Below are 72,089 nucleotides of genomic sequence, written 5' to 3'. Positions count from 1 at the left end.
CTGCATCACGAAAGCATCAGTGTCGGGCCAGGAAGGAGTTCTCGGCATTAACCCTCTGACGCTCAAGTCAGTTTCCGACGAGTAGAAAAGTAAAGAACTGTAGCTAAAGCGTGTAGAAAACGAAGTTGCGCATGCATACCTCTCTTATAGATGGGAACCCCTCTTTTATAGTGTCCTTGTAGTGCTTGTGCATATATCTCAAAGCGTGCACACACTTTTCCAAATGTCCTATGAAAAGACAAGCCAAAAAGTGTCCCTGACATCTTTCCTTAAGTAAGCATACATGTCTCTAATGCGACAGGCTAGAAGCTTCCAAAGTATCATTTGCTTGCGGAACATACTCCGTTGTCAGTGGCACAAAGTCCCAAAAGGATATGATGAGATAATGTATGGGTCCCTTAATCAGCCAATCGGCCGTGGCTTAGATGAGTGGACCTTATTCGGACGTCGAGCTGTCGTCCCGCTTTTCCCTAGGATTTACTGTTGTCTAAGGGCTTCCTTTTGTCCAATCGGATGTGCTTTCCACAAGGTCATGTTTGGTCCACTCGACCATACCTGGTCTACTCAGTCATACCTGGTCACTCGACCACACCTGGTCCGCTCGACCACACCTGGTCCGCTCGGCCATACCTGGTCCACTCCTGAATACCTTGCTTGGCCTAGTTTGACTTTGACTCCACGTCAGCTGGTTTTCCTTACTTTGACTTATCTTTGATAGGACCCCTCGTCATTACCAAATCACAAGTCTTCCTCTCGAGTTTAGTCGAAGGAATGTGCAAGTCCGACTAACTAAACAATTAGTGTGGTCTGGAATTCTTTCCTCTCGAAGGGGTGTCCCCGGGTTTATAGTCATCGCTCTGCTGCTGACGTTGACCTCACATGGTTTTATAATCATCATTTGGCTGCTGACGTTGACCTCACACAATTTTATAGTGTTGGGGTTCAATCAAAGTCTCACGTTGGAAAGATTTGGTAAAGATCATGGAGTTAAAAGAATGCATGATATCTTCATTAGCATGAGGCCTTTTGAGGAGAGCCCAAGAGCAAAGCCATGAGGGCCTAAGCCCAAAATGGACAATATCATGTCATTGTGGAGATATGTTGACATCTTTTGGGTGCAACAAATGGTATTAGAGTCATGGTCCAGACCAGATGCAATGTGGGGTGGCCTTGAACGAAGTTGAGGGTAGGCCTGGAGCAGGTCAAGGTGACCGGATGCTTGTGTGGGGGCTTAGAGCAGGTCAGAGTGACCAGATACTTGTAGGGGGGCGAGTTGGTCCGGGTGACCGATGCTCACATGGTTTTCTAATCATCGTTTGGCTGCTGACGTTGACCTCACACAATTTATAGTGTTGGGGTTCAATAAAAGTCCCACATTGGAAAGATTTGGTAAAAATCATGGGGTTAAAAGAATGCATGATATCTCCATTGGTATGAGACATTTTGGGGAGAGTCCAAGAGCAAAGCCATGAGGGTCTAGACCCAAAGTGGACAATATCATGTTATTGAGAAGATATGTGGACATCTTTTGGGCACAACATATAGCAATCGTTCGGCTGCTGATATCGACCTCACACGGTTTTATTAAGCGTTGTTTGGTTGATGATGTCAATCCTGCACGGTTTTATAGTCATTGCTCAGCTCTATCATGCGCAACACTTAATGGCACCTATAACAGAATGTTACGCATCACCTTTGCATGCTGTCACATGCGTGATATGACAGACGATTGTTTGGATTTGATGTGATGGCTACCTTTTTGCATGTCGTCCTCGCTTGACTATATTGACATATCACCTGCCTTCTCTACCTCGCTTACTTGTTCCCATGTCCTTTCCCTGTCGCTATCGTTGTTTGTGGTCAAACCCTCATCTCCGGAGGTGTAGTCATCGACATGACCACTTTCGGCCGCTATGACCTCCATATTTCCAATATCTACAAATTAGATATTAATACCGACAAATTAAATTAACGATTTCATAAATAGTAAAAAAATATTTAAAAAATTAAAATTCGGTGAAATATTGGAAATGAAGAGATGGTAACGTGATTGGATGAAATGAACTTGGACTTCTTCTATGGCATTCTTGGTAGACTCAGCCAATTCAAAATCAACTCAATCCATCTCTAATTTCTAGAATTTGTCCCTGAAGGGTGGACCATCAATAGTAGTTTCATTTTCAATCAAAGAAACAATTCAGTCTTAATCTGATTTAGATGGACCCTTTTGCTAATGAGGTAGATATCAAATTTCGATGGGTGTATATTCTCGAGAAAAAATTTCTTTCCACCCCTTAGTCGTTTGACGGTCGGTTATAAGTTGACTTCGTAATTTATCTCCTTTCATATAATCTAATGATAAGCTATGAGAAAAAAATTATTAACTAGGTCAGGTAGCGTCGAAACTGGGGCGACCGATCTGGCCCCATGCAATTTTTCCACCGATCGCGAGTGCAGTGCGCGACCTAGAAGTCCAGCATCCCTTTGTTACAAGTCTCATTTGGAAAAAAAAATCTTTACAAATGTACCATAAATAGGAATCAAACCATAAATATCTAGATAATAACTGAATATTTTTCTATTGCAACATAACTTCGGGGCGTAATGGACTATCAAATTGTGGCAAAAGGCGAATACGCTCGCCCCCAGTACCCCCGCCAATCCGTCCCAAGGTTAAACGGAGGAGGTAAATCATAGGCGGCTACTAGCCTTTGGAATAGTGACTAGCACATAAGGGAAGTATTTATCTCAACTTTACCGAGATTCGAACTCTAAATCTCATTGTGATAACATTTTATACGCTAGCCATTAGACCATCCAAAGACACATAATAATGAGTATAGGATAAGCGTAATCACATAAAAATTTAAATGGACCAATTAGGAATGATTGAATCACGCAGTCTGATTGATGAAAAAAAAAATAAAAAACAATTATGAAATGTCAATTGTCAATCTCTCTGTTACCGCTTTTTTGTAATTATATATTGAAAGTACTCCCTAATTTCACAGCTGCCGTATTAACATTACTTCCCTATTTATTTATTTATTTATTTATTTATTTATTTGTCGAAATCATTAACAAGAATGAAACCGGCGAAAAATTTGAAACGTCCGAATATTTTGCATAAAACGTTAGTTAAGAAGATTTCTAATTCTAATTATACGAACAGATTAAACTGATTTTATTTGAGAGTTCTATATAATGTAAACAATACCGCTAATTGTATCCTCACCATCACTTGTTTTTGAGCTTCCCACCATCTTCTTCATGGACACCTCCGTAGCATTTAGGGAGATTCCTGGGTGGGCGGCCGACACAAGCGGCGTCACTCTTCACATTAAGGCGCGAGTGGTGATGCGTGTCTGGCAGCCTGATCAAGACATCGAGCCCCAATTGATCTCGCACTTTTGCCGCCAGACGATTTCTTCTTCCGACCACGTCACTACCGAGCACGCTCACTTCACCATCCCCCAACCCTACTGCCACATCAGCCATCACCCCACCTGGGAGGAGCAGACGCAACGGATGTTATCTTACGTCGCCGCAAATCACGTGCGCCCTACCGACCTCGACCTTCTCTCGCTTGCTTTCCGCAGATACACCTACGCGGTGCTAGGCCAATTCCCGATCACGACGCTGGTAGCCGTTATGGAGTTCTTCTCCGTCGTTGAAATCCCATTTACTGCTTCTGCGTCTGCCAGCCAACTTCATTACTTGGTGCCTCGGGAGACCGATGAATATTTTTTTGGGGTTGAGATCGCCCAGTACGATAGAGGGCCGAGGCAGGCGTCCTCAGCTACGGTGGAGGGACTCTAGATGGTAACTACAATGGGAGATGATAGCTCGTGTTCCATCTGCCTTGACGATTTCGAGGTGATGACTCAGGCTCTGGCAATGCCCTGCGGCCATTCATTTCACGAAGGATGTCTGAAGGAGTGGCTGCGGCGGAGAAATTCTTGTCCCCTCTATAGATTTTCAATGCTTCCGACCACAGAGTAACTAGCGATTGAATCTATTGCAGCGTAACTGAGAAAATTAAAGAGATTTTTCTGTTCATCTATTCCTTGGTTTGTTTGTTTGATGATCATCATCATTGTTTTTGTCTTATGGATGATCGATGAGAACATCAATTTGATGTAAATATTGATGATATTTCATGATTTATTGATAAATCCATCGTTACAATTTGATTTTGATTCTGTAATTGGCTTGTGATATGTCACAGTTATGTTGATTGATTTGTTGGTTTTATTTAATCTTTCTTGATGTATTTTATACATGATCTAGCTAGAGCGATTACTCCCTAACTTAATTAATTAAGAACATGCTAAAAAACCTAACCAATTAAGACCGTACCATATGCACAATTTCTCATCTAAAACTATTAAATAATTTCATTGCGTTGGTAGTAAAAAATAATGAAAATAATAATAATAATAATAATAATAATAATAATTTGGAAATCAAAATTTCAAGAATAACATTTTTCCGGAAATGTAAGTCTTTTAAAAATATGTTGGTTTAGACTTTAGAATAAGAGTTTAAAAAAAAAACATATGATTCGTTCAAAGTAAACAAAAGAATAAGAGATTTCCTCCCTTTTTTTTCTGCCCAACTTTGCTTTTTATTATGCAATTTGAAATATCAACATATGATTCGTTCAAAGTAAACAAAAGAATTCCTTCCTTTTTCTCTCCTCGCTTTCTCCCTCTCTAATCTCCACTCAAATGAACATAGACTTATTCTAAACAAATTGATCTCCAAAATTCTCAGCCCAATCATTTTTAATTAAAAACTTTTAATTAAATCGGAAATTGCTAAATATTTACATAGAAATAAATTGACCTCTCTTTTTTTTTTCAAATTACTTGATTCAACTTAACAAAAAAAAAATTGATTTTTAATATTTTTTTTTACTTTTAAAATTAAATCAAAGAATAGACCGACAAAATTAATTTTACATTGTCAATTTTTTTTCTCACTATTTAATTTCTTTTTTACTTTTTTTTTTCTCCTCATCAAAGTATCTATTGTTGTTTCAAACTTTTTATTTTTTTATCAATATCCAATTTCTTATCATTGCTTTCATATACACATGACACACCCCGTTCGACGGTTCGAGCAGGTTGTTTATAAGAACAAGATAATTATTTTGTAAAATTTTATTTTTATTGATCCAAATATTTAAATATTATATGAATATTGAAGATAGACTCTTTATAAAATTATATGAGTTTAATATATTATTATATAATTTAACTAAAATAGATTTAATATTATTCTAATAATCCTTAAATATTGAAACTTATTCACTTATGATCCTATCCGAAGGCGCGAAGTAAGAAAATCGGGGAGGTGGTAGTTTTGCTGATTGGATGAAGACCTCGCTCTCTGTAAAACAAAACCAAAACTAGGAAAGAGGTCTCTGGCGTTAGCCCTCCGACGCTCAAGTCAGAAACAAGAGAGAAAAAAAGTGAGTACTAAGGATAAAGATTTTTCTTGCCCTTCTTCATACCTAGCGTGCCTTTTTTATACCTTTTTTGGTGACCCTTCATCTTATCCTGTTTAATGATATTAATTACCGACAGAGGATATCTTTGTCTTGACTTCTTCCCATTTAATGATAGATGAGTGTTCTATTTAATTTTCTCTTTCCTTTATTAATTATCCGTTTTTCATTTTATTGCTTCATTAAGTGTATAATGTCAACAATATTCTTTGAGCCAGACGGGTGGTCCGCTCTCTCGGGCTCCCGCCTCGCATAACTTGTTCTCCTATCGACTGGACTAATTATACTTGTTTACTCAGATAGTCGATTCGACAAGGGTCTCTCCAATCGGCCAAAGATCCGCTTCCCTAGTGTTGACCGCCATGACTTTGACCTATACCGTGGCAATTGACTCGTGCCATATAGGCTTTTCCTTACCGCCGCATCACAAGCCCCCCCTTTCAAGTCTAGTCGAAGGAGGCTGCAAGTCCGACTGACTGGACAAGATGTCGTTGGCGACTCTAAAGCCCGTTCGACCCAAATTCTATAGTGTCAGATCGAACTATGCTCAATTTGTAATCGCTGGTTGGCCCACAAGTCGACGTCGCTCGGGTTCATTTCATCATTACCGGGTTCAGTCCTATGGTCGTTCCTTGTGTCGATCGGGAAGATGAGCAACAACACTTGGCAAATTGTCTTCCGTTATGTGTGTCCTAGGGTGAGTCTGATCGTGTCTGACATCATCCATATTTCTTGAAGACCGTGTAAATCCTTGCTAATTATGGCTGAGCGCGTGGCCATACCTTTTTAAATAAGTTCATTAAATGCTATCCGGTGACTGCAGGACACATGTCCCTTACTACCGTCGCATGCTCGATATGACAGGCGAACATTCACTTGTGACGAGACATGCACCTTTTAAAAATCAACGGTTGGATCTGCTTCTAGGTTTACGTAACATTGGATCAGACAACTGAGGTCGATCGATCGATCGTGAGGTTTATAAGCCTCGCATGCTTCACCGTCTTCCTCACTTTGCGTCTTCGTCTTAGTCGGTGAGCATCTCAGCGACACTGCATCCTTCTCCTTTTCCGTCGATCTCAGTGATTTCTCTAGTAAGCTCTCGTCTCCTTTTAATTGAATCTATATATTGTTCTTTCTTAGTGTCCTCTCTTTCGGTCGAGTTTCTTCGTTGCTTCCCGTCGACTTTTATTCCAATGGCAAGCGCTTCTCAACCTTCTATTTCTATCCCTAGGCTCTAGTATACATCCATTGAGTCCAAGTTCAACGGAGGCGATGATGAGAGTTTGAGAGCTGCCTTTGAAATTCCATCAAATTATCAAATTGGTCTTCCTTCGTCTTTTAACCGCCCGAACGAGCCGCCTTCGAGTTTTGTATGCTTCTTTAGTGACCAATTTGTTGTCGGTCTGTGGTTCCCGATCCACCCTTTCTTCTCTGTCATTTGTAAATATTTTCGTATTCTTCTCCATCAACTAGTGTCGAATTCCTTTCGGCTGCTGTGTGGGGTCGTCATTCTGTTTCGCCTGCACGGCATTCCCCTCACTCCTCGGCTCTTTCACTATTTCTATTATCCCAAACTGTCCGAGCTGAGGACTTTTCTCTTCCAAGCCCGAGTGGGCCTAATCTTCTTTAACAAGATGTCGTCCTCTAATAAGCATTGGAAGGACTACTACTTCTTCGTTCGCTTTCCCAAGCGGTCGGATTTCGTGATCAGGTGGCAATTAGAGGTGGCTAACCGTCCAGAGCTCAAGAAATACAAGAGCCGCTCGGACTACCTTCATGCAGCTTCCGGCTTGGCCGGTTAGAAATACCATATAAATAAGTTATTGCTGGAGGGTATCCTCTATGTGTTCGGCCTGAGCCCGATCCGGACAAGGCTTCCGTCGAGCCTAGGTACGCTCCTTCTTGATCTAACTTTTGAATCTAACTGATTTCTCCTTTTCTTTTGCATCCCAAGTCATTCTGCGTACACGTTTGACCGACAAAGACAAACTCGCGGATGTGAAGATCAATGTCGCGGTCATTGCTGAGTTAAAGAGCCGTGGTTTGCAGCCGGTTGGCTCTCAGGAGGATCCGCTCGGATAGAGCATGGGAATCCTAGCTCAAGGGAATGAAGGAGTAGCTAGCCATATGGTTGGTGATGCAGTGGTTATCGTAGCAAATCCCCCACCCGTGCAACTTCCGGTAATTCTAGTTATCGAGGCCTCGGAATCGACTTCTTCAGGGGAGCCGTCTATAAGCCAGAAGAGGCGCCGCATGGAGATTGTTGCCCGAGCCACAACCTCTGCTACACAAACTCCAACCAGGACAAGCCCACGTCTATCATCCGAGCAGAGCGAAACCTCTACACCTATGCCCGAGCAAGCAACGATCATCCCACATACTTCGCTTTCATTCGATTAGACGTCATCCTTGTCCGGTCTTCCACAAGGAACAATCTGTGCATCGTCGATTGCTTTCCTACCACCTCCGCCGAAGACCCAAAAGTCTCGCATCCGCCCAGCATCAATGTCTCAGTCGGGTGGTAGAGCAACCTCGGCCCCGTATGCTCAGAGTGGCCAGCGCCACATAACGGCGGTCATCCATCTGTCGACGGATGAGTGGCGCGACTCTAACAGCCTTGAATCCCGAACCCCAGAGCACCAGATAATCATCCAGGGACCGCTCGCACAGATATGGGTTGATACCCAGGCCCGTGCGGCGATCATGCCTCTAGGGGTACTTGCTGATAGTCATACCTAGATGTCCACTCGGGTAAGTATTTTACATCTTACTATTCATCACCACTCGACCCTAAGAATTTTTTATTTCCTCGCAGTATTGGGTAGAGAGCCTGATCATGTGTCAAAGGCTCGCATTTTTGGAGCAGGAAGTCAAGCAACTACTAGCCTCGAGAGGCCAATCATCTGCTTCCCAGGCGCAGCTGGAGCAGATTAGTGCTGAAATGGCACAACTAAGAGCCGATCTAAGTGCGAGCGTCGAGTAGCTAAAGGCAGAGAAGAGCAAAGGAGCCAAGCAAGTTGCTCAATTGGCTCGGCTTGATAAATAGGTCAGCTCCTTCGAGTCCAAGTTTAATTTGGCGAATACTAGGAAGCTCCGAGCCATCGAGGACTTGGAGATCAAAAATAAAAAGTTTCGGATGTTGACACAAAATCTAAAGGAGACTGAGGCCACTTTGAAGACCGAGTGGGATGGGCAATCGACAGACCAGACCGCAGCGAAGACCCAGCTCACCACAAAAGATGAAGAGCTGGACAAGTTGAAGGCTTCCCGCGCGGCCTTAGAGACTTACCAAGGAGCCGAGTCGAGCAGGTTCGATCTTATGAAGCAAGCCTACATTCACTCATATGCTTTTAATGATAAGGTCGCCGATCGTGCACTCTGTCTATCGATGGAATGCTTGATCAACTGGAGGGCGGCTACCTCCCCTCCGACCTGACAAGCAAGGTCATCAATCAAGACAAGCTGACTGAATCACTACCCGACAATGTCTTGGATTATTTGGAGTGAGCCTGTTGAGAGTTTTGCCTCTATAAAAATTCTTTGAAGTATCAATGAAGACTTATCTGTCTGGCTAACCCTTATATGTTTTCTCACCGTTGGGCATTTTAATTTTTCAACTTGTATCTTAGTTCTAGCATTGTCGCGCAAACTCAAGAGTGGCCTCGATGATTGGCAACAAGTCATCTGTGTGTAGTCGATTGATCATTTCTGGGTTTAAGATCGTCGCTCGACCGTCTAATGGCATAGACATGGATTTAAGGTCGCCGCTGGACCGCTAATGAAGACATAGGTTTAAGGTCGCCGCTCGACCGTCGATGAAGATATGGGTTTAAGGTCATCGCTCGATCGCTAATGAAGACATGGGTTTAAGGTCACCGCTCAACCACTGATGAAGACATGGGTTTAAGGTCGCTGCTCGACCGCTGATGAAGACATGGATTTAAGGTCGCCGCTCGATTATCGGTGAAGACATGGGTTTAAGATCACCTCTCAACGGCAGATAAAGACAAGGGTTTAAAGTCGCCACTAGACCGTTGATGAAGACATGGGTTTAAGGTCGCCACTCGATCGTTGATGAAGACATAGGTTTAAGGTTGCCGCTCGACCGCTAGGGAATTGAAGTCAATTCTCTAGTATAACAGCTAGGGAATTGAAAACTCTTTGAAATCCTAAGAATCACAAAATATTTGGTCAAGGCCAACACATTAAAATCCCCGTGAATTTTGTGTGCCACGTTAGTGTGGACGTATACAAATTCAAACATTTGTAAGAGGAGATTTTATCCATCAATTTTATTATCTTGTCAACCTAACTTTATGACAATAAAATTCATAGTTGGTCTGTCTTCGATTAAATATTCGGTCAAAAACTTTAGAATTTAAAATAATATTGATTCCTCAAAACAATATCATTTAAATTCACCAACACCTCAAACACCGTGAATTTTGTATGCCACGACAGTGTGGACGTATACAAATTCAAACATTTGTAAGAGGAGGATCTTACTGATTAATTATCTTGTCAACCTAAAATTACCTCAAACAACATGAATTTTGTATGCCATGATAGTGTGGATGTATACAAATTCAATCATTTGTAAGAAGAGGTTTTACCCATTAATTTTATTTTGTCAACCTAACTTTATGACAAATAAAATTACCTCAAGCACCATGAATTTTGTATGTTATGATAGTGTGGATGTATACAAATTCAAACATTTGTAAGAGGGGAGTTTACCTAGCTTTATGACAAATTAATAATTGGTTTTTCTTCGGTCATACAAATAATAACAGTGACTCCGATGGAGAGGATATTATTAAATGTGCCTAAGTGTATACCATTACTTGATACTAAGTCCACTAAATAGAATTGTGCCCCTTCAATTGGAAAAGATCACACACATCCTAAATAATTTTCTATAATCATCAATTAAGGAAGTTTGATCTGGTGATCTGCAAACAAACTCATCCAATGTGGAGGAAGACACTCAAAGCCAACGCGCAAGTTTGAATGCATCACTTACAAACCAGTAATGGAGACCGTGGAATTTAATTAAATTCCTCTCCCACTTAGTTATTTAGCACAAGGAATTTTAACATGCACACAAGCACACAAACACAAGCACACACAGCATAAAAGGCAATAAATAAGAAAAATAATTTTCCAACTATTATGGCCTTTATCCATAGTTGTCCTCCGTGTGCCATTAACCCTAGCTGCTACCATCTTTAGCCACCGCCATTGGATTTAGTCGTCGCATCTATCTTGCTTCTTTTTCAACTGTGCCTCTGGTCCTCAAATAGTCTCACACCTCACAAGGATACGATCCGCGACAAAAATAAAATTTTACATTTATCAATCCTATATTCCACGAAGGAATTTACATATAATCTAGATCGAACAAAATGTAAAATCCTAATAACTAATGCAACTCCTGCTGTATTTAATATTACAATCATGCACACACATAAAATACCCTCGACATGTCCGAAGGTCCAATCATACACAAACACAACATGGCCATAATAGTTGGATCTAGGATGCTTGCAACCACAGAGTTAATCTATTTGCACATCCTACTATTATCATGCCTAAATTATGTATGACATGTGCATAATTAAACTAAAAACCAAACACACAGAGGCTAAAACCTAGCTCTGATACCAATTGTTGGATGCTACTCGGAATACCGTTCTAGTTCCCCTGTACAAAAATTTATACAAGCATAGAACTTAACCTAGCTACCCATGTGCTCTACTGAAGTTAAACTTGGATTGCAAACGATGCTTAACATTATTAATCCAAGTTGCTCTTCAGAAGTTAAACTTGGATTGGAAACGATACTTAACATTTTTACTCCAAGTTTAACTGATGTGATCTTCCTAAGTTAAACCATATTACAGAAGTTAATTAAACATCTATTTCAAAGATCGGCTTCCAGGTTAAACATGGCGAGGCACTAGGCCTTCTTGGGTATGGGATCATCCACCACTTCCTAGACAAAGCCTTTCAAAGAAATAGGATATTTAACTTCTTACAGTAAACTCGGTTTAACTACAGAGACCTCAATAGAAGCACAATATCGAAACATGAAATCGAAAAATAAAATTGATAACAAAACGATAAACTAAAACTGATAGCCTCTTGTGTTTGATTTTTCAAGATCTATATAAAGAACATGAACTAGTTATGATGGGGAAACAAATAACTAATTATACCTTTCTTTATAGCTAAAGACCTCTTGATCTTCTGTTGTATTCCTCTCCACCTCTTGGACATTGTGTGGGCAACGATCTACCAAGATGGAATCCACTCAAACCACTTCTTCTCCTCCAAGACTCTCGAGCCACCAAGGGATGACAAAATAGGAAATTACCTTCTCTTCTTCTTCTCCTCCAAGCAACTGAACACAAGCTTTCTTCCTCTCTTTGTTCTGCCAGCCTTAGCAAAGTAAGGATGAAATTGCCTCCAGCCAAAGGTGAGGAAGAGAGGTCCCTTGTATGTCCTCAGATCTAGATGAAGATGAACCTCTCTTGTGCCGTCGACCCTTGATGGATGAGGGGATGAGAGGGCCGGCCACAAGTAAGGATAAGAAGAGAGGGAGTCGGCCACACCAAGGAAAAGAGGAGCTAAGAGAGATCAATTCACCTCATAAGACACCCTCTACCTCTCTTTTATAATCCTTGGTCACGGAAAAAAAGGAAAGTTTTAAACATAATTAAAACTTCCTTATTTGTGGCCTCCCATTTAAAAAAGGAAATTTTAACAACAATTAAAATCTCTCTTTTCTAAATTTCCTATTGTATATGGCAATAAAGGAAAGTTTTAAAATTAATCTCTCTCTTTTAAAACATGTAGACAACTACAAAAAAGGAAAGATTAATTAAAACTTCTCTTTTTTAAATCATGGTTACAAAAAGAGAAAGTTTTATCAAAAATTAAAATCTTTCTTTTAAAGATTATAGATAACTACAAATAAGGAAAGATTTTAACACAATTAAAATATCTCTTTAATCTTTTGTAGATAGCTATAAAAGGAAAGATTTTAAAATTTTAAAACTCTCTTTTAAAACCATGAGAATGGCTATAAAAGGAAATTAAAATATTTCTTTTAACCATTGTAGATACTACAAAAAAGGAAAGATTTTAACAAAATAAAATCTCTCTTTTAACCATTGTAGATAACTATATATAAGGAAAGATTTTAACAAAATTTTGTTTTAAACAAAACTTCCTTTTTTCCTTTACCTATGGCCGGCCCCATGCTTGGTCACCAAGCATGGCTTGGCCGGCCACTACATGAGCTCCAAAATAATGCTTGGTTGGCCCCCTTGCTCCAAGCAAGGATGTGTCCGGCCCATTATTTGTGTAGGAAGTGGACTTTGTGGATACAAGGCTTTCTAGAGGCTACAACATGGACCGAGAGGAGAAATTGGTTTTGGTCTCCCAATGAGCTTGAGCTTCCTGTGTTCACCCTGAACACCCAACTCAACTTCATCAATAATAACTCATACCACTAAAGAGTTATTATTGAACTACCACACCAATCCCAAATTAGATTATAGGCTCCTTCTTATTATGAGTGCGTTAGTCTCCCTGTGTTTAACATATAGAATGTCCACTAATTAAATGAGTTACTGATAACTCATTTAATTAATATCTAGCTCCAAGAGTAGTAACACTCAAACTTATTGTCATGTCAGACTAAGTCCACCTGCAGGATTTACATGACAATCCTTATGAGCTCCTCAAGGGGACATCATCAACCTAGATTACTAGGACACAATTTCATTCTTTAATCAACAACACACCATATAAATAATATCATTTCCCAACTTATTGGGCATATTGATTTAACGAACTAAATCACACCCTTTGATAAATTAAAGAAATAAATATTAAGTATACGTGCTTGTTATTATATCATGATTAAGAGTATGCACTTCCATAATAATAGAGGTTTTGTTCTTTTATGTAGTCAGTATAAAAAGAAACTACCTCAAATGGTCCTGCTCAATACACTCATAGTATACTAGTGTAATTTTATAGTCAAGATAAACTAATACCAAATTACACTACAACCACTCCAATAGTTTATCTCATTCCATCTTAGTTGTGAGCTACTATTTATAATTTATAAGGAACTGATAACATGATCTTCTGTGTGTCTCCTCACACCATGTTATCTATAATATAATTAAATGGACAGCTACACTTAGCATAAATGTAGACATTTGACCAATGTGATTCATACAAAAAACTAAGCTTTTAGTATACATCCTAACACGATCTTATGAAGCAAGCCTACATCCGCTCATATGCTTTTAATGATAAGGTCACCGATCGGGCACTCTGTCTATCGACGGAACGCTTGATCAACTGGAGGGCGGCTACCTCCCCTCCGCCCTGACAAGCAAGGTCATCAGTCGAGACAAGCTGACTGAATCACTACCCGACAATGTCTTGAATTATTTGGAGTGAGCTTGTTGAGAGTTTTGCCTCTATAAAAATTCTTTGAAGTATCAATGAAGACTTGTCCGTCTGGCTAACCCTTATATGTTTTCCTACCGTTGGGCATTTTAATTTTTCAACTTGTATTTTAGTTCTAGCGTTGTCGCGCAAACTCAAGTGTGGCCTCAATGATTGGAAACAAGTCATCTGTGTGTAGCCAATTGATCATTTCTGGGTTTAAGGTCACCGCTCGACCGTCTAATGGCGTAGACATGGATTTAAGGTCGTCGCTCGACCGCTAATGAAGACATAGGTTTAAGGTCGCTGCTCAACCGTCAATGAAGACATGGGTTTAAGGTCGTCGCTTGATCGCTAATGAAGACATGGGTTTAAGGTCGCTGCTCAACCACTGATGAAGACATGAGTTTAAGGTCGTTGCTCGACCGCTGATGAAGACATGAGTTTAAGGTCGTCGCTCGATTATCAGTGAAGACATGGGTTTAAGGTCACCTCTCGAACGCTGATGAAGACAAGGGTTTAAAGTCGCTGCTCGACCATTGATGAAGACATAGGTTTAAGGTCGCTGCTCAATCGCTGATGAAGACATAGGCTTAAGATTGCCGCTCGATCGCTAATGAAGACAAGGGTTTAAGGTCACCACTCGACCGCTGATGAAGACATGAGTTTAAGGTTACTGCTCGACCGTCGATGAAGATATGGATTTAAGGTCTTCACTCGACATCTGATGAAGATAAGGGTTTAAGGTGGCCGCTCAACCGTTGATGAAGACATGGGTTTAAGGTCGTCGCTCGACAGCTGATGAAGACAAGGGTTTAAGGTCGCCACTCGACTACTGATGAAGACATAGATTTAAGGTCACCGTTCGACTGTTGATGAAGACATGGGTTTAAGGTTGCCGCTCGATCGTTGATGAAAACATGGGTTTAAAGTTGCCGCTCAACTGCTGATGAAGACAAGGGTTTAAGGTCGCAGCTTGGCCATCGATGAAGACATGGATTTAAGGTCGTCGCTCGACCGCTAATGAAGACACGGGTTTAAAGTCATCACTCGACTATCGATGAAGACATAGGTTTAAGGTCGCCGCTCGACTACTGATGAAGACATAGGTTTAAGGTCGCCGCTCGACCGCTAATTAAGACAAGGGTTTAAGGTCGTCGCTCGACCGTCGGTGAAGACATGAGTTTAATGTCACCACTTGACCGTCGGTGAAGACATGGCTTTAAGGTCGCAACTCGACCGTCAATGAAGACATGAGTTTAAGGTCGCCGCTCGAACTTTAATGAAGACATGGGTTTAAGGTCATCGCTCGACTGCTGATAAAGACAAGGGTTTAAGGTCGCCGCTCGACCATCAATGACGACATGGGTTTAAGGTTGCCGCTAGACCACTGATGAAAGCATAGGTTTAAGGTCGCTGCTCGACCGTTGATGAAAACATGGGTTTAAGGTCGCTGCACGACCATCGATAAAGATAAGGGTTTAAGGTCACCACTCGACCGATTTTGTCCGACCGACTCATGAGTCTGGAATGTTTGTGCTTTTATTCATTTTTGTATTACATTTGGAAGGCATGCACACACATACAGGTAAATATAACTATTTACACACCTCTTACCCGACCCTCTAGGGTTGGAGGTGGTTCGCACTCCACGGTCGCTCGAGCCGTCTTCCATTTTCGTCTTCTAAATAATATGATCCTAAGCAGAGTTTTTGCGTAACCTTATAAGGTCCCACCCATGGAGCTTCGAGTTTGGTGACGTCGCAGACCGGCTTTATGTTCTTCCACACTAGATCGCCGACCTGGAAGGACCGCGGGATAAATCTCCAGTTATAGCTCTGTTTCATCCGCTGTCGGTACGCCTCATCTGAACAGCTGCCTTGTCCCGTGCTTCGTCGATCTAGTTTAGCTCCATCAGTCTTCGTTTGTTGTTATCCTCATCATAGTGGTGCACTCAATCGGACTCCACTCCGACCTCCATCGGGACTAGTGCTTCACCACCATACGCTAGATGGAATGGTGTTACGTCGGTCGCCTCTTTCGGGGTCGTACGCAGGGCCCACAGGACACTAGGGAGTTCGTCGACCCAGCTGCGTCCTACCTAGTTGAGTCGAGCTCGCAATCCTCTAAGAATCTCCCGATTGGTCACTTCCGCTTGTCCATTGCTTTGGGGGTAAACCACTGAGGTGAAGGTCTGCTGGATATCATAGCCTTGGCACCACTCTTTAAGCCTCCGATGGACGAATTTCCTCCCGTTGCCTACAATGAGGCGTCGGGGATGCCAAACCGGCATAAGATATTTTGCTAGACGAACTTAATGACCATCTGTTCACTTATCTTTGCCAATAGTTCGACCTCCAACCATTTTGAGAAGTAGTCCACATCGATGAGCAAGAACCTCCGCTAAGCTGTCGCCACCAGAAATGGCCTAACGATGTTCATGCCCCATTGGTCGAACAGACAAAACACCATAGATGTCTTCATCTCTTTGGTTGGCCGGTGTGGGATGTTGTGATGTTTCTGGCACAACAAGCAATTGGCCACCGTCCAAGTGGCATCTTCTTGGAGCGTGGGCCAGAAATATCCAGCGAGAAGGATCTTCCGGGCTAATGAACGACCGCCCGGATGATTCCCACAGGAGCCTTGATGTACTTCTTGGAGGATATACTCTATGTCTTCCGATCCGACACACTTGAACAGGGGCCTGGAAAAGGCTCGCTTATAGAGTTGATCCCCGATCAATGTAAATCGTCCAGCCCTTTTCTTCAGTAGACGATTGGCCTCCTGATCAAACGGTGTTACACCCGATTGGAGAAATTCGATGAGTGGCATCCTCCAATCGCTTAGGAAGGAGAGACATTCCATCCTATCAATGTGCGCCACCAGTTAAACCTACTCAATCAGGCACTCAATCACCATTGGCGTTAACGAGCTAGCCAATTTGGCTAAGTCATCTGTCGAAGGATTGTCTGATCGGGGGATCTTCTGTATAGTGACTTCTTGAAAATTTGCCCTCAGTTTTTCGAAGGCTTTTGCATAGAGCATGAGTCTGGAGCTCTTTATTTCGAATGCCCCTGACAACTGCTGAGCTTGAGTCTCCACCCACAAGGTTTCTCCAACACTTGTGGGTGGAGAAACATCACTACAACTTTCACAAGAACACTTGCGATGCTAGGGCACTGGTAGACTACTGATAGGGGTTAACCACCTCTATTTCGTCAACCTTAACCAAGCTTCAAAGCCTTGGTTATATAGGTCACGGGTTGGAAAACCCGCCTACTAGTCGACTAATGAAAGTACCAATTGACTGCCCTTTGTGGAGATTCAACCATTGCATCCCAACGATTCGATACTAATCGACTGGTAAAAGTACCAGTCGACTGCTCCACACTAGCCGAATGAACAGAGACATTCTATTCGCTCTCAGTCGACTACCCAGTGAATCAGTTGACTGAACTAGTCCACTAATGAAAGTATCAGTCGACTGGTACCCCAAGTACTGTCTCTCAGTACTCGGACCCTCACCCTTATGACTCACTTGACTCATCTTTGCAGCCTTGACCTCTTACTTTCAATCCTACTTCCTTTGGCTCTCGTCCCTCGGATGCATCCAAGCTCACAGCTCATCCCAATGCCATCCTTAGCGTATGCCTCGAAGTCGCTTCTCTCGGCCATTGTCCTTGCCACCTTGTCCACGGTCCTTCGGATGCTCCATCCTTCACCGGACCCAAAGCCTTCAAACTGAGGAATATGTGCATCCTACAAACCTGCACACTCATATACACATATCAAATACAAGGGTAAACTTAACTTAAACCCTTTGCCCAAACATTCAAAACTCTTGGTCACACCGGACTATCTTGACGCAAGATTGCTCCAACAATCTCCTCCTTTTTGATGTTTGGCAATACGTTTAAGTTAGGGAAAACAAATATCAATAAACAATGTTAATACATATTTGGACTTACGTTGCCAAGGCTACACACTTAAACTTATAACGCCAAGAAATGAACTTACGTTGCCACGGCTACACACTTGGACTTACACCGCCAAGAAAATAAGCAACATGCATTGTAACCTATCACAAGGCTCCCTCTACACCTAAGCTCCCCATTGAGCTAGAATTTCTTGCAAAGGCATTTAAAGTTTTCCCAACTAAAACCTTACTTCTCCTCCTTTACCTAATATCAAAAAGCTTCCAACAATATCGAATTGTGAAAACTTTATCATTCAAACTGACCCTAAACTCATGTATCTATCTCTCAAGGATCTCATACACCCATGCGAGTTGACCCGGTCAAAATCAGTGCTGAAAAATAGTTTCAGACTGGTATCAATCGACTGACAAAAACACCAATCGACTGACAAAAACACCAATCGACTGCCCTTATCGAAATAAACCCACAGAGACATTCTAGGTTCAATAAACACTGTTACCAGTCGATTGGTAACTGCACCAGTTGAGTAGCACACTATTTTCAGTTCAAACAACATTCTGAACTCCTTCAAAAATATACTAAAAATTCCACAGACATCTAAAAATCCCTAAATTTTGTGGAGATGTCTGTTTTATCCATGTTTACTTGGAAAAAATACATTTAAAAATGTATTTATCACCAATCCCAAGATTGATATAAAACACAAAACTAGCTAAATGGTTCAATTAAACATTGACCTAAAGTCCTAGTTTTGGCTTCCTCTTGATGTATTTGCCCATACTAAATCTTAATGTATCCCTAGCATTGGTTTATATGACATCTATACATCCAAAACTAATTATCATGTAATATGACTCTCAATGTTATATTTTCATGCATGAAACATAACCTAATTATGTCAATTCTCTATGTTTAAGACTCAAATCTATCTCCAAATTATTTTGTCACATTCGATAACCCATCTAGACTCCTAAGTAATAGCCACTTGAGATCCATTGGCCATGGATCCCAAATTGACTTTTTGAGCTCCCCCTAGAGCTCTTAACCTTAGTTGCCTCCCTAGATGCCTCATCCACTATGGCTATACCCACATGGTGCACCATAGGTGTCTTCTTCTTCTTAACCTTGGACACCTTGTCCTTGATTAACTTCTCCTTACATTTAAATGACTTTCCCTTTCCATTTCTTGAATTCTCCTTGCTATAGTTATATGCAACTCTAGTATAAGACTTTCCCTTAGTCTTGGAGACATTAGATCGGTATCCCAAACCCGATCTATCATTATTGAATCTTTGACTACCCAACACCATCTTTGACCTTCTAGATCCAACCATGAATCTCTCTAAGGTTTTCTCCAATTGATTAGGTTTTGCCTTCAAAGCTTGATTCTACCTTTCAGATTCCTAAACCTAGAGTCAACATGTCCACCTTGGATATTCCTAGACCTACCTATTTTTCTAAGCATATGTCTTCCCTTCTTGGGATTTTTGCCTAGGTTCTCCATTATCTTCTTCTCCTTAGGTAATGAGAATCTAACATGTCTAGGTTTATCATGCATAGCTACCTTAGAGTTATTTCTAACATTTACCCTACTATATCATGATATCTATAGCCAAAATTTTGCATGGGTAAACAATGAAAATTATTCCTAGCATGCATGGAAAAATGATAATTTTAATTACATTTCAATTTAGGGTATACCTCCCTTACCCTTGAAGTTTCCCCTTGACTTGAGTGTTTCTTCTTCTTCTCCCATTTCTTCAAATGCGCAACCTTTTTAATCTCCCTCTTCTTAGGGCATTTGGTGTGGAAGTGACCCTTTCCCCACACGTGAAGCATACTATACGCATTCTCCTCTTTTGGGTTTCTTCATTCCTACAACCCATGTTAGTATTTAAAGTAACTTAATTGGGTTTAGGAGTTACCTTCTTCTTACCCATTGGATACCTACTCATGTAGTGTCCCTTCTCATTGCAACCGAAGCAAATGATGTTGTCCTTTGCCTTCACTCCAGTAGAGGTGCTAGCTAGGTTGACTACTTTCAAGATCTCTTCTTCATCCATCTTGGCTTCTTCTTCAACCTTTGATGGCAATTCTTCATCCACGCTTGTGGATGGCACTTTCTCATCCTTCTCCTCCTCGGATGATACCTCATCTTACTTCTCCTTGGAAGTTGAGCACATGTCATCTTCCGGTTGCTCCTCCTCCATTTCTTGGACCATTGAACCCTTCTCCTTAGGCTCTTCCTTTTTGTGTGTAGGGTTAGGTTCTTCTTTTAGACCCAACGTTATCTTGCTCCATAAGTCATGAGCATCCACCTACTCACCTACATCACTTATTATGTTAGAAGGCAAAATATCAATTAAAATCGATATTACCTTCTCATTTGTCTTTAATCGTGATTGTTATTCCTCAGTCCAATATCTTAGTTGGAGTCTTTTCCCTTTCTTGTCTCTTGGGATTTCGAATAGCTCCTTGACAATCATCATGATGTCCCAATCTGTTTCGAAGAAAACATCCATCTTCATCATCCAATATGTAATGTCGCATAGACTTCCTCCTTCATACTTTAGAGGTTCAATCAAGCCGGTCATCTTCTTGAAATTACTCTTCTCGGTGATTAGTCCGGTGAAGTGTGACCTTGCTCTGATACCACTTATTGGAGATCGAATGACCGAATAAAAGGGAGGTTGGATAGACAACACCCCCAATTGTAGTTCTTCCTATACTTGTTAGTTATGCAGCGGAATAATACAAAACAAACAACCTAAACACTAAAGGAAATAACAAGTCGCTAACACGCTCGTTTAATGTGGTTCAGAGTGTAAATACCCCGTGGTAGTTTTGATGTGATCAACCAAGTAAAGTTAAGCCATGTTGGTATTTAACCCTTGTATCTAAGTGTGCAGGAACTTAGGAGCATAGGAAGTCGAGTGAAAGACGCATCTAGAAAGAAGAACGGTATGAGAGAGAGCTGACGGGCTCGGTGCATCCGAAGGATGAGGTGCTGCGGAAGAGTACGTTGGTGGACGAGAAGGAGGCGTGCGACATTTCCAAGAGATGAGAAGTCGGAGCGGAAGATTGCTCGAAGGTTGAAAAATTGGTTCGGGTGAGCCCTATTTCAGATAGCCAAAATCACCCATGCGAGCGGAGCCGGAGCAGAAGACCCAGACCAAAGCGAGCTAAACTGGAATGGAAGACCAAGACAAAAGTCAACAGAATGTTGACTTTTCGAATCCGGGCGCCCGGAGCAGGTGTTTATCTGGAACACGATGTGGCACGTTCTGTTGCTATGAGTGTAACGACCCAATTTTCCCTATTTCGAGTTCTAAAAGTCCTTATAAAAATCTAGAAATGCTTTAGAAAAATTATAGAGATTTTTAGAAATTTTTAGAGTATTTTTACGTATTTTTTGGAGTTCGTTTGGTATTTTTACTGAACGAAAGAAGTTTCGACAAAAAATGTCCAAGCCGAGATTTAAACCGTGAACCTCGGGTGAAGCAGAGGTTCGCTTAACCAACAGACCAGCCGCGGGTTTGTTAATAAAACCCGAATCAAGTTGTATTTAAGCAAGAGTAGTTAATAGAAATATTGGAGTTATAAAGGGAGAACTTAGGGCTTGATTAGTCGTGACCTAATCTCACGATTTCTCTTCCCTTTCTCTCCCGACGCGAGTGGCGCTGTTCTCCTCTCGGGCGAAAACGAAGCCAACCTAGGGCACATCTCCGGCGGCCGACCAAGGCTCGATTCCAAGAGATTTCTTCGTCCTCTTGATCCTCTAGACAACGAGAACTCGAAGACGCGAGGAAGAGGCCGAGATCGTGAGTTTCTCCGAAGCCCTAGAAGCTGTCTTGCTCGGTTGTAAGTCCAAGAACCGAAGGTGAGTTGCTACTCACCTGCAGTAGGAGTAGTTTCGGATTCTCGTTCTTCTTGCTTTCGAAGTTTGCTGTGAAGTTTTTGGTTTTGGGCTTGTTGCCGTGTACCTCCAAGAAAGGAAATGGAATTTGTTTATTTGTTTAGCTTGTGGTTGTTGGTTTTGAATTCTTGTTAGTTTCTTGTTGTTTTTCCGAAGCATGCTGTAAGGAGTGTATTCTTGAGGCTAGCTGCCGTGAGTTTTTAAGAAGATGAGGAGAGATTTGGAATAACATGGATAGCTAGTTCTGGAAGGTTTTGGATTTCGGTTTTTGTTCCATTAGTTGTGTTGTAGTTTCAATTTCAGAAGTTCGTTTGTTAAATCAGAGCATGAGTTTCTTTGCTTTTGGATTATGCTGTACAGCATTGGAATAGTTAGATGTTTCTGAGTAGCATGGGTTTCTTGTTTCCTTTGCCTTGGATTATACTGTACAGTATTGAGTTAGCTAGAGGTCTAAGAGTAACATGCCTATTTTGATTTCTTTCTTTTGATCTCAGTTTTAGCATCTCAGCTGTAGCATCACATTGTCACTGTAATATATATGTAATCAGCATTCCGAATTCTCAGTTTAGACCCCAGCATCTCAGTTTTTGCATCTCAGTTGTAGTATCTCAGTTTTTGATATGCCTCATGAATTTCATATTAGCCTTGAGATCTTGTTGTTGGTTGCTTAGTAAGAATAGTTTTTTTAGCATTGGCAGATTTCTTTTCCATTGCTAATAGAAGTGCAGTTTTCCTTTTCTAGCTTTACCTTAGTACGAATTCTCAGTATTTCCTGATGAAGCATGATATTCTGTTAATTCCATGCAGCAACGATTCCTTTATTTTCTAGATTCTATTGCATGCCTAGTAGTTGAATTTGTTTTACTATCACAGCATGCTTAAGTTGTTCTAGTTTCCTATTTGCTATTGGAATAACATGAGCAGTCCTATTTTTATAGCATGCAGATTTTAGATAAGCTTAGTATGCAGATTTTGATAAGCTTAATATGCAGATTTTTTGTTAAGCTTTGTATGCAGATTTATGTTAAGCTTTGTATACAGATTTTTAGTACGTAGGGTGTGTTCTAGTGCACACCAAGTGCTTGATAAAATGCTTAGCTCAATATAATGCTACAGTAGGCATTTTAATAGCTCAGTAAATGCAGTAGAAGCATTTAAAATAACTTATTTAGTCTTGCTTCAGCTTATATGGGACTACGGTCCAATGGGTGGGCTCCCACAGTCGCTTCTAGGTTCAGATAACCTAGTAAAAGCAAGATAAGTTAATGAGTTTAAGATCCAGTATTTTACTTTTAGCAGTGGCACTGTACTGGACCAGATGTCCATTGGGTTGGGCTCCCACAGTCGTCCCTAGGTTTAGATAACCTAGTAAACCCTACTAGACTCGGAACTTGCAATCCTGGGTTTAGTTAGGGATGCGCGCACAGCAAGTACAGTTGCCGGGCCCATCAGTAGCATGATTATTATTTTAATTTATTATGTAAATAGTTTTCAAAACTTCACAAATTAGTTATGTGAATACAAGTTAGACTCAGTTTAGCATTAATTAGTTTAGCTTAGGTATCAATTCAGTTTCTTATTGATACACATGATAGTTCTATGATTAGCTTTACATGTTAGCTTTTCAGTTAGTTTCTTCGTTATTTATGAGCATGATTAGCTATACATGTTTAGTATTTCAGTTAGGATGATTCCTTTATTGGTTTATGAGCATGATTAGCTATACATGTTTAGTATTTCAGTTAGTTAGATTCCTTTGCTATTTATGAGCATGAGTAGCTATACATGTTAGCTTTTCAGTTAGTTGATTTCTTTGCTATTTATGAGCATGAGTAGCTTTACATGTTAGCATTCAGTTTTAGCATGTTTTTATTTATATACATGCATATCGAGTTTTTGTGAGTAGGATAGCGCTCACTAAGCTTTTAGCTTATAGATACTATTTTCCTCCTACTGCAGATAAAGGAAAAGCTAAAGTATAAGGAAGAAGGCGACAAGGAGATGCTGTGACGGTGTGTGATGTGTGGACTATGGAGATCCTTGAGACTTAGCTAAAGAACTCACTTAGTTTAAGAATTTGTTTAGCTTAATTTCTTATTAAGTTGATAAGAAAATTTTGTAGTAGGAAGTTATGTTTCCGCTTTTTATTACTTACATGATTTGATTTATTAAACTGCGTGGTTGTGAAAATATATGTTCCAGCCGCCTGTGACTGAGTATACTCTGTATGTATTTACGGATATGGTCACCGGTACAGGGGAGACTCTGCCGAAATTTTTCGGTAGAGATTCCTCGTGGTTTCGATCACACCAGTTAAGTAGAGTTAGCAGTTAAGTAGCGTCCACCTCTAGAGAGTAGTAGTAGTAAAGAAGGTGGGTCGTTACAATGAGGATAAAAGTTTATCCTCCCAAAGCGCCTGGAACCCTTCCATGCGCCCCGACTAGGGCTATAAATACAGTTTTGGCTCCAAAAGCTTAGACAGAATACTCGTAATCATTTCTCTTTTGATTTAGCTTTCTGATCCAGTGCTTTAATTACTGTAAAGATGCTTCTACGCCTGAAGGAGAGTTTAGTGAGCTTTCAACTTTCTTGGATTAACAACCTCCCCGGTTGTAACTAAGTAAATCTTGTTGTGTCTCTTCCTTTTTAGTTTCTTATTTCTTTTTTGCAAGTGTTGATTATTGTTAAACTATAAAGTCGAGAAAGGTATTTTTTGTTTTTGTTTTTGTTGTGTAGGCTATTCAGAGGGGTCGCCAAAGGGACCAACAAGTGGTATTAGAGTCCAACAACTTCAGGAGGACTAACCACCAAACAAAGCACATGAAATGGCCTGACCGAGTATCTATCCACCAAAGTTTGAGGGAGAATTCGCAAACTAGAAGAAAAAGATGGAGGTATTCTTTAAAACATATTTTGATTTGCTTTTAATAATGAAATTTGATTTTGTAGCACCTAAGGGTAAAGAAGAATACCAATGGATGAAAAAAGAGCAGGCCGACTTCATGGCAAACGGTAAAGCAAAGTTCCATTTACTAAGCGTCTTACCACCACAAGAAGTCAACTGGATCGGAGTCTATGAGTCAAGAAAGGAGCTCTGGGAGAAATTCCTAGAACTACACAGAGGGACCTCAGAGGCAAAATTCGTAAGACGGGAACTGCTCAGGAACCAGATCAGCAACATCAAATTAAAAGAAGGAGAAATTGTTGGACATCTTCACTCAAGAATAAAGGAACTCATCATTGGATTCACAAATCTCGGAGAAAAGGTAAGCCACCAAGATTCGCTAAGGTACACGCTTAATGCATTTCTTAGGACTACTAAATGAGCATCATTAGTAAATACTTATTATATATCTAAGGATATAGAATCAAGTACTTTAGAAGAATTATTTTCAATATTTGAAGTCCATGAAACGAAATGTGCATATCTGAAGGAGTCAAAGCACAACATTGCTTTAAAGTCAAAAATGGATGAATGAGATTCTGAATCTTCTCTCGATGACGACGAAGCAACATTGATGGTAAGAAAATTTAAAAAGTTATTTAAAACTAAGAAATTTAATCAAGTGTAGGGTACAAGAATAAAAAGAAAAATAAGATGCTATCACTACAATGAAGAAGGGCATGTAAAAGACAACTGTCCAAAATTGAAGAGCAAGGATAAGGAAAAGAACAAGAAGCCAACTCAAACCGACAAGCATAGAAATCTCAAAGCGACGTGGGATGAAACGTTATCCGAATCGGAGATAGAAGCCCTCGTCGGACTTGCGCTAGTGGCAAGTCACCAAGAAGACGAAGCAGGCTTGTAAGATACCGTAAAATTTAATAATAAATATTATTGGACGAAAAATCTTATTGGATTTTTCAGGAATTTTTAGAAAATTTTCAGAATTTAAACGGAGTCTGTACGACCCATTTTGAGGGGATGGATTCGGGGTACAGTGAAGGTCTGTTTTGGAATACCCATTTAAGTGGGAGTTAATTGAAGAATTAACTTAGCGTTTAATTAAACTAACCTAAGTTTTAATTAACCTAGGTTTATATACCTAATCGGTTTCTTCTCCTTCCACCCCGATTCTTTCTCTCCCGATTTCCACCGCGCCTCTCTTCTCATCGGCACCCGACGACGGCGATCCATCACCGCCTCTCATCGTCGACACTGTGAGCTTCGGATCCGAGCCATTTTTGCCCGGCGAGCCGCTTTGTGCACAATTCACCGTCGCCTTCTTCCCCGATTCCTCTCCATCTCTGCTTGATCCATTCTTTCCCTGATGTCGACGTCACAAAGGAGTCAATCGCATCAGCGCTATTCACTTCTGCATGGGCAATCCCTTAGTGGAGGGAGAGGAGATCCGAACCCTACCCGATGTCACCTTCTCGTGCCATTGCCTGATGCGTAGATCAACATCAGCTGGCCATCGGACACTCGAGCTCTAGCACCAATCCACTGTCGCTTTCTCTTCCTGATCCTCGAGGGTATGACTTGATCACTAACGATCACGTTGGATCTCTTCTTAACATTTCATCTCTGATACGTGCGGTATTGCTCTGTTGCCATCGCCCGGTCATCACCACTTGATCGAGCCAGTGCCACCTGATCGCTGGCGTGGGTGAAGCCTCAACCGATCATTCTCTTGTCTGGATTTCCACGGCTACAGTGCCAAGTTTTCCCACTTCCTTCCATCACCGATAAGGATTCTTTGCCTTGCGGAAATCTTGAAGGTAATTGATTAACCTTAGCATTAGGTTTAAGCGTTTGATTTGTGTAGTGTTGATTGGGGCAGTGGTAATTTTTGTGCATGACAGGTGTTTGACGAAATGCCTTAAGCTTCTTGTTTCCTCTGTTTATGCCGTACCATTTGCAAATGGGTGGGGAAGCTCCATTTTTCTCCACAGCAAACTTTGGATTTCTTCATCAAAGGGTGTGAATCTGTTTTGGATCAAGGTAAGCGAAGTATGGAGTTTTTAGTTGCATTTTTGTGATAGATGGATGCATAAGGATTTATATCATATTATGTTGGGGATAAGGAGATGTTATAGATGGTTGGATTTGATTAGTGTATATTGATTTTAGAAGATGTCCATGATTAAATTGGTTAACTCATGAGTAGGACTGAAGTGAAGAATTGTGGATTTAGTTAAACCTAATTGGATTAAAGCATTAGGTTAATTATTTCGAGATTGGGGAATTATTTAGCTATTTGCTACCTATGTAATTAGCTAAATATATTATGTGATCGCAGGACTTTCGAGGCGAGCGTATCGACGTGAGGTTGGTTTATCTGACACGGTCGATAGATAAAGGCGGATATTTCTTCCTTGGCCTCTTTATAGTTTCTTGAAACTTAGTGCATGGTTATTATTGGATGAATTAGGCTGCTTTATCTTATATCATGATCGGTTGCTATTTTTCCTGCATGATACTTATGCTTGACCCTTATGATGATCTATTTAATTCATATACAATCTCCACTCTTGATATCTACTCTGTTGTGATTACACATGTATAGTACGTCTTGTAGGGATTGTCGGGTTGTTGGTGTTCCCATGCTAATTGAGTATATGATGTGGACTGTACATAGGTGGGTATGTGTTATAGGAGTCATCTTGTTGACCGTGCATTTACATGTGGTGTGTACATACGTATTTGTCATGTACTTTTGGAGGAGTTGTGTTGATTGTATGTTTGGAGTATATACACATGTCCGTTGTGTTTTTATTGGAGGATACATGTTGATTGTACTTATATTTTTGTGTACATGTGTCTGGTGGGATTATTGGAGATTTTTGGTTAATTATACATGTGTAGTGGGTAAATATGTTTGGTGGGATACGTGGAGGTATCATGACGATTATACTCATGTTGGAGGTATTTATGAGGTTTGGGGTTGTTGCATGGATGATGATTATATATATATATATATATATATATATATATCATGTTCATCATTCATTACATCTGATGACCATTGTCTCCCTTGTGGTGAGAGAGTCGTCAGTTGGTTTGGGAATAGCACAGCACACTCGGCCACTCATGGGTAGTGGTAGCTGGAGCAGTTGCCGCTAGTCCTGTCGTGCCACCCGGTCACGAGGTTTTGTGAGATCCGGCGTTGTGAGCAGTCAGGGACCCTGATACTATGTAGCTAGATAGTTACTAGTGGATTGTCCGCCTCGACCACTATATAGTGGGCTGGAGGGTAGTACAGTCGTCACAGACCCAAGCCTCTCGGCCATACAGGGGTCGTGGTGTCTGGAGAGGTGGCGGGGTGACCATGGAGCATGCATGTACTTTTTCATATGATGCGCGGTGCATCTGGGGGGATATATCTGCATACATGCCTAGTAGATACTAGTTGCATGTGATTGTGATTTGTTGCATTTGTTTGAGATATGGTTGTTGCATATGGTTGTCATACTACATACATGTCATTTATTTTACATGTATATGCAGTTGTATTTATATTGTACAGGTGTCATGGGTACGTCTGTTGCAGATCCGGTGAGTTTACTGATCATTGTACCATGTGTCGATTCCAGATTGGGTATGTATCTGTCATTATGTTAGTTGTGGTTTGTACAGTTTATATGTCAGGTTATTATGTCAGTTATGTTTAGGTGCATTGATTATGATAGTATGATCATGTTCTTTATTCCCTACTAAGACTGTATACTTGTGATCTTCATATTTGTTTATGGACCATGTACTATCTTTTCTATTACCCGTTGAGTTATCTATACTCACCACCGCATGTATACATTTATGTTTTCAGGTAGCTTGTAGATGGTTGGTGTCACTTGGAGTATCCTGTCTGCCGAGTCCTACGTCACATCCGAAGACGGTTTCATCTCGTGTTTGCTTCTTTTTGTATATTCTTTTATTATTTTTGGCATTATATTTGTGTGTAGCCATGTGGCTATCCTATGGTTTTGGGTGTTGTATTTGTGTTTAAGCCGTGCCGGTATGCATTGTATTTATTTGTGTTGTGTGGGCTTTCCTTCGTTTTTCCGCTGTGTTTTAGTACAGCCGTGTGGGCTGTTTTATATATAATTGCGTGGTTGTGATTGTTTCATTCCAACCGAGTGGGTTGTTATTATAACTGCGTGGTTGTGTATATAACTATTCCAGCCGCATGTGGCTGATGTATTTTGCTTGTATTGATGCTTCAGATTGTCACCGATACAGGGGAGATGCTGTCGGATTTTTGTTTGGCAGAGACTCCTTTGGGGGCGTGACAATTTAGTGATATCAGAGCAGGTTTTCGATGCCTGTTATTCGTGTTTTGGATTTCGTGATTCGGTTTTCTTGATGTGACTTTTCGGGTTTTGGGACCAGGCAGCAACAGGACATCTCCAGGCTATAGGAGGTATGTTTGCATATTGTTATCATACATTTCTGTTGGTGTATGTATTGTTGTCCATGATAGTTAGTTATGACATGTGTTAGTACTCTCTGATTGGTACCTGCCTTTTTGTTTGTAGCATGCATTGCATGTGTTGGGTCAATCACTGATCACGGTTGACCTAATGGAGATCAAGGATTATAGTCTCAGAGGATTCGTCATATCATACTACCAGTAGTTTTAGTTTCTGTTACTATTAGTTGATTGAGAGTTAGAGTCACATACCAGTCTCTATTATTATTAGCTGGATAGTAGATGATATCTGTATACATATATTGACTCAGTTTGTATTACTCCGGTTGGTTAGATCAGTTTAGGATTGATTTACCTGATCGACTTGTGCAGTTGTGGATTGATTTATCTTAGTTGGTGTCGTACTCTTGTTATTTTGATTAGTAGAGTATTGATTTACTCTTGTTGGATCAGATAGTAGTTGATCGATTTATTTTGTTAGTCCGACTAGTAGGGGACTGACTTACTCTATTTTTAGAGATTCCTATCTTTGGGATGTTTCATACTTGGTTAGATATTTTGACTTGTACCGGTGTAGAAAGGACTGAGTTAGCCATATACCATTATCGGCTTGGTCAGCTTGTAGAGGATTGTCGTATCCTATTCCATGAGGACTTTGACCATGGACTGTTTGTACCTGATAGGATGACTTAGAAGGTACATTCGGATAGGATACCTCCACTGATGTGGAAATGTGTAAAGCTACCTGCTTAACACTTATGAAATACAACCATTACTAGGGTGTATGAGTTGGAGAGTACATGCGAACATATGATTTGTTTTGGCGTGAAAAAGTTGGAATTAGCTGCTTAACCCTTACGTGACCCGGTACCACGTGAAGGAGAAGCAGAGAATGCTTTTTGGAGATCAGGGCATCACTTAGTCATTTTTTGGATGTATTTGGAGAGAGAGAACTTCTTTACCTCTTTCGATAGCATGATGGTTAATAAGGCGATGATCAATCGACTCGCCTAACGTTGTTCCATGGGAGATCCTGACTCATGGAACTATTGGATTGTCCATCGTACTGAACCCCAAGTATGATATATCCATGTAGAGTACAAACCCGTCTACACTAGAAAGTACTACTAAGACAGGTGTAGCTATCTAAACTGATCTCACAAACATTTATCCGGGAAAATTCCATACTCATCCTAAATAGGGGAGAGTACTTCTTGTTTATTTTGGATTTACTTCAGATTGTCACCAGTACAGGGGAGATGCTGTCAGATTTTTGTCTGGCAGAGACTCCTTTGGGGGCGTGACAACTCAAACCGACAAGCATAGAAATCTCAAAGCGACGTGGGATGAAACGTTATCCGAATCGGAGATAGAAGCCCTCGTCGGACTTGCGCTAGTGGCAAGTCACCAAGAAGACGAAGCAAGCTTGCCCGAAATGAGCATCGAGAGCATCAATGAAGGGGGAGCGACATCGGAAGAAAGCGACACTTCAGGAGGAGCTTCATATTATAGGATCTACAAGGTAAGTCAAGTACGGTCTCTTCCTCCTGACAAGTTATTTCAGTTTGTAAAAATATTATCTAAAAAGTGTTGTAAGTTAGAAAAAGAAAATAAGGAATTAAAATCAACCTTAGCTGGTTCTTGTCAATTAGAAGACTTCGACAAAGTAAAAATAGAAAATGACAAATTGAAAATAAAAGTAGAATATTTACAAAATCATGCATGCTCAAATAATTAAAATATTAGGAGATATAATAGTTTAAACTGGTATTTAAATACCATAAGGGTCAAATTAGGAAAATATCACAGAAATACATTCTTAAAAAATTTCTTGTAGGAAGGAACTTATTTTGGGTTCCAAAATCATATTTTGATTATTTTTTTTTTGCTTTTAGAAAAAAAGTTAAATATTTAATTTTTTTTAAAGACTTTGCCTAGAAAGTGGTTGTTGTTTTAATATCCAAGAAGGCCTAGTGCCTCGCCACAGCTTGAAAGTTAATTATTGAAATAAGTATTTAATTAACTTACTGTTAAGCAATTAGTTGTTATAAAAATATTTTCAATTGTTTGTCAAAACTTTTGTTAGAAATTATTCAAAAGTTAATTTTCTGAGAACTTTATCACTTAACTGTAAGAAAAATTTTAAATGTTAAAATTTTTTTAATGTTAAATTTTTAGAAATTTTTTTTAACGATAATTTAAACTTTATATGAAATTATTTTCTACCTTAAATATGTTTTAAAAAAAAGTTAAAGCATAAAACTTTAAATTTTTTTTAAATTGTCCCTTAGACGTTTTATTGTTATTAAGTAGAATTTTTTTAATGTACCCCATTTTTAATGTGATCAAAACGGAGAGTAGTAAGATTAAGTCTAGGGGGAGGGTAGTACAATTTTTAATTTTTATACTTGCAAAAATCTTATTTTATAACTGTTATTTTTTTATGGTTTTACCCTAACTTAACTTAGGGTTTGCTCACATCAAAAAGGGGGAAATTGTAAGTATCCTGTGGTAGTTTTGATGTGATCAACCAAGTAAAGTTAAGTTCTATTGGTATTTAACCCTTGTGTCTAAGTGTACAGGAACTTAGGAGCACAGGAAGTCAAGCGAAAGACGCAGCTAGTGAGAAGGATGACACAAGAAAGAGCCGATGGGCTCAGTGCATCTGAAGGATAAGGTGCTACGGAAGAGTACGTTGGCAGACAAGAAGGAGGCGCGCGATATTTTTGAGGGATGAGAAGCCGAAGCGGAAGATTGCTAGAAGGTCAGAAAATGGGTTCAGGTGAGCCCTCACTACAACAAAAACTGCAAACGACAACGGATATTATCCGTTGTCGTAGGGTCAAAAAACCGTTGTAACTGAGAGTGTTGTAGAATGTATTGCCCTACGACAACAGTTTTGAATCCGTTGTCTTTGTAGACATTTGACAACGGTTTTTATCCGTTGTTGTTTATATGCTCAAAATGTGTTTACGAAGGATACGACAACGTTTTAAAATCGTTGTGGTAGACTTTTTTTACAACAGATATAAACCGTTGTGGTAGATAATATTTACTCGTTTTGCTTTTTTTAATATAAGCAAACTACCAATACAAAACTAAATATTTACTACATTAAATCCAAAATAAACATTCATATATAATTCATCTTGTAGCCACACATATACAAAAATATACAAAAATGAGTTGTTACTCATCAAAATACACATGTTTTCCATTACTGTTCTCCATATACATTAAATCACATGTTTTCCATTTGTTGTTCTCCATATGCCTTTTAATTTACAAATTAGCAAGGCAAGCTACATCTTAACAAAGCTCACTTCTTGCATAAAAAAAACTCAAGCCTCACGAATTGCCTGACCTGCAAGAGAAAAATTTAACAAAACTTATCAAATTTCAAAATTCCATATTATAGTCTACATGACACCACGAATTTCTGGAATTCAAGCAATACAAGATAGAACAGATATTAGGTGTTGTTTCATGCTACACAAGTCAAACAAAACGATACAAATCAGTGTGTATCAAGAAACAATCGGCAACATCCATTCACGCGGGACAAAATTCCATTATACTCAACACAAAAGAAGGAATGATCTTTTCTTCCTTGAGAATTATACCTCCTTGTCACTCGTTTGACGAAACTAACATGCAGTATATAGAGCGAACTATTAAGAAATCAAACTGCAGTATATAGATGTTTTCTATATCAATATACTATGGATCATACACGAAATGCCTTTACAAGCTCTTCATTTCATTCTCAAGCAATCACTAACATGCATAGGGCAAGCTCATAGGGTAAATCAAGGTTTCACATCTGCCTCAGAACATGCTTGTTTAGTGAAAGGTATTTCATTTGGTAAAACATGCTTGCTATAAATCTCTATGAACAATAATATTTTAATATTATCATACAGAACACTGTGAAATGCAGATCTCAGTATTAGTGGAGAGAGAAAAATGGCAACCCAAGTCATATTCATGCCACATGAACAAAATGGCATTTAGTATTATAACACTATGATTCTCTATATAAGTTCCATCGGATTTGAAATTCTTTGTTCAAATCAAAATATTTTTTAAAAAAATACTATTTATCCTACATGGAGTATATACAATCAAATCCAGCATAAATATGCACAAGTACAAGTAAGATCACCTTAAGAAGAAATGAATCAAGTTTAAATGGAATCCAGATAAAAATGAAATAAACTTACCTGTGGTATTAGACTCTTAAGATGCACTTCCCAAATTTCTTCTCCTTGTGCAGTCCATGCTACAACATTTCCATGAGTGTCAACTGTCACTATTTCAATTTTGCCATTATCATTAATATCAGCTGCCACAGCTGGTGCTTGAATCTCAGCTATCTCAAGAGAAAATTTGTCTCTCACTTGGCCTACACGAAATTGCTTTCAAAAATAAAATCAAGAAATCGAAGCTTTGTGCTCGGTTCTGATAATTTAAGATTACATAATTGCATATTTGAGATAGAGAAAGAGCAAGAGACATGTTAATAATATCTTTTAAATTTACATTGTCTTCTCTTTTTGAAAATGAAATACAAGAGATATTAATGTCACATAAGTGTCACATATAGGAAAGTCTTAAGTAAATAAAGGCACGAGTTTGCCATTAGACCTAGTCCATTTCAGTTCAAGATTAGTGAAACTTGGTGAGGACCCTAATTCCCAAACATATACCACAAACTCTAATGTCAGCAACTAAACTAAATCCACCCTTAGGATACACAACTACAAAATTTGATCTCATGTCAAATTCCTATTTCTGCTAAATAATTCACTGGCTTCTATTCAGAGAGGTTTCAGTTTGTATTCTAAATTTCTACAAGTTCTAATAGAAAATCCTACTCAAACTGTAAAATTTACCACAATAGTAAAGATGCAATTCCTCCAATATATATTGGGTAAATTGCAGTATATAAACATGAAGATTTTGCAATTAATAACATTACAAAGAACACATTGACTTACCAAAGATAATAATTACAACTATAAAATGAAACCAAAAAAAATTACCATGATGATCCAAAATATAAAACAAGCCATAGGAAGTGCCAACAAGAATGTCCAATTTTCCATCACCATCCAAGTCAACCACAGTAGGAGAAGAATAAACATATGCACGGAAATTCCCCGAATCGACACTTAAATCAAGATCTTGAATCCATTTGACTTGCTTTGTATCAAGGTTGAAAACTACAATCCCACTTGCTACATATTTTTCAATGTTGATACCCCCTAACTCAGCTGAATGCTCTGGATTATCATAATACCTGCCAACTTATCAACTGTAATAAGAAAGAATTGAATGCACAAACAACCTTAGATATATATGACATTCACCAAATAAAACCAGTACAAATGCATTAAATATACAAGAACAAAATGATAGTAGTATCTCAGTTAAATACAACCATAGTTTGGGCAGATGAAGAATCAATTAGACAAGCCAACATTGTGAGAATCATGACCTAAGACTAAGACCAGTAAGAATAATTACACACGATTCGCATACAACCATTAAATTTCTGAAAATTGCATGAAAAGCAGTGTAAAAGAGTATGCTGATTCTTCCTATAATAAACTTCCATCAATATTGAGTTGTTATTGTAACATTGTAACCTACATAAGATTAATATATCATATGTCAGATGTAGAAAGTATCAAATTAGTCTATGACTTTGGCACCAATTTTCATTTCAAGAAACATAATGTCTAGGAAGATGATATCATCGTGCAAGAAAACTTTTTAAACAAAAAGCAGAGAAGTTGCTTACCACAAACTTTTCCACAGAATAATTACATTCAAAAGAAAGTACCAGAAATAGTTTTTGTATCATTATGGGCAATTTTTCATGTAAAAATACCACAAATGTATAAAGTAAAAATTCTTACTCGTGGTCAAAGAAGTATGAAACAGCCACAACCATTTCTTTAGTACCATCATTATCTATGTCAGCAATTACCTTCATAGAATATTAAAAATGTGGGTCAAGCTTTTAGGAATTAAATTCCCTGATTTTTTCCTTTTTATGTATGATCAACTCCAATGGAACTTACCGGAGTGCAAAGTATGTGTGAATCTATGCTAACATAATCTTCTGCTGTCTCTCTCATGGTTCTCTTCTATCCAATTTTCATCCCCCCACATTGATTCATCAATATAATCATCATAGTCGTAATTATACTCATCAGGTAACTCATCTGTATCTCTAAACAAATCAAAAGATGAATTAGCTTCTTCTTCCAGTTCTTGGTCATTTTCCACAGTTGCTCCTTGCACTCCATCACCAGTGTTATGGTCTTTCGAATGTCCATTGTGGGCCCCTTGATTATCAATTTCTTCAAGAAGTCTTCTTTGCGTTTGTGTTTGATTTTCCTCTGTACCATTTTCCAATGAAGCGTCCCTTTTGATTGTGTCATTAAGATTGCTTGACACTCCATTGTATTGACTAGTTTGGGCAAAATCAAGTTTTCCTCTGTCCTCAAGCTTAGATGTATTCATTGAGAGGTTGTTCACAATGTTTGTAGAATCATAATTATTTGACCCATTCATGCTCCCATTTATATCTGGATAAAAGCAACAGAATTTTCCTAATTTGATTCATAATCAGAATTTCAAAAAGGAATATGTGATACTTGGAATATTAGTTTATAAACCCATATGCTAATTTCTCAATCATCGTATAACATACTTACAAAATTTGATATGTTAATCCTAATATATTTACCATAGCAAAGCTATTTAAGACATCTTAAATATGTTACAGGAGTTGCAAAACACAGTGTTTCACATTTAAATATGTATAAAAATGCAAACGCAAAAAGTTCACGAACAACAACAATCAGCACAATTATAATATGGCTAATTAGCCAACATCCTCAGGAAATAGAAATAAAAGCAAAGGTGATTGCAGTTGGGTTGTGATCACATACGAGATATTGAGTTCTTAGCAGAAGCCTCCTTGGAAATTGAATCATCATGGACATCTGGATGTGAACGATCCACTGGATCTGGATCCAAGCCAGCATACCAGTTTTTACAAACCTTTCTACGAGGTACTTCTAGTTTATCCATCATCAGATAGCCAGAGACCCTATTATAGGCACCAGATTTATGTCAACGTGCAGCAACCCACCAAACAATTGTTGAAGCTACTTACCTGAAAAAATTTACAACTCCATCATAGGTAGCTAACACTATTTCTCTTGTACCATCCTTGTCTATATCATATAAGAGAGGGTTGGAATGGACTGTCGATTGGTGAAAAGCAGGCCATCCTGATGAATTTGGAATTTTCACATCAATGGAAACTATATGCTATTATGTGTTGAGTAACTACAAAAAGCATGCAAAGGAGCTACCAACAAGATATTGAAATTTATAGATAAATGACTAGATAACATAAATAACGTTAAAGAGATACCTGGCATTTTATCACCATCAGAACCCTCCAATACTAATGGACAAATGATGGTACCACTATCTCTAGCTTGCCATCACTGGAGTTGCAAGAATACAACAATAAGTCAACCTCTCAGTTAGCACAGATACGACTGTGTCCACTATTCCAATAAAAGTGGCGAGCCGTGCAAGACCTAGAAAACCTATCCGAACACACTATTTCGACCAATAAATGTGAATAATAAATAGAAATCGATGCTTAAAACCGACACCTTTAGAGATCAAACACCACAAACTTTGACATATGAGCAGGTAAAGGGCATGATGAAACAAATCAAAAGCTAAAAAGAAGAAGAAAAGAGAATGTTGCGCTTGCAAATATAAGCATAGTGGAATCAAAAGTAGGTTTCATTTTTTGAGACAAAATTTATGAACGAAGACAAGACCTAGGTTATAAATCTACCTTGACTATGGCTCTAGCACAAATCCAAAGAAGACAAGACCTAAGTTATGAATCGACGGAGTAGGTGTGCCACCTTTGGCGAAGAAATACACCTCGTCCGATCAAAAGGTTCCACGAGTGAAAGAAGTAGCAGTGGAAGGTCAGAGGGCCTCGTCGAACTTAGAAACCTGCTCACCAAGAAACGAGAGGAGCACACCGTCGTGGAGGAAGATCCAGCGGAGGCTTGAAGAGATTGTATGAGGAGAGGGAAAGAAAATTGCCTTAGGTTCAGGAGCGCGAAGGAAAAACACGGCGCCGAAAAGAAAACAGCGAGGGAAAGGAAAACAACGAGGGGGGAAAATGACCAAATTCAATTACAATGGTTTTTTCAAAACTGTTGTCGTAGCCGCTAAAAACGCGGATAAAGACAACGATTTATAAAACTATTGTAAAAAGTATTGTCGTTTTAAAAAAAAAATCGCTCAATGACAACAGTTTTGCCAAAACCGTTGTCTTTTATATTTAATGGGGAGCTCAAAGACAACGGTTTTGACAAAAACTGTTGTCTTTGAGCAAATACGCAATGCTTTCTCTTAAAACCATTGTCGTAGGGGTGTTGTCATTTGCAGTTTTTGTTGTAGTGCCTATTTCAGATGGTTGAAATCACCCAAGCGAACGGAGTCAGAGCAGAAGACTCAGACCAAATCGAGCGAAACTGAAGCGGAAGAATGGGATAGAAAGTCAACAGAATGTTGACTTTCTGAATCCGGGCGAGCCCGGAGTAGTTTTTATCCGGAACACGACATTGCACGTTCCATTGCAATGGGGATAAAAGTTTATCCCCCCCCCCTCTCCAGGCCCCCGCCCCTCTCCAAGCACCTGGAACCCTTCCAGGTGCCCCAACCAAGGCTATAAATACAACCTTAGTCCCAGAAGCTTAGACAGAATATTTGTAATTATTTCCCTTTCGATTTAGCTTTCTGATCAAGTGCTTTAATTGCTGTAAAGAGGCTTCTCCACATGAAGGAGAGTTTAGTGAGCTTTCAACTTTCTTGGATTAACAACCTCCCTGGTTGTCCATTTTGCCTCTTCCTTTTTAGTTTCTTATTTCTTTTATGCAAGTGTTGATTATTGTTAAACTATAAAGTCAAGAAAGGTATTTTTTTTGTATTTTTGTTGCGTAGGCTATTCCCCCCCCCCCCCCCCTCTCTAGTCGGTCGCCAAAGGGACCAACACGGAGATAAAGCTCCAACTCCACGACTATCTGTAAGGTCGATGATCCCTATCCGTCAATGGATGACTCCCCGGTAAACTCCAGCTAGCTCACGTAGCTCCTTGTGAGTGGAAAAATTTCACCACAACTCTCACAAGAACACTTACGATGCTAGGGCACTGGTAGACTACTAATAGAAGCTAACCGTCTCTATTTCATCAACTTTAACTAAGCTCCCAAGCCTTGGTTATATAGGCCACAGGTTGGAAAACCTCACTTACTAGTCGATTGGTGAAAGTACCAGTCGACTACCCTCTGTGGAGATTCGACCATTATATCCCAATAGCTCGATACCAGTCGACTGATAAAAGTACCGGTCGACTGCTCCACACTAACTGAATGAACAGAGGCATTCTGTTCGTTCTCAGTCGACTACCTAATTGACTGAACCAGTTGACTGATGAAAGTATCAATCGACTAGTACCCCGAGTGCAGTCTCTCAGTACTCGGACCCTCACCCTTATGACTCACTTGACTCATCTTTGCAGCGTTGACCTCTTGCTTTCAAGTCTACTTCCTTTGGCTCTCGTCCCTCGAATGCATCCAAGCCCACAGCTCATCCCAATGTCATCCTTAGCGTATGCCTCGAAGTCACTTCCCTTAGCCCTTGTCCTCGCTACCTTGTCCACGGTCCCTCGGATGCTCCATCCTTCACCGTGCCCGAAGCCTTCAAGATGAGTTATATGTATATCCTACAAACCTACACACTCATATACACATATCAAATACAAGGGTAAATCTAACTTAAACCTTTTGCCTAAACCATCAAAATTCATGGTCACACCGGACTATCTTGGGGCAAGATTGCTTTTACATTCTCTCCCTTTTTAATGTTTGGCAATACATTTAAGTTAGAGAAAATAAATAGCAATAAACAATGCTAATACATATTTGGACTTACGTTACCAAGGCTACACACTTAAACTTACACCACCAAGAAATGGACTTACATTGCCAAGGCTACACACTTGGACTTACACCGCCAAGAATATATGCAACATGCATTGAAACATATCACAACGCTCCCCCTACACCTAAGCTCCCTATTGAGCTAGAATTTCTTGCAAAGGCATTTAAGGTTTTCCCAACTAAAACCTTACTTCTCCCCCTTTGTCTAATATCAAAAAGCTTCCAACAATATCCAATTGTCAAAATTTTATCATCTAAACTGACCCTAAACTTGTGTATCTATCCCCCAAGGATCTCATACACTCATGCGAGTTGACCTGGTCAAAATCAGTGCTGAAAAATAATTTCAGACTGGTATCAATCGACTGACAAAAATACCAGTAGACTATCCTTATCGAAACAAACTAAGTAAGACATTCTGTGTTCAATAAACACTATTACCAGTCGACTGGCACACTGTTTTTAGCCTAAATAGCATTCTAAACCCAACTTCAGAAATGGACCCAAAATTCCAAAGACATCTAAAATTCTCCAAATTTTATGGAAAGGTATGTTTTATCCATATTTACTTGGAAAAATATATTTAAAAATATATCTATCACCAATCTTAAGATTGATAGAAAACCTAAAACTAGCTAAAATTGTTCAATTGAACCTTGGCCTAAAGCTCTAGTTTTGGCTTTCTCTTGATGTATTTGTCTATACTAAACCTCAATGCATCCCAAGCATTGGTTTATATGACATCTATACATCCAAAACTAATTATCATGCAATATGACTCTCAATGTTATATTTTCATGCATGAAACATAACCCAATTATGTCAATTCTCTATGTTTAAGACTCAAATCTATCTCCAAATTATTTTGGCACATGCGATAACCCATCTAGAGTCTCAAGTAATACCCACTTGAGATCCATTGGCCATGAGTCCCAAATTGACTCTTTGAGTCCCCCCTAAAGCTCTTAACCTTAGTCATCTCCCTAGATGACTCATCCACTATGGCTACACCCATAGTCTCTTAACCTTGGACACCTTGTCCTTGGTTAACTTCTCCTTACCTTTAAATGGCTTTCCCTTTCCATTTCTTGACTTCTCCTTGCTATATTTATATGCAACTCTAGCATAAGCCTTTCCCTTTGCCTTGGAGACATTAGATCGATATCCCAAACCTGATATATCATTATTGAGTCTTTGACTACCTAACACCATATTTAACACTCTAGATCAAATCGTAAATCTCTCTAAGGTTTTCTCCAATTGATCAAGCTTTACTTTTAAAGCTTGATTCTCCCTTTCTAGATTCCTAAACCTAGAGTCAACATGTCCACCTTGGACATTACTAGACCTACCCATTTTTCTAGGCATATGTCTCCTCTTCTTGGGATTTTTACTAAGGTTCTTCATTACCTTCTTCTCCTTAGGTAATGAGAATCTAACATGTCTAGGTTTATCATGCATAGCTACCTTAGGGTTATTTCTAACATTTACCCTACTTATATCATGATATCTATAGCCAAAATTTTGCATGGGTAAACAATGAAAATTATTCCTAGCATGCATGGGAAAATGATAATTTGAATTACATTTCAAATTAGGGTATACCTCTCTTACCCTTGAAGCTCCCCCTTGACTTAAGCTTTTCTTCTTCTTCTCCCATTTCTTCAAATGTGCAAGCTTCTTGATCTCCCTCTTCTTCGGGCATTTGGTGTGAAAGTGGTCCTTCTCCCCACATGTGAAGCATACTATACGCATTCTCCTCTTTTGGGTATCTTCATTCCTACAACCCATGTTAGTATTTAAAGTAAATTAATTGGCCTTAGGAGTTACCTTCTTCTTACCCATTGGACACCTACTCATGTAGTGTCCCTTGTCATTACAACTGAAGCAAATGATGTTGTTCTTTGACTTCACTCTGGTGGAGGTGCTAGCTAGGTTGACCACTTCCAAAATCACTTCTTCATCCATCTTGGCTTCTTCTTCAACCTTTGATGACATTTCTTCATCTACACTTATGGATGGCACTTCCTTATCCTTCTCCTCCTTGGATGATACCTCTGTTAGTACCCTGTGGCAGTTTCGATAAGGATGGCGTGGGAAGGGAGTCGATTGGCTTGGTGTATCCGAGGGACGAGGTGCTGCGGAAGAGTACACTGGTGGATGAGAAGGATGTGTGTGGTGGTCCGAGAGACAAGAAGTGGGGGAGGAAGGCTGCTCAAGGAGAAGGCTGCTCGAGGGGAAGATCGGAAAATGAGTTCGGGTGATCCCTATTCAGGTTGGCTGAAATCTTCCAGGCGAATGGAGCAGCGGAAGAGCAAAACAGAGCTGTTGGAGCTGCTGGAGGCACCCTCGCGCCTTTCTGGCGGAAGGCGCCTTCAAACTATTGAAGACATCTTCAAGCCCTCATGGAAGGTGCCTTCAATCACTTGAAGGCACCTTAGACTAGGCAAAAAGTGGTCGTTGGAGAGGATAAAGTCTTATCCTCACCTGCCTCGCTGGAGACGCCTTCCAACTTGTAGGAGGTGCCTCCAACCTCGGATAGAATTTTTCAAGGGTTATAAAAAGACCCATGGAGCTAGGAAATCATCATTAACTCTTGTATTCATTTCTTAACAACTGTCTGAGCATTCAACGAGTGTAAGAGGCTTCTCCACCTTCATCGAAGGAAACTTTTAGTGCTTTTCATTTGTCTTGGATTAACAACCACCTAAGTTATAACCAAGTAAATTTCTTTGCCTCTTCTTTCATTTTTATTTGTTTAATTTACTTGTTATAATTATATTGTTGCTACTAATCTCATTTGAAAGTTGGGAAATTAATAGGAAATTCATCCCTCCTCTTGCCAGCTCACCTGGACTAACAACCTCATCTTCTTTCTCCTCGGAAGTCGAGCACACATTATCTTACGGTTGCTCCTCCTCAACTTCTTGGGCCATTGAACCCTTCTCCTTAGGCTCTTCCTTTTTGTTTGTAGGGTTAGGTTCTTCTTTTAGACCCAACGTTATCTTGCTCCATAAGTTATGAGCATTCTCGTACTCGCTTACATCACTTATTACGTTAGAAGGTAAAATATCAATTAAAATCGATATTACCTTCTCATTTATCTTTGATCGTGATCGTTATTCCTCGGTCCAATATCTTGGTCAGAGTCTTTTCTCTTTTTTATCTCTTAGAACTTTGAACGGCTCCTTGACAATCATCATGATGTCTCAATCCGTTTTGAAGAAAACCTTCATCTTCATCATCTAATATGTGATGTCCATTAGACTTCCTCCTTCATACTTTGGAGGTTCAATCAAGTCAGTCATCTACTTGATGTTACTCTTCTCGGCGATTAGTTCGGTAAAGTGCGACCTCATTTTGATACCACTTGTTGAAGATCGGATAACTGGATAGAAGGGGGTTTGGATAGACGGTGCCCCCAATTTACGGTTCTTCTTACACTTGTTAGTTGTGCAGCGAAATAATACAAAATAAACAAGCTAAACACTAAAGGTAATAACAAATCGTTAACACGCTCGTTTAACGTGGTTCAGAGATAAAGCTCCTACTCTATGGCTATCCGAAAGGTGAACGATCTCGATCTGTCAGTGGATGACTTCCCGGTAAACTCCGGCTAGTTCACATAGCTCCTTGTGGGTGAAAAAATCTCTCCACAACTCTCACAAGAACACTTGCAATGCTAGGGCACTGGTAGACTGCTAATAGGGGTTAACCATATCTATTTCGTCAACCTTAACCAAGCTTTCAAGCCTTAATTATATAGGCCACAGGTTAGAAAACCTCGCATACCAGTCAACTGCCCTCTATGGAGATTCAACTGTTACATCCCAACAACTCGATCCTAGTCGACTAGCAAAAGTATCAGTCGACTGCTCCATACTGACCGAACAAACAGAGGCATTCTGTTTGCTCCCAATCAATTGAACCAGTTGACTGATGAAAGTATCAATCGACTAGTACCCCGAGTACAATCTCTCAGCACTCAGATCCTCACCCTTACGACTCACATGACTCTTCCTTACAACCTTGACCTCTTGCCTTCAACCCTACTTCCTTTTGCTTTCGTCCCTTGGATGCATCCAAGCCCGCGACTTGTCCCAATGTCATATTTCGCGTATGCCTCGAAGTCACTTCTCTCAGCCCTTGTCCTTGCTGCCTTGTCCACGGTCCCTAAGATGCTCCATCCTTCACCGGACCCGAAGTTATCAAGCTGAGTCATATGTGTATCATGCAAACCTGCACACTCATATACACATATCAATTATAAGGATAAACCTAACTTAAACTCTTTGTCTAAATCATCAAAACTCATGGTCACACCAAATCATCTTGAAGCAAGATTGCTCCAATAGAAATGACTCTGGATGAAGTCATGTCCGTTGCCCTACAGAAGATGGAGGTCATAGACGAGGACTCCTTCAAAAATCCAAACTGACATGAGCAAATGAAGAAGCTCCCATGGAAGCTCCACCTTCTGGTAACACTCTAAATTTAGTCATTAAACATGAAGATTGGAGCACAAATTGCAACAGAGCTATAATTGCAGTGCTAATTCAACTAAGAGCTCCATGAGGGGTTATGAAGTAGTGGGGGCTCCCACAAAGCCATGGTGCAAACCATGGCAGAGGATCAACTGGGTGAAGTAGTGGAGGAGAAGAGAATCTTCAGGTTGGAGAATGTTTATGTGGGAGGGCTCAAGTTGGGCTCCAACAATAACAGTAGTGCATGGGTTAGAGAGAACTAGAGGTTGACGACCATGCAATGGCTAGTGGAGAATGCAACTGCTACATTGTCTAGCCTCTCTACTGTCCATGAATTCAAGAAGATGATCGTGGACGAGTAGGGGTGATGCTACTGCACTAGCTGATTTACTAATGCAAGGAAGTCCCGCGGTGATGATTATGGAGCAAACAAAGTGCTTGATGATGATCCTTTACTCATTCCGGATTCATGTTATGTCTAATAAGATAATTATGAACCTTTTATCAAATTATATAAAGCAATTGATTATAGACCATCTATGAAAGACCTAGAAGGCAAGACTGGAGAGGTTAGCAAGCCAATGTACGATGATTATGAAGTTGACAAGGTAGTCTTTATCGTCCTCACTTCATTCCTAGCCGTTAAATCCTTTCTCGTTGATACTGGTGCAAGGACCCTCTCGGATAAACCTCCTATTGATGGAGAAGTAGTTGGAATAGATGGGTGTAATGAACTTGAGCATGCCTATGCCTTCGTATACATAAAAACTGACAACGATTCAAAGAAGATTGTGTTAGTAAATTGCTTGCCTATAGGGGGCATACTTCCATTGATGTATTAGATCTTAATGAACAACAAAAGGATACTTTGAATCTCCATATCAACATAAAGGAATACATGTCAAATTTGGCATACCAGAATAGCAATTATCCGAAGATGTATAAGAATCTTAAGGCTCTTGTTGATAATCTAGGAGTTGGACTTCTGTCCAAGTTGGAGTCTGTCAGGTGGTGGTTTTTTATGGAATTATTTAAAAAAATACACTAATAGAAGTGCACCAGCTGCTAACAGATTTACGGATTTTGTATTAAATGATCTTTTTCCTGGGTTATCACCTAAACTACTCTAAACTCGAGGATGGTTCTTTCAACCCGGGGTAATTGATGCAGAAGATCCATAGTTTATTATTATTATTTTTGGTTAATTTTAACCTTTTTGATATTTAAGGTATTTTGGTATTTTAAATATTTTTAGTAAGTTTTATCTATTATATTTTTAGATTTTAAGTTCATTTAAAGATTTTAAATTATAAGTCTATTAATAATTTTTTCTTTATTTTAAAATTTTCTTTTCTTTTTTTACAAGATAGAAATTGGAGTCTATATATTTATATTTTTTTATACAAAAGTCTAAAGTCTATATAAATATTAAATATGTAATTAGTTGTTTGAGAATTAATCCTCTATTCTTAATAAAGTTTGAAAAAAAATATATCATAGAACGATAGGCTTCTCTTTGTTTTTGGCATTTTCTTTTCTATCTTTTCCTCAATTCCCTCTTCTTATTAGCCTATAGGATAATTACTATCCTATCTGACATCACTTACCTAGACAAATATAATAAAATAACAAACAAATAAAATTTTTATTTAGACTAATTCGAATAAACATCTAGAATAAGCATCTAGAATTTTATTCAACACTAGCGATTGTGTACACCTTATACCAGAAGAAGAATTGGCCTAAAAATAGTTTTAATTTTTTAGTATTGCCCCTACTTTTATAAGTGGCTTCGCCCCTAGTTACGTGCGTTATATAATACATAAACGCGTGCAGATAACAAACTCTCCTTCATAAAAAAAATAATTTAATTATTTATATTAGACAGTAAACTAATAAGAACAAATACTACACTTAATCTTAGTCAAAAAGTCGCCCATAAATTAGGTAAGAGTGTGCCAGACCAATGCAATAGTGCAATGCTAACGTGATACTCGAGAATCACAATAACAAGCTACTGTAACGGACTCCCTCTTATAAAAAAGTATTTTGATATCACATTTGATCTTAGTAAAAAAATCAAGAAAAGTATGTTTTATAAAATCACCAGCCCAAAGTATTTATAAAAGTTTCTCTGCTCACAGTGTTACTAATTTTAAGACGTGTAAAACGAACTCTACATTTCTAATTGATTAATGGAAAAAATTTTCAATAATACGTTGAGTTTTGAACTCTAGATTCTTGATTGATTAATGAGAAAAAATCTCAATAATATGCTACAAAATCTTGAAAAATTTTCAATAATACACCAGTCTCGAACTCTAAATCACTGATTGATTAATGAGCAAAAATTCTCAATAATACCACACCTGAGTCTTAAACTTAAGATCTCATTTGTGAAAATTACTAATAAATTTTGAAATTATTTTCTATGTTAAAAAAAAAAGAACATCAATATAATTTTATGTTAGGTTTCACCAAAATTAATTAATAAAAGAGTAAATTCTTAATTAAATAGTAAAATTAGTTACTAGTATCAACAATAAAACATATTAAATTATAATAAAAATCTAATAGCTTAAAATTTATTTAGACGTTAAAATGATAAGGGTGATCATTTTTTTAAAAAAAAAATTGTTATTTTGTATTGAACGGATGAGGAATTCCCACTTTCTATTCCTATCAAACAAGAATGAGCGAGAAAGGGAGATCAAGAGGAGAGAAGATCCTTTTAAATCACTTACGATGAAGAAGAGAAAAAAATGAGATATGGGAAGAAAATCGATATATAATTAAAAAAAATTAATTAAAGAAATTTTGTAATATAAATAATATTAGAATATAACGACTCTAAAAGCATCCATACAAAATTTTCAATCTAAAATATATAATTTAAAATAAATAAATTATTTATTAAATTTAGATATTTATTTTTTAATATATCATATATCAGTTTCTTTATTTTTTTCTCTCTCCTCTGTAATATTTAGGAATTAAATTCATTCCTTAAATTTAGAAAATTACTAATATAAATATATAATTTAGGAAATGGATTTTATAACTAATGTAAAAAATTTCTTTATCTAAAATTTTAAATAAAATTATTAAATTATATATTTAGAGAATAGATAGTATACTTGACGTAAAAATTTTATAACTACTTTATCTAAAATTTAAAATAAAATATTTGAATAAAATATCTAGATAAATAAATTTACAGAACCATAAACTAAGGATCTACTTCTAATTTCTTTTCCTCCGTTCATTTATGTTTATTTATTAGTTTTTTATTTCCGAATCTGTAAACGTTGCCTATTATTATTATTATTATTTATTTTATAAGTTGAAATTATACTATTGCATTGAAATTCCTAACAGCTGTCTAATCCGAATTATTAGGAATCCAATAGTTTTAATTTAACTGACTTCATTTGATGAAATGAGGATTTTATATAAATTAAACAAGACCGCCCTATCTCAATCTACCCCATCAATTCTTTCTTGCACAACTTCTCCTAAACTACCGCTTCTCTTCTCTTCTCTTCTCCTTCTTCATGGATCCTGCAGCTTCAGTCAACTCCAGGAGGATCAACGCAGACGCCTCTTGTCTCATCGAGGGAGATACCTGGCTGGGCGGCCGACACAGCTGACGTCACTCTTCACATTAACGCGCGAGTGGTGACAGGGCTCTTACAGCCTGATCAAGACATAGAGCCCCAATTCATCTCGCACTTCTGCCGCCAGACGCTTTCTTCGTCTTCCGACCACGTCATTGCCGAGTGCGCCCATTTCACCATCCCCCAGCCCTACTGCCACATCAGACATCGGCCCACCTGGGAGGAGCAGACGGAGCAAATGTTCTTCCATGTCGCAGCGAATCACGTGAGCCCCACCGACCTCGACCTTCTCGCTCAAGCTTTCCGAAGATACACCTACACGGTGTTCGACCGATTTCCAATCACGGAGTTGGTCTCTATGGAGTTCTTTTCCATCATTGAAATCACCGTCACTCCTTCCGCTACTACCGGCCGCCGTCACTATTTGATTCCTCGGGAGGCCAATGAATATTTTTTCGGAGGCGACCAAGATATCAACTTCATCCAGTTCAACAAAGGGCCGAGGCCGGCGTCCACAACAGCAGTGGTGGGGCTCCAGATGGTCACTACGAAAGCAGTAGATAGCTCGTGTTCCATCTGCCTTGACGATTTCGAGGTGATGACTCAGGCTCTGGCAATGCCTTGCGGCCATTCATTTCACGAGGGGTGTCTGAAGGAGTGGTTGCGACGAAGAAATTCTTGCCCCCTCTGCAGATTCTCACTTCCCACCGCAGAGTAGCGACTGGATCGATCTACTGCAACGTAACTGAGAAAATTAAAGAGATTCATCCATTCCTTGATTTGTAAAATGATGATCGATACCATTTGTAATTATATTACTACTCTTTTACTACGTTGATCTATTTGATGGATGAGAACATCAATTTGATGAATACTGATGTTATTTCATGATCAATTGAGAAATCCTTAGTTACAATTTGATACTCTCTAAACAGAGGATGTTGCCGGACAAGAAATTGTTATGAAAAAACTCATCAAGACTGTACGATCTTATTTCTTTAAAATTATGATTTGTAATTTGTACGATGAATGTTATTTCCATTGAACCCTAGCTCAATCGAAATAATTTCAATAAAAAAACTCAACTCGATTAGATTTGGAAGAATCTATCTGACTTCATTTAGTAACCTAATTAATGTGGTTACCGATAACATTTAGCATCTAGTTTTGACCAATAATTAATGAGAATTATCATAATTTATTATTATAAATTGATCCAATTAGAATTAGTGACCAGTAGTGTGATTGAGAAAAAAAAATAATTAAGAAATGCCTGCCATAATATGCATGGAATTACACTGTCAAAAAAAACAAATATGAACATAATAGAACTCCGGAATGAATTATGTAGTCTGCAGATTGACCCAACTAGAATTAGGAATGATTGTCATAATTTATTTATTTATTTATTTAAAATGAATCCTATCCGGATTCTGATAAATTTACTTTGTTGGTATAAAATAATTTTGACTAGTTATTGCTGTTGGAATCAAATTACATATAACTAAAATAACCATTGTTCTAGATCTGACAAGATATAGTGCAATTATTAACCCAGTTGTAACTGTAATTTGCGTCCTAATTACCTAAAATAACAATAAATCATAGGTCTAGTTGCCTATCATTGTCCTCGAGAGCAACACGTGATTGATTGGAACGATCGGACATAAAATTTCCAATAAAATTGAAGTTAACGGTTCCAATTGAAGAGCAACCAACGGATTCATGCGCTTTATATAATGCCGGTAGAGTAGTACACTTCCACCGCTACTTGTTAATTCCGTTTCTAATTGACTTAAATCAAAAACAAATTTTAATTCCGTCTTAAAAATTTATTTTTGAATCCCTGTTTTCTTGTGAGAGCCATGGTGCAAACCATCGCAGAGGATCAGCTGGGTGAAGTAGTGGAGGAGGAGAGGAGCTTCAAGTTGGAGAGTGTTTATGTGGGAGGGTTCAAGTTGTGCTCCAACAATAAGAGGACTGCATGGAACAAAGAGAAGCAGAGGTTGACGACCATGCAATGGTTAGTGAAGAATGCAGCTGCTACATTGTGTTATGTCTAACCTCTCTATTGTCCATGAATTCAAGAAGATGATCGTGGACGAGAAGGATGTTGTTGCTACACTAGCTGATTTATTGATGCCTTTATTTATTCCTAATTCATGTGATGTCTAATAGGATAATTCTGAATCTTTTATCAAATTATATCAAGCAATTTATTGAATGCCATATGAGAAAAGACCTAGAAGACAAGACCGAAGAAATTAGCAAGCCAGTGTACAACTATGATAAAGTTGACAAGGTAATCTTTGCCGTCAACTCTTCCTTCCTAGCCGCCGGATTCTCCCTCGTCGATGGTGGTGCAAGGATCATCTCGGACCTACTGATGGAGAAGTGATTGGAATCGATGGGTGTAATGAACCTGAGGATGCCTATGCGTTCGTATATACAAAAGCTGACAACGATTCGAAGAAGATTGTGTCAGTAAATAGCTTGCCGGGGATTGGATCTTAATGAACAATAGAAGGAGACTTTGAATCTCCATATCAAGATAAAGGAATATGTGTCAGATGTGGCAGACCATAGTAGCAATTATTCGAAGATGTATAAGAATCTTAAGCTCTTGTTGTATAAGAATCCTAAAGCTCTTGTTGATAATCCAGGAGCTGGACTTCTGGCCAAGTTGGAGTCACGTCTGGTGGTAGTTTTTTATGGAATTATTAAAAAGAATAAAAGGGACTACTAGAAGTGTAGCTATTAGTAGATTTTATTTATTTTTTATCTCTATTAATATTTTTTTATTTTAGATTTTTTTTTTCGTTTCTTTAAAAAATAGAAATTGTAATTTATATATTAGGATTTCTTTTTCCTGTCTTTGGTTATTAAAGTCTATAAAATATATTTTGGTAATTAGCTGTTTGAAAATTAATTCTCTATTTTTAGTAAAATTTTCATATTTTGGTAAAAACCTAGAGAATGGGAGGTTTCTCTTTATTTTTGGTATTTTCTCTTCTCGACTTCTTAATTTCTTTTGCTCATCGGCTCGTAGGATGTCACTATCATGTCCGATACTACTTACCTAGACAAATATAATAAAATAGCAAATAAATAAAACTTTTATTTAGACTAATTAGAATAAACATCTATAAAAGCACCTAGATTTTTAATCAACACTAGTTAGAATATCAACGATAAAAAATAATAAATTATAATAAAAATCAAATAGCTTATAATTTATTGTACAGGTTAAAATGAAAAAGATGGTCTTGAGAGCATGAGAATGAATTTAGTTTTTTTTTAAAAAGATTATTATTTTGTATTAAATGGACGAAGAATTCCTACTTTCTATTAGGAGTCTTATTCCAAATAAAATAAGAGCCTACCTCGAATTTTTTTTATTTCTTCCATTCATTTCTGTTTATTTATTATTTTTTATTCCAAACCTGTAGAATGCTATCTACATGCATGTAATTTGACTCGTTTACCGATCAACGTTGTCATTATTATTATTATTATTATTATTAATAATGTAATTTGACTCGTTTACCGATCAACGTTGTCATTATTATTATTATTATTATTATTATTATTATTATTAGTTAAAATTATACTATTGCATTGAAATTCCTAACAGCTGTCTAATCCGAATTATTAGGAACTAATCTAATTTAACTGATTTCGTTTGATGAAATGAGGATTCTATATAAATTAAACAAGACCGCCCTATCTCAATCCACACCCATCAATTCTTTCTAGCTACTCCTAAACTACCGCTTCTCTGCTCGTATCTTCTCTTCACTGCTGCTTCAGCCAACTCCAGGAGGATCAACGCAGACGCCTCTGTCTCTAATCCGGTACAGTACGCTTCCACTGCCACTTGTTAATCAACCCCTATCGATGAGACCTTCACCTCTGACTGCCGCCTCCCCTGTCGAGGACGTTGTTCCTGTCGATCTTGCGCCTTGGATAGCAGTCTCAGGCGGTGTGGAACTGCGTGTGATGGCGCGGGCACATGTTCGGCTAGATCACCTGGTTCCAGAACCGATAGCTCCGGCGCCCCGATTGATCGTTCGCTTCTGTCGACGGACATTTCCTTCTCCGGAGCACCCGGGTGAGTTCGTTGGCTTAGTCATCCACCAACCTTTCCATCTACTCATGCAGCAGCAGGCATGGGAAAGGGAAACCCAAGTGATGTTGGTTCGTGTGGCGGCCAATTACGTACGGCGCGCCGACCTAGATCTTCTTGCAGAGGCGTTTCGCGACTATACATCCTCCGCCGTCCGCCGGCTACCCATGATGAGTGTTGTTTTGATGGAGATATATTCCATCATTTTTGTCCCCTTCGCATCTTCGGGCGTCAGTCGCCTCCAGATATGGCTGCCTCCGGAGGAGTTTGCTCTGTTTTCCCATAGCGAGGACCACAATAATGCCCACTTCGAAAGAGGTTCCAGACCAGCATCTGCAGCGGCGGTGGAGGGCCTCAAGATGGTCGTCGTTGAGGAACCAGACTCTTGTTCCATATGTCTGGAGGATTTCGGGACAGCGACTCCAGTGTTGACGATGCCTTGCAGTCATCTGTTCCATGCGGCATGTCTGAAGAAATGGCTGGAGCAGAGCTATTCGTGCCCTCTCTGTCGCTTCTCGCTTCCTCAAGAACAACGACTCAATGATCTGTGATTCCTCATCGTTCATATTTTATTCATTCATTCCCATCCATTTGCTTTCTTACTTCTAGCTAGATGCTCTGTTTAATTAGGGTTTCGTTTGCTCCAATTATGATTAAGGTTGTGTTGCTAGTTGAAGTCTACAAGACTATGTATGCCCTCATGAGGCAGATATCAGAAGTTTCTTTTTGAACGTGTATATTCTCTTTAGAATGAAAGGCATGCATCTACTGCGCACAATTATATTATTGTTTGAGTAATAAGTGAACCATCATTACGTACATACTTTTACTATTTTAGGTGTTCTTGGAATTAAATTGTATCTAAACGTAAATCTCAAACAGCTGTTCTTGATTCAATCCAATTCGTGAAATGCCATTATGCCAAAAACATATTCGTGAAGAAAAGTTTTTTCCACCCGAGATCACCATAAGCAGATATTAGATCTTGTGAACGTGGTAACTGTTGGAACTCTAAGGTTACTGTAAAAAGAAGAAATTTCCTATGTGTAAAATTTTAAAAAAAAATTAAAACAAAATCAGAGCTGAGATTCGAGGAGACAATTTTCATCACTTCGTCGACAATGGATAAAAGAACTAGCAAAATAGGAACCCCAGGAATTACAGTCAGCAATACTGGTTGCTGAGAGGGATTTCTCATGGATAGAAGAAAACGAAGAATAACTTGGAACATTTGGCACTAGCATAAGAGTAACATATATAGTAATATGTATAATGAAATTTAGAGTTCATGAATAAATAAGGACCTCGAGGTTACTCTGAGCTGACGTTTAATTTGTCAACGCATTAATCAGGACATCCAGGAGCAGAGGTTCACTGGTACCAAAATTGTTGAAAAGTTTCAACTAAATGCAATTGATAGATTTGCAGATGGAGTTAAATTGATATATTTTTTCTCATTACGATATGATCTAACAAAAAATTGACTTGTAAAGATAAAAAAAATAAAAAGTACATCCTAAATTATATAAATTATCAAAAGATATTTAAAAAAATAAAAAGATGTTTAATTATATTATTTATCTCAAAAATATCCTTATATATGGTATAATTATAACAACTATGATTAATTGTTTAAATATATAACAACTACTTTATAACTATTGCAACACTAATCAAGGGCTGGTCCTGACTTTTGGGGGCCCTTGGGCAAAAAGAGAAAAGTGATCTCTTAGGAAAAAAATTTACTAATGTACAATTTGAATATAGTTTAATAGAAAAATTTGAAAATCAATATATTTCATTTAAAATATGATAAACTCCATACAAAATTTATTTCTCAATTATGATCATCATTTTCTCTCAATTCTTTCCACTCATTGATTGTATGATTATTTAATTCTTTTTTATTACTCGATTGCTGCTCATTTGTTACATGATCATTTAGTTCTTCTTGAGTTTCTTCTTTCAATTCATCAATTGAATTTTCAATTGAAGAGCTAGCTTTAAAAAACTTACGAAGAACATCTTTGTCAGTTTTAATAATTTGTTCCACTCTTTTTCTTTTGTTTCTTTTCTAACTCCAAGATTAATATTTTTTTAGAAATATGTTTGTATTACAAATTTCAAGTCTAAAAATAAAACACACAAAATTAGCAACAAACCTAATAATGAAACAAACACAAGTAGTGAAAATAATAGTTAAAGAACAATAAAGTCTGATTTGTGCTTGAAGCAATCAATATAACTTATTCTATGATGATTAAAATTTGGATGATTTATTTAAACTCTTTTAAATCTATAAGAAAAATCATAAAATATTGACTCCAATACAATATTAAAAATCAATATTGAATATTGACAATAAGAAAAAAGATAGATAAGTAGGCAATTGTAAGTTTGTATATTGATGAATGATGATGTTGATGAAATTAAAATTAATAAACTTTTCTAATTTAATTAGAAGAGATTAAAAGGAGAAGAAAGGAGGAAATTAGCGTTCAAGATTCATACTTTACTCTTTAGAATCTTATAACTTCTGTAAATAAATTAATGAAAAAAGAAATGTACAAGAAATAAAATCTTGGAAAGAGAAAAAAAAAAGGATGGTTTACCTTACTTCTTTTTTTTCTTTATGTTCTTTTTAGATTTTTTTCTTAAATTTTAATAGAAAATATATTTTTTGGACCTTTATTAAAATAATTCAATAATATATATATTTTTGGACCTTTATTAAAATAATCCAATCAAATATATTTTTTAGATTTTTATTAAAACAATCTAAGTATATATTATATATATTATATATGCATGTCAAATTTAGGGGCCCCTAAAAATCGGGGGCCCTTGGCCATCACCTCTAGTGACATGCCTCAAGGCCAGCCCTGCTAATCAACGCTAATAGCAACTACTACTTAATAGTTTTTACAACTGTGTAGTAGTTATTTAGGGAATTGCTATAATAATGTAACAATTTATACCGTTGTACCTTAGGATTTAAGATTTAGAGTTTAAAGTTTAAAATTTAGAGTTTTACACCTTTAACTGATTTAAAATAATTTTGATTAAATTTAATTTCAATCAAATACAGTATTTTGATATAATAATATTATATGTATAGTAATTTCGATTAAAATGAAAATAATCAATGATCATGTTGTAGAAACTACTCTAGCAACTATAGAGTAGCTATGGCCCCCGGGCCAATGGTGCAATAGTTAGGTCCTCAAACGGATAATTAAGTGATCTATGGTTCGAATCTCAGCCGCGACATACTGTAGAAAATTTTTCTTTCAGTAAGAAACAGAGCTAAGTATACTGACTATCTAGATGGGCATCCATTAGCGTTTCCCAATTTACCTTAGTGATCAATAGAAAACTTACATGGGTCCGAGTCGATCGCCTCAGATTAGTCAATTTAAAAAATTAAATAGATGATAGCAACTAAACAAAATTATAGAGTAACTATGACATTGAAATAAATAGTATATTTGATACAAAATATATAGTGGTGAAGCGTTCTTTTTCGATCAATATAATTTGAGACATCCTTTTAATTGTATTTGACTCGTAATATTTTATTTTTATTTTTTTAAATGAAAGATAAACTAATAAAATAATTTTTTATATAATATAAAAAAAAAAGTGGATCTACTACCCTAGCTGCCCATAGAGTCGACCCTATGAGTATGGAGAGAGATAAATTCAGGTATACAAACAAGAGGTGCATGATGAGATAAATTCCAAATCACGAGATTATTCTATTTATAATTTGTCATACTCATCTCTTGGATAAGAAGTTGGAGTTTTGAAATCTCATGTGTTTCAGTTAAGATTGAAATTTTGAAATCTCTCATGTCTTAGTTAAACTTGGAGTTTTGATTTGCCTCTCAAGTTAAATTTATAAATTAGTTTAATTGATGAAAAATTAATAATGTTTTCTCATTTAAATCGATCTAATCGTTTGAATGTTTTAAAGCTTGAAAGAAAAAACTTGACCTAATAAATTAAATTAACAATGGACTTTGTGGACTAAATGTATATATATGATGTAAGATTATTTATTATATTTCATAGAAAAAATACACTAATTCTAAAGACACCTATTTGACTCGTTTAGCTGACTTAGTTAATTACCTAATTTGATTATTGATAACATTTAGCATCTAATTTTGGTTATATTTTATTTAAATATTTTAAAGTCGACCAACACCAATTAATCGGTAATTGAATCGTCATGTAGTTATAACCTAAATCAGCTACTATATATTATATTTATTTTGTTAATGAAACAATAATCAGTAACTGAATCATCGTGATCATGTATAATTTGTCGCAATCTAACCAATATATCTGATTTAATTTCGAAGTTGAAGTTGTTGAGGAATTATCGGAAAAATAGTTGGAAGAACAAAAATTTTATTTAAATAAATTGAATTTAACGGTTTAATCAAAAATATCGCAGATTTATGGTTGCTCTATATATATAATACCACCGGAAGACATGTTCCATTGCACGACTGTCAGCATTGCTTCTTCTTAATCAGTCCTCCTGATGGAACCTTCATCTCCAATGGTCACCGTCCTTGAAAAGGACGTTGTTCTGGTGGTTCTTCCGTCGCACAAAACCATCTCACGTGGCATGGAACATAGTGTGACGACACGGGCACACGTTCGGCAAGGTCACCTGATTCCATTGCCGACAGCCCCACCCAGATTGTCCATCCACTTCTCTCTTCTGGCGTATCCATCTCGGGAGCCTGTCAACCTACACTTTTTTGCACAAGTATTCTGCTGGTACAACTCCTTCTCCATCTGCTGGCTATGCCTGATGGATGCTGTTTCGATGGAGTTATCTTCCACCATTTTCGTCCGCACAAATTATTCGACCGCCATTTGCCTCCTGAACATCAGTGACGACGATGATGACAACGACTATGATGATGACGATGAGTATGACGATGATGACGATGATGACGACAATGATGATGACGATGAAAGTGATGAAGACAATGACGACGACGATGATGAGGACGATGAGGATGACTACTTCGACTTAGTTATCGACGATGACTACCACGCCTACTTCGACAGAGGTTCCGAGCCAGCATCTGCAGCGGCGGTGGAGGGCATTAAGATGGTCACTACCGAGGAACCGGACTCTTGTTCCATATGTCTGGAGGATTTGGGGCTGGTGGCTCCAGTGTTGGCGATGCCTTGCTGTCATCTCTTCCATCCGAGGTGTCTAAAGCAATGGCTGGAACGGAGTTGTGCATTCCCTCTCTGTCGCTTCTCACTTCCTCAATGATCCGCGATTCCTTTCATATGTCTCATTCTTCCATTTGCTTTCTTCTACTTTAGACTCCTTGCTAGATGCTCTGTTTAAGTAGGGTTTCATTTGCTCCAATTATGATTAAGAGCATATTGATATTATAGGTATAGTGCACATATTTTTTACTTCGTGATTAATTAATAAGATCTTTGCAAAATATGATCAGTTGGATTTTACTTGTGCTCATGCCAAACTACATTAATTTCTTGTTGTGATTTCTTTTTCTTCTTTTTGCATCTGCTTTATTTCAACTGGAATAACATAAAATTATATTGTGCCAGTTATTAGAACTAGCTACTACAACGTATAACATCTATGGTTGCATAACCATATAATACTTTTGAAAATAAATGTATTTTTGAAAATAGAAACAGAATGAGAAGTATTGTTTTGATAGTAAATAAAATATTTTTTTTACTATTTCAATAGAAAAAAAAAATACTCTTTTACTTTTGCTCTTTTATTTTACTTGTGTATTTATAACCAATGTGGCAATAGATTACATGGTGTTGATGTTTGAAACCTATTTTTAAACTGCCTTCTTAATAGAAATGGTTACAATTGAAATTGGAGTTAATCAACTCATTTAAACTTTTAATGGATCTATTGATCTCATTTAACTTAATTGTCTAGTTTGATTGCTAATATCATTTAGCATAGAGTTTCGATTATTTTATATTTTAATTTATTGATCAATGACTCTAATATCTGGATTAGACATATGCTTAATTTAGTCCATAATTTTAGTTTCATTTTCAATCAAAGAACCGATTCAGTCTTGATATGATTTAGATTGACCCAATTAGAAATGAGTTAATGTCTTAATAATACAGTCTGATTAAAGAATAAAAAAATAAAAACAATTAAGAAATGTCAATAGTCAACCTTTTTTTTTGTTACCGTCTCGTTTTTTTTCAAATTTTTTTGTTATTAGATATTGAATCCATTGGATTTTCTTAGTCTGAATATTTTGCATAAAATGTTATTTAGCATATGTCTAATCCTAATTATAAGGATCCAACAGATTTAACTGATTTCATTTGATCTCACTCGCCTGATATAAGGATTCTATATAACTTAAACAAGGTCGCCTGCTAACACAATGCACATCATCACTGTTTTTTCACGGATTCCCTTAAACCATCTCTTTTTTTCTTCTTCTTCGTCTTCTTCTTCTTCTTCATGGATCCTTTAGCCAGGAGGATCAACTCAGATGTCGCCATCTCATCGACAGAGATTCCTGATTGGGCAGCAGACAGAGTCAACATCACTCTTCTCATTAATGCGCGAGTGGTGGGACGACTCTCGAAGCCTGATCAAGAGATACAGCCGCAATTAATCTCGCACTTCTGCCACCAAACGATTTCTTCTTCCGAACACGTCACTGCTAAGTATGCCCACTTCACCATCCCCCAGCCATAGAGATATAAAAAATCGAACGTTGTCAAGTCGCCACACGCTCGCAAACAAATGAAAATCAATCTCTACATGCTTGATACGATCATGAAAAATAAGATTTGCCGCAAGATAAGTTGCTTCAATATTATCACACCATATTTTAGGTATAGCAGTTGGGAAAAAGTGTAATTTTGAAAGAAGAACTTGTAGCCAAATAATTTCTAACGTCGCGTTAGCGATAGCTTTATATTCAGCTTCAGTACTTGAGCGAGATTTCTACAACACCTTGGAGCACAAAATTTAGCTTCTTCCTTCTTTAATTCCTCTTCTAGCACCTTAATTCCAGCACCAAATTTCTACAACATTAGTTAGCAACAACGTGAACATCTTGGAGCACAACAACAACTTGGAGCAACCCAAAGATCAGCGTGCTCCATCAACATCTTGCATCTCATTGACAACGTACTTTCTTGTTAGTTTTGTGCGGCAACCTCGGGAACTTCGACAACAATAGTACCAATTTTTTTTCTTCTACTAGTTCGGTTTTCGATTCTCTGCATTGAAAAAAAAAATTTGGATTTTGGTTGGTGTATCTGTTCGCTTTCATGTTTTGCTCTTAAGATGTCTATTCAGTTGGATTAAAAAAAACCGAGAAAAAAAGTTAGAAAAAAAACCGAGAAAAAAAAGTTAGAAAAAAATCGAGAAAAAAAAGTGAGAAAAAAAAATTGGAGTTTGGTTATCTTACGTTGTCGTGAATCACGTGCGCCCTACCGACCTCGATCTTCTCTCGCTAGCTTTCCATAGATACACCTACGCGGTGCTCGGCCTATTTCTGATCACAGCGCTGGTAGCCATTATGGAGTTCTTCTCCGTTAGTTGAAATCCCCATTACTCCTTCCGCTTTTGCCAGCCAACTTCATTACTCGGTGCCTTAGGAGGTCGGCGCCCACAACTGCGGTGGAGGGACTCCTGATGGTAACTACTATGGAAGATAATAGCTTGTGTTCCATCTGCCGTGACGATTTTGAGATGATGACTCAGGCTATGGTAATAGCCTGCGGCCATTCGTTTAAAGAGAAAATTAAAGAGATTCCCCTGTTCATCCATTATCTCGTTTGATGATCATTAGTAATTATGTTCTACTGTAGATTACTATAGAACAACTCCTTTCTTGTAAACTATTGTTATTTGTATGATCGAACCAAACCGATTTTTTTTAGTAAACTAAACGAAACTGATTTTCGATAAAAACCGAGTAAACACAAAGCACAGTCAACGTCAGAAAATGTGACTTTTGGTGACTCTTGGAGCGTTTCACATTGCTAAAAGATAGAAACATTAATTAGGAGGGAATTTTTTCATATATATTTTGTATCATTTAGAGACGCGTTAATATGCGTTGCCAAAAGAAGGCATTCGGCGACGTGCACATGACTCCACGTTGCTATTAGTAGTGGAACTTTTTTTCGACCTCAAATTGTGATAATTTGGCGACTTAAAGACATTAAGTGTCGCTAAAATAAAATCTAGGAATAAAAATGTTTCAGATATGTGAAAAGACCTCGCTCCAACCCTATCTATGAAAAGCCTTCTCCCAACTTGTTATGGTGAGGTCACGAGGTCAGAACTCGCTCGTGATGAGGTTGGACCTTGTCCAAAGAGCTCATTGTAAAAATAAGAATTTTAAAGATCGATCTTTTTAAATGAAACTAAAATTTATTTTAAATTTTAATAAATCATAAATATCTTACTATTTTATTAAAAATCTCCCCCCTTTACTAACTAACTTTGGTGAAACCTAAAATGCATTTACATTACTGTCCTTTTTTCTATTTACACTAAAAATAATTCCAAGGTTTATTAGTAATTCCACAAGCGAAATAATCAGTGATCTAGAGTTCGAGACTCAGTTACAACGTATTATTATGAATTTTTCTCATCATTAGTTTTTTCTGATTGTTTTATATAAAAAAAATATAGTTCTCTTTAGTCTCATATCCTAGAATTGACAACACTATGATCAAAAAAATTTCTATAAATATTTTAGGCCAACTATGTTAAAAAATATACTTTTTTAGTTTATTTTACTCAGACAAGTATAATATTAAATTAAAATAATTTTTTGCATAGGGTCTGATGTGTGCACAATCACACTAGTATATATTAAAAACGAGCTATTTTTTTTTTAAATTATAAATCAAAATAAATATCATTTGAAAACATATCTTGAATGCGGTCATGGATTGAAGACTTTGGTTCAACATTATCACAAAGTTGTAAGTTTTATTTGAAAATAAAATTTCTTATGACAATTTATATGATAATAAATTGTTTCATTTTTTAAGATTGACCCTATGATGAGAGAGATTCCGAATATGATCGACACCTTCGATAATAAGTTGTTTCATTTTTTATTAAGGGTGAGCATCGAAAACGTATAACTATCTTTTCTACCCTTCCCTTCTATTTCTTATGATGCATGTCAAGCTATTCATGTTCTGTTGACTATTGACATATGCCAATATACATTGTTTCATTTTTGTATCCAACCCTTCTGATTTATTATTTCATTCATAGACCCTTTATTATTTTATACATGAATAGGAGGATGAAAATAATCAATTTTTATAATGTATAAACAATTGTTACTCTAGTCCATTAACTATTAGTTTTGCTTTTGTAAACTATTAATTACTATTGCATATACTATTCAATGCAATTCTTTATCAATATCCTTATGTATGTATGTCTTGAAATGTGTATTTATACACCTGGAGAGTCTCTTTACCAAAGTGAGAAGCTCATTGTGCATTAGATGTATGCACACTTTGAATTGTATTTATTATGATCAGGAGCAAATTCAGGATTTTAAATTTGGAAAAGCCACATAATTAAAATCATCTACGCCATTGAACCCAGAAATTGTCCCAAGACATTTTTCAAGACCTCAACACAACCCTAAACACTTGAATAATTAATAAGGAAAAGAATGACTAGATTAGCATTTATAGTCATTCCATGAAATTACATGCAATTAGATTACTAATTTGTGCTATTCATCCCATAAAGCATTGTCACTTTCATACATTTTTAGATGAATGATGCAACAACATTCTATTAACATTATCTAAAATAAACAAAAAAATAGCAAAAAATATTCAACAATTTATCAAAAGGCGCACTTAGATTTATGAAATAATTAAAAAGCATACTATACTTTGATATTTACCAAATAATGTACTTAATTTTCTATTCTTTCCGTTCTACCTCTCAATCATTTGTCAATCTCTTGCATGCAATTTCTTTTATCTTTCCTCTTTTTTATGCATGCAATTTATTTTCTCTTTCCTCTCTGCAATGCACGCATCCTCTCTTCTTTTTCCTCCCATCTTCTCTTTCCTTACTCTTTAGGAGATATGCATGCATACAAAGCATAATATGGGTCTGATATGATTTCATATCAGGCTCACGGGATTAGAGTTTAACACATTTTTCTTTATAACATTTTAACACCTTTGGAGAAGTCGAAATATGCGATGGACAGTATCGTTAGACTCCTTACAACCTCAGAAATCTACAAGACCTGAAATGAGTCCAATTCAAGGTCTCTAGGTCCATCAATAGATTTTGATCAAAATCCATTGATGGATCTAGAGATCTTGGATTGGACTCATTTTATGTCATGTAGATTACTGAGGCTGCAAGGAGTTCAACGGTGTCATCCATCACATATTTCAACTTCTCCGAAGGTGTTAAACTATGGTCGAAAGAATCAACTAAAATAACCCAATGTGGGCCTGATATGAACCATGGGCCTGATATGGTTCGTATCAGGCCCATGTTGGATCTGATATGGTTCCATATCAGCACCAATATGGGCCTGATATTAACCATATCAGGCCCATGTTGCCTGAGGCAATATGGGCCTGATATAAACCATATCAGGCCCTGTTGCCTGAGGATGCGTGCTTCTAGATTCCAACTACTTCCGGACTATTATTAAGATACAAATATTCATATCAAATAAACACATTGCCTGAGGAACGTCAAAGGCTCGACAAGTGGCTGGGAGTAAATCCGGGGTCCCCGAATCAAAAAGCGTTAAGAGTTGAAGGTTGATGAATGGGCTAAAAGATCTAAGGGTACCCTTATTACAGCCAAGTTGGCGATACTTGTTTGTTTTTCGTGTTACGAATTTTCGAGATTTATCTGATACCAATTTATTGGTATCAGAGCGGGTTAGGATACCTGCTTTTGGTGTTCTAGATTTTAGGGTTAGCCCAAGTTTGCCAGTAAACTTGGGTATTTATTTTCGGATATGTACGGTTTCCGTCGATTTTCTCATCCGAAATTTTGAGGTAAAATGGGGACTGGACAGCGACGGAACATCTCCAGACAGCAAATAGGTATAAAGGTAATTGTATAATTTTTTTAATACTTGTAGTGATATTTGTGTTATAACTTAACAAATATGAGGAGATCTACACGAGTAGCTGCGAGACGTGGTGCTGGACGGCCACATAAGAGGACTTTGGAATCTCTGGCAACAGACTCGCCAGAGATCCCTACTGGGGTTGAGCCTGTCAGTCAGGGACAGACTCAAGATATTGCGGGTACGTTGGAGGTACCCACCCATACCGTACACACTGTACCACCCGTGGCAAACCTGATACCTCCACCAGCAGAGTCTGTGGCGTACCCGGTACCACCACCACCTGGACCTACCATGTACCCGACATCAGCGGCACCTGTGCCCCTAATATCTACAGTGTACCCAGCAGCACCTGCACCAGCGGTACTGGTTGCTCCACATTCGGTACCACTACCTACCGTACCTTCAGCCGCGGCCACCTATGCTGACCCTACAGTGCCACCGGCGGCATATTCCCTAGTTTATGCAGCAGCATCGGGAGTACCTCCCTCGGTCTATCCAGCGGTACTACCTGTAGCACCAGCTTCAATGGTTCCGCCAGTTCCAGCAGTTGTCCCTACCCACCTCACAGATATTGTCGCGGCATGAGCTCGGATCCCAGCATTGGTAGAGTTGATGAAGAATCGATTCACACTCTTCCGAGGAGAGACTGATCTGAGTGTGGCCCAGTCCTGATTAGAGACCATGGAGCGGACCTTCTTCTACATGGCTTGTTCCGAGTGGGAGAAACGGGAGATGGTTGCTTTCCATTTACGTGACGAGGCCAACACCTGGTGGGTTACGCAGTGTTTCGTCATAAGCGAGCAGAACATCACCTAGGCCAGATTCAGAGAGGCTTTTGAGAGCCGTTACTTTCCACGAGCCTATCAGATGACTCGCCGTTAGGATTTTCTGAGTCTGCGACAGAACAACCGATCGATGATAGAGTACAATGCCAAGTTTAATCAATTGACCAGATTTTGTCCAGAACTGGTTGCTGAGGATAGTTTCCGTATGTAGTAGTTTATTCAGGGATTGGATGGACATCTGCAAGTAAATCTTGCCGGGTTTGGGAACTCATCTTACATAGAGATACTGGACAAAGCCCTGATGATAGAGTCAGCTCACCAGAGAGAGTATCCGGACAAGAAAAGGAAGCAGACGGGTCACACATCTGGACAGATCCAGCAGCCATTAGCTACACAGCAGTAGAGTGGTCGCAGTCGGCCAGGTCAGGGTACTTCTGGGGCTTCTGGCCAGCCACAAAAGTTGTGGTGGTCTTCATCAGGACATTTCTGGCCTCCTCAGCAGACCCGGAGACAAAACCGCCAGTGACATCCACTGCGCCCAGTGTGGATCCAGAGAGCACACCACATTAGCCTGCACCTTGGGGCAGTCAGTTTGCTATTATTGCAAACTGCCTGGGCACATGAGCCAAGATTGTTCGCTGAAGGCTCAGCATATTGCTTCCGGAGTTTCTGGTCATGGAGTTCAGATCAGTCAGACAGGGACTTAGTGAGGAGGGCATAGAGCCCAATCCTCACATCGTCAGCAGAGGACAGCTCCCCCTGTAGCAGCTGCATTTGGCATGCTCGGACAGGAGTACTCCAGTACTCTCATAGTACCACAGAGCTCTATTCTGTGACCACAGTATCTGAGTCAGGGGTAGTATAAGCTGCAACCCCAGCCACTGGATCAGTACTAGTCACCGCCTTAACCCCTAATATAGTATCAGCCACAACCATTGGTCCAGTACTAGTCATCACCCCAGTCGCCGGTCCAGTATCAGTCTCAGCCTACCTATCAGTCTCTGGCTCAGTACCCGGCACCGTCACAATGGCAGGCTCAGACTCAGGTGCAGCAACCTTTGGCAGCACTACCACCTCTTCCACCGCCAGAGACTGGACATATTCATGCGGTGACCAGAGAGGATGTGCAGCGGGCTGACGGATCCGTTTTCCACGCTACGATTTCTATTTATGTCTTATCTGTAGATATGTTGATAGATACAAGTAGCTCGCATTCTTTCATATTCCATACCTTTATGCGAGAGATTGGTAGATTACCCACTTTCAGACCGCAACGACTGACTGTCTCTCTACCGTTCGGCGATACCTTAGACGTCACTCAGGAGGTCAGAGGTTGCCCGTTAGATTTTGGCAACATGATACTTATGGTAGATCTTTTAGTATTGAAAATGGTCGACTTTGATATTATTCTTGGCATGGACTGTCTGTCAGCATATCATGCCACTGTTGATTGCTAGAGGAGGGTGGTCACATTCCGACCTCCGAACCAACCCTCGTGGGATTTCACTGGCATCAGAGACGACGACATATCGACCATTTCGACGATTCAGGATCAGAAGCTACTGTCACATGGCTGTCAGGGTTTTCTGTTATCCTTGATTCATATTGAAGACGACAGTAGTTCTCAACTCTCTGACGTTCCAACAGTCCGAGAGAATCAGGATGTATTTCCACAGGAGCTACCAGGTTTGCCTCCCAGAAGGCAAGTTGAGTTTGCTATTGAGTTGATTCTGGAACCGCACCGATATCAAAAGTTCCTTACCGTATGACACCAAAAGAGTTCAACGAACTGAAGGTTCAACTCCAGGAGCTTTTAGACAGGAGATTTATACGCCCTAGTGCTTCTCCATGGGGTTCTCCGGTATTATTTGTCACGAAAAAAGATGGTACACTCAGGTTGTGCATTGACTATAGATAGCTGAATGCAGTGACCGTCAGAAATAAGTACCCCTTACCGTGGATCAAGGATTTGTTTAATCAGCTCAAAGGTACATCATTGTATTCTAAGATTGATCTGCAATCCAGATATCATCAGCTGAGAGTCAGAGAATTGGATATTCAGAAGACAACATTCCGTACCAGATATGTCCATTATGAGTTTTTGGTAATGTCATTTGGGCTTACCAATGCTCCAGCGGTGTTTATGGATTTGGTGAACCGTGTCTTCCTGGAGTATCTTGATCAGTTTGTTATCGTTTTCATCGATGACATATTAGTCTATTCGCGTTCCGAGGAGGAACATGTGCAGCATCTTCGCACAGTCTTGGAGACTCTTCGACGACATCAGCTATATGCAAAGTTCAGCAAGTGTGTCTTTTGGCTATCTTCAGTCGATTTTCTGGGACATGTGGTCTCTAGCAGAGGTATTTCAGTAGACCCTTAGAAGATCGAGGCTGTCACCAGTTGGGAGCAGCCGAAATCAGTGCAGGAGATCTGCAGTTTTCTGGGACTAGCAGGATATTACAGACGGTTCGTCGAGGGTTTCTCGCATATTGCTATGCTGCTGACAAGCCTGACCAGGAAATGCGTGAAGTTCACTTGGACTGAGGACTACGAGACCAGCTAATGTGGTTGCCGATGCACTCAGCAGGAAGTCCAGAGGGACTTTGGCTTACTACCGGGCTTCAGTCACAGACTTGATTCAGGGTTTCTCCGAGTTAGGCCTTGAGGAGCAAGGAAAGATAGAGCAGGATATTCTTGTTACCATGATTGCTCAGTCGTCGATCATAACGAGGATCCGAGAGGCCCAGGCCGGTGATTAGCATTTTCAGTTTATTAGCAACCAGATAGCTTCCGGGCAGTAGACCGAGTTCACACAAGATGAGGAGGGTAGTATATACTTCCGAGGTAGATTATGCGTACCTCAGTCTCACCCGGTCCTACAGGAGCTACTTCAGGAGGCTCATCGTTCTTGATTTACGATCCACCCAGGTGGGACCAGCATGTATCGAGATTCGAGGCGTTCCTACTGGTGGAATGGTATGAAGAAAGACATCGCAGAATTTGTAGCGAGATGTCTTATCTGTCAGCAGGTGAAGGCTGAGCACCAGAGACTTGCCGGATTACTTCAGTGGATTCCTATTCCTGAGTAGAAATGGGAACACATTACCATGGACTTTGTGGTGGGTTTGCCTAGGACACAATGAGGCCATAACGCGATTTGGGTAATCGTTGATCGATTAACCAAATCGACGCACTTCTTAGCGATCCGGAAGATTGATTCCCTGGATCGATTGGCAGATCTGTATTTTTGGGAGATCATCATATTACATGGTGTTCCTTTGAGTATTATTTTGGATAGAGACCCTCGGTTTATGTCTCGATTCTGGCAAAGTCTGCAGCAGGCCTTGGGCACTCAGCTCCGTTTCAGTACAACTTTCCATCCGCAGACAGATGTATAGTTAGAGCGGACCATTCAGACTCTAGAGGACTTGCTGAGGTCATGTGTATTGGATTTTGGAGGTATTTGGGAAGACCATTTGCCATTGGTAGAGTTCGCCTACAACAATAGCTTTCGTTCAGCTATTCAGATGGCACCGTTTGAAGCATTGTATGGTAGACCTTGTCGGACACTCATCCTCTGGGATGAGGTTGGGGAGGCCCAGCTCTTGGGACCTCATAGAGCTCAACATGAGGCACGGTTGGTTCGTACTATCAGACGAAAGATGTCAGAGGCACAGGACCGCTAGAAGAGTTATGTTGATCGGAGACACATGCCTCTGGAGTTCTCTACAGGTGACCATGTATTTCTGCGAGTTTCACACACGAAACGGGTGAAGAGATTTGGCCTCAGAGGTAAGCTAGCTCCGCGATACATTGGCCCTTTCTAGATCTTGGAGAGGATTGGAGCGGTAGCTTATCGTCTGGCACTACCACCGTCCCTGGAAGGCGTCCACGACGTATTCCATGTATCTATGCTGAGGAGATACATACCCGACCCAACACATGTGCTGACAGATATCTCAGTTCCCGTTCAGCCTGACGTTACCTACAAGGAGGTTCCGGTACGGATTCTGGACCGGAAAGAGCGTCAGCTACGGAACAAGACTATCTGACTGGTTAAAGTCAGATGGCAGCATCATTCAGATGAGGAGGCTACCTTGGAGCTCAAGGATACGATCCAAGCTCGATACCCCCACCTTTTCACTTGAGGTATGTAGGTTATTTTCCGTTCAGCATTTAAACTTTCTATCTATTGTTAGTACTTGCTGATGGTAGATAATGAAATTTGGGGATCAAATTTTTATTAGTGGGGGAGAATGTAAAATACGAAAATGGGCGAATCACCATAAGGAATTTTTTTAACATTTTTAGAAATTTTTTGGGAATTTTTCGGAGCTCGTATGACGAGTTTACGGGGATAAAACTAGGCCCCGAGAAAGTCTATTTAGGCTACCCCAATTAAACGAGGAAAAGTTGATTTTCCTTTTCTCTTTTTATTTTCTTTTTTCATTCTCCCTAGCCGAACGTCGTTTCCCCTGAGCCTTCTTCTCCTCCGATCTACCCTAACCGCAAGTCGTCGGTTCCTTCTCCTCCCGCGTGCATAAAGTCGTGACCAAGAGAAAATAAGCACTTCTCTTCCTCTTTCTTCCTTCGCCTGATCTCCACCCCTCTCCGTGCGAAATCCCGTGCTTCCTCTCCAACCTCATCTTTACTGTCGCAGTAGCCGTCGCCTCTTCAAGGGCATCGTCAGGTTTCGGGAGTTGCCGGCCAAACTTTTGTTTCCCCATCTCTTCCTCCTCTCGGTCGATCGCCGGTCACCACCGACTGCCACGCCACCGACGGACCTCACCGTGCCCTAGCCGATGCCACCACCGCCGTCTTCCTCAACCCTAGCACCGGTCAAGTTTCCATCTCTGCCCTAGCACCGGTTGTGGCCACTGTTCCCAGCCGACAATGCTGTCGTCGCTCAACCCGAGCAGCACCTCTGCCCTAGATCGGATCTACTTCGATCGTTGAGGTGCAGATCTGCTACCATAGAAGCCACAGGTTTCAGCAGGACCTCGCCTGATCTTTGGTCATCATAGGCAGTTAGAGGAAGAGGTAAGGTGCACAGATTGATCTAGAATTAGGTTATCATTGGTGTGATGATTTCTTAAGCTCCATTTTGATATGGACAGTGAATCGCAGGTTATTTCTTGGGTTCCAGCAGCTACCCCTGTTCGGGCAGCAACATCACCGGCTGAGGCTTCAGAATTAGGTAAGTGGAGGAGGTAATTTCGAATACGAACTAGATTTAATTCTAGCTATGAAAGGGATAGGGTTATTAGGGTGATAAGTAATGATTAGGGTTAAGGAATTAACCCAAGTTGACCTATTGATTTTATTTAATTAAGGGTTGGTGTCTATGTTGATCTGGGTGTTTCCTAATTAGGTTAGGGTATTTCATTTAGCTGCTTAATGCATATGAATATAGCTAAATCAAATATATTTATATTGGTGACACAAGACTTTGATACGAGATGAGTATCTTGATGTCGAATTTGGACCAGATACGATCCTCTTATTGGAGGCGGGTACTTTGACTTATCTTTTTAGATATGTCATTTGATATGCATAGTAATATTTTTAACAAATAGTAATGATTATGTTTTTATCTACATCGGTTGGTCACTACCCGATACTTGTTACATGCTTGTTTTGTTTACTTGTTATGCACTTCATATTAGTACCTACCTGATTATACATGCTTATAGGGGTAGTGACATAACCATGTTTTATTATGTTCAGGACCTAGGTTTTGATACCTTATCTGACCTGTGTACCTAGACCATTGATTTGGTCAATGTATTCTATGGTACACATTTTGTAGAGATGGATAGTCTCAGGATATTTTCCATGCTTAGTATCATGCACCATCTCGCATGATTGCATGTTGTGCGATAGTCGGCTCTATTATTGTTGAGCACATCGCCAGTTACATGGATCTACACACACAACCACTCATGGGTTAGTGGTTCTTATCAGGCAGGGTGTGTTGCAGCAGGTTGCTCTGTCAAGGGCTCCGTTGGTCCACTCATGGGTAGTGTGACGCAGCGTTGTAGTAGGACAGGGATCCCTCCTCTGGACTTGGCCAGGGAGATGAGAGCATTGAACTCCCCCACTTATGATTTGGGATAGGAGGATAGTGTAAGACCGTTGCGGCCGGCTAGGAGGGGCTTGTTGGATAGTCCTGCAAATTCAAAAACAAACAACCCTTCCTCGAACTCTTTAAGCTAACACTTGCATAAATAAAGCAGAGCAGTAAATTAAAAACATAAAGAACTAGGCACAAGTATTTACTTGGTTACAACCGATGTGGTTGTTAATCCAAGGAAGATAAAGCCCACTATCAATCTTCTTCAGTCGGAGAAGCCTCTTACAATGTTGACGCGCAGAAACAGAAGCTCAACTACAACTCTACAGCACACAAGCATTGGAAATGAATTACTCGAGTTCGTTGAAAAGCTTCTGGACCAAGGCTATATTTATAACCTTGGTCGGGGTGCACCGAAGGGGTTCCGGGCTCCCGAGGGGGATAAAACTTTATCCCCAACGTTTAGATCGAGTTTTGACTCTATCTGGTCAAATTCCAGGTCCGAGCGCCCAGAAGCATTCCGGGCGCCCCGGAGCCCAAAGTCAATAGATGTTGACTTTTTAGTCGGGGACCTCTTCTCCGGTTGGGTCCCGCCTCGGTCTGGTTCTTCTACTTCGGATCCGCTCGCTTGGGTGATCTCTGCCATCCGGAAGAGGGCTCACCCGAACCCAAGTTCCGGCCTTCTCGAGCAGCCTTCCGCCCCGGCTTCTCATCCCTCGGAATCGCTGCGTGTTTCCTTCTCGTCCACCAGCGTCCTCATCCGCAGTCTTCGTCCCTCGGTCACACCCCGTGCCGATCTTCTCGCTAGCTACGTCTCTTGCTCTCCGAGCAATCTTCCGCTCCGGCTTTCGTCCCTCGGAACCACCGCACGCTTCCTTCTCGTCCGCCGGTGTACTCTTCCGCAGCACCTCGTCCCTTGGACGCAAGGCGTGTCGTCCTTCTCGCTAGCTGCGTCTTCCGCTCGAGTACCGGTGCTCCTAAGCTAGCTCCTGCACACTTAGACACATGGTTAGAAACACACATGACCTAACTTAACTTGTTGATCACACCAAAATAACCTTGGGGTTCCAACAATCTCCCTCTTTTTGATGTGATCAACCCAAGTTAAGTTAGGGTAAAAATAGATATGAAAATTAAAAATTTATATTGCAATAACGTGCAACAAGATAGAAAAATTAAATTTCAAAAATTTTAATTTTCAATTTCTACCTCCCCTAGACTTATACTTTTTTCTTCTCCCCCTTTGATCACATAAAAATTGGGGTTGCAAAAAAATCAAAGGGATGACACTTAGACAAAATTATAAAAATCTATTTCAATGATTTTTTGGAAAATATTTCTAATTCAAGAAATATTTCTAAATCAAAAATAACTTTTAAAAAATTTCTAAGTATTCGTCATCAAGAATTAAAAACTTTCTAAGCCGAAAACTTTATGCAAGAAAAATTTAAAACAATTTTTTAGAATATTTTAATAAAATATTTCTATGCATTTATTTTATTTTATTTTTTTATTTATTTATTTTTAATTCTCATAATTTTATCAGAAAGTTTTAAATTTCCATTTTAATTTATCATAGCTTCTTAAATCACAATTTTTCAGATTTAAAGTAACAAATATTAAACATGCTAAAAATTTTATTCGATCTTTTAACATGTCATTTTCTGTTATTTTTTGGTTTTGTACTTCACAAAAATATTTCAATAACATAAATTCTAACTTGATAAAATTTTTTGACAATATAATTTGTAAAAATTCTTTCGGCAATGTGCAAAATTCGTTTGAAAGAATATTTTGTAATTTGCAAGAATTTTTTAACAACAAAAATTCTAATTTGTAGGAATCTATTAATAATAGATTTCTTAATCCGAAAAACTTTTTCGATGTCTCAATTTCTAATTCGCAATACTCTTTCGAGAAAGTAATTTGTAATTCGAAAAAATATTCGAAGAAAGTTTTTGACAATATTTCTAATTTGCATAATTCTTTCGAAAAAAATGTTTTGTAATTCACAAAAGTCTTTCGGCAAAATTTCTAACTTGCAAAATTCTTTTGTCAAAATTTTGTAATTTGCAAAATTGTTTCAAAATGATTGGTTAACCGAAACACTCTTTCGATAATTCAATTTTTAAATCGCAAAAATCTTCAGGCAACTTTTCTATTGAATTAACCAGTTGTTCAGAGGGTAGAGACCATACCTTACTTACCTCATCGGCCGTTGGTTCTCCCCCTGTTGAATTACTTTCTTCCGAAGATTCTCCTCCTTCACCGATGCTCATTGAAGAAGGGCTTTCTGTGTCCTTGGGATGAACTTCGGCTGTTTCGCCAGTTTCTTCATTCTCGGACTGTTCTGTCGACGGCTTGGTGTCCATTGAGTTGTCGACTTCCAAAGGTTCTTCGTAGATCTTCAAGAACTTCTCCCAAAGTTCTTTTGCGCTTTTGTATTCTCCGACTCTAACAAGATCTTCATTTGGTATTACGGTTATAATGTGAAATTCTGCCCGACTGTTTGCCATTGACTCGTCACGTTGCTTCTTGTTCCAGAGGCGTAGATCGAGTTCTTCTCCATT

General features: G+C 38.8%; 2 pseudogenes; both read right to left on the bottom strand.

The window, feature by feature from the left end:
* Window positions 1-25,884: 25,884 nt before the first annotated feature.
* On the bottom strand, window positions 25,885-42,205 carry LOC122005453 (annotated as a pseudogene).
* A 3,496-nt stretch (window positions 42,206-45,701) lies between these two features.
* LOC122039404 lies at window positions 45,702-45,845 on the bottom strand (annotated as a pseudogene).
* Window positions 45,846-72,089: the final 26,244 nt, after the last annotated feature.

Source organism: Zingiber officinale, chromosome 1A, assembly GCF_018446385.1.
Source record: "Zingiber officinale cultivar Zhangliang chromosome 1A, Zo_v1.1, whole genome shotgun sequence".
Lineage (NCBI taxonomy): Eukaryota > Viridiplantae > Streptophyta > Magnoliopsida > Zingiberales > Zingiberaceae > Zingiber > Zingiber officinale.
The sequence above is the reverse complement of the archived record's forward strand: the minus strand, read 5'-3'. Positions and strand labels throughout refer to the sequence as shown.